At 43.3% G+C, this 72,089-nt stretch overlaps 1 protein-coding gene across 8 annotated transcripts; it reads left to right on the top strand.

Moving 5' to 3' along the window:
- Nucleotides 1-25,663: 25,663 nt before the first annotated feature.
- STX11 (syntaxin 11) lies at nucleotides 25,664-49,698 on the top strand. 8 transcript variants are annotated; one of them, XM_056567384.1, is made up of 3 exons: nucleotides 26,961-27,264; nucleotides 44,088-44,131; nucleotides 48,589-49,697. In XM_056567384.1, the coding sequence occupies exons 2-3, from the start codon at nucleotides 44,095-44,097 to the stop codon at nucleotides 49,449-49,451; spliced, it is 900 nt and encodes a 299-aa protein (XP_056423359.1). In that variant the 5' UTR covers nucleotides 26,961-27,264; nucleotides 44,088-44,094; the 3' UTR covers nucleotides 49,452-49,697. The 8 variants fall into 8 exon arrangements, with proteins under 8 accessions (XP_056423362.1, XP_056423361.1, XP_056423359.1 ...); XM_056567387.1 differs by lacking the exons at nucleotides 26,961-27,264; nucleotides 44,088-44,131 and adding an exon at nucleotides 25,664-26,265; XM_056567386.1 differs by lacking the exons at nucleotides 26,961-27,264; nucleotides 44,088-44,131 and adding an exon at nucleotides 26,272-26,579 and having other exon boundaries at nucleotides 48,589-49,696.
- The last annotated feature ends 22,391 nt before the right edge of the window (nucleotides 49,699-72,089 follow it).

The following is a 72,089-nucleotide window of genomic DNA, read 5'->3' on the forward strand; positions in this document are numbered from 1 at the left end:
TTTTTTTTCCTTTTGTGTGTATTGGAACTAAACCAAAAAAGTGAGGGAAAAAAAGCTAATTGGACATAATGTCACACCAAACTCAAAAAAATTACTGAAATCAGTCGCTTCCTATAACCATCAATAAGCTTCTTACACCACTCAGCCGGAATGTTGGACCACTCTTACTTTGCAAACTGCTCCAGGTCTCTCTTATTGCCTTTTCCCAACAGCAATTTTAAGATCTCTCCACAGGTGTTTAATGGGATTTAGATCTGGACTCATTGCTGGCCACTTCAGAACTCTCCAGTGCTTTGTTGCCATCCATTTCTGGGTGCGTATGATTGGGTTCATTGTCCTGCTGGAAGACCCAAGATCTCAGACACAAAGCCAGCTTTCTGACACTGGGCTGTACAGTGCGACCCAAAATCCATTGGTAATCCTCAGATTTCATGATGCCTTGCACACATTTAAGTCACCCAGTGCCAGAGGCAGCAAAACAACCCAAAAACATCATTGAACCTCCACCATATTTCCCTGTAGGTACTGTGTTCTTTTCTTTGTAGGCATCATTCCATTTTCGGTAAACAGTAGAATGATGTGCTTTACTAAAATCTCTATCTTGGTCTCATCTGTCCACAAGACGTTTTCCAGAAGGAATTTGGCTTACTCAAGTTCATTTTGGCAAAATGTAGTCTTGCTTTTTTATGTCTCTGTCAGCAGTGGGGTCCTCCTGTGTCTCCTGCCATGGATAGTTTGCGCTGACACTAATGCTCCCTGAGCCTGCAGGACAGTTTGAATATCTTTGGAACTTGTTTGGGGCTGCTTATCCACCATCCGGACTATCCAGCGTTGACACCTTTTATCAATTTTTCTCTTCCGTCCACGCCCAGGAAGATTAGCTACAGTGCCATGGGTTGCAAACTTCTTGATATTGTTGCGCACTGTGGACAAAGGCAAATCTAGATCTCTGGAGATGGATTGGGAACCTTGAGATTGTTGATATTTTTCCACAATTTTGGTTCTCAAGTCCTCAGATAGTTCTCTTCTCCTCTTTCTGTTGTCCATACTTAGTGTGGCACACACAGACACACAATGCAAATACTAAGTGAACTTCTCTCCTTTTTATCTGATTTCAGGTGGGATTTTTACATTGCCCACACTTGTTACCTGCCCCAGGGGAGTTTAAAGGAGCATCACATGCTTGAAACAATCTTATTTTTCCACAATTTTGAAAGAGTGACAATAATTTTGTCCAGCCCATTTTTGGAGTTTGGTGTGACATTTTGTCCAATTTGCTTCCCCCCCCCCCCTTTTTTTGGTTTAGTTCCAATACAAACAAAGGGAATAAACATGTGTATAGCAAAACATGTGGTACTGCAATCCTTTTCTGTGAGAAATTCTTCATTATCTTGAAAAATTTCAGGGGTGCCAACAATTACAGCCATGACTGTATATATGAAGAAAAAAACTAAGTTCAAAATTGCGTATTTTTGGTCACATTCTATATCCTAAAAAATTGTATAAAAAAAGGATCAAAAAGTCCAATGAAAACAAAAATGTTACCGATAAAAACTACAGATCATGGCGCAAAAAAATAGCCCTCAAAAATCCCTGTATACGGAAAAATAAGAAAGTTATAGGGGTCAGAGAACATTTTAAAACCTACAAATTCATGCATAATGTTATAATTGTTTAACAGAAGTAAAGCAAAATCAAACCTATATAAGTTGGGTATCATTTTAATCATATGGACCTACAGAATAAAGTTAGGGTGTCATTTGTACCAAAAAGTGCTCTGCCGTTTTTTTTTTTTGTTTTTTTTCAATTTAGCCCCACGGATATTTTTTTCTGCTTTTGCCGTAGATTTTGTGGTGAAATTATTGATGTCATTACAAAGTAAAATTGGTGGCACAAAAAACAAGCCCTCATATGGGTCTGTAGGTGGAAAATTGAAAGCGTTCTGATTTTTAGAAGGTGAGGAAAAAAACAAGAGTTCAAAAATGAAAAAAATAAACTGTTAAGGGGTTAAGTCCCCACTTTGCATTCAGACACGCACTTATTAAGAAGACTGGCACTGGCAAGCTCACACAGATTTGCTTCCTTTGTCTGCTTTTAAAGTTAACCAAAAAGCCTCTTCTCCCTTGCAGAATCTTCCTGGAAGTGAATGCAAATGCAAGTTGTAAAGAAGTTAAAAAGTGAGAAATTCCGCTTGGAAATTTTGGTGCAGCAGCCACCCATTGTTTTCAATGCCATTCTGTGGCAACTTGCACAATGCAAAAGGTCTGCTGTGGAATTTTCGTGATTGACAAGCAAAAGGGACCCATGTTATACACTGTGCATACTCAGAGCTCTGGGGAAAGGCAGTGGATGACGTAGAACATTTATTGACTTCAATTACCATTACGTCTCAATGGGCGTGATTATAGCCATTAAACTGTGACTTGTTCTCAGGAACTGCCTGCCCCCATGACTAGTTACAGGGCATTAGCATAGAAGGCAAGACAGTTACAAAAAGTTAATATTTTGAACACTGCGGGATGGGGTTGAGCTCTCCGTGACACGATCAGGCACAGTACTATAGGAGGTATGTGCTCCTGTTGATTTAATAATGTTTTTCCTGATGGTTTCCTGTAAAATCATATGAGGACATAGGAGTAGATCAGCCACATGGTATGAGGTTAACCATGCTTTAATAATATTTATTTGTTCTCTTGCTCGAGTTTCATCGCACAAGATAGGGCCACTCCTAGTATAAGTGACAAATAAAACCTTTTAGACTACTTACATTACATATCGGAACAGAACTTATGGTATAAGCTAGGAGGGTCTAACTCACAGGGCTACAGTGTTTATGCAACTCCCATTAATGTCAAAGGGAGTTACGCAAATTAAGTAATACAGCTATCTTGACTGCTTTTGGTTTCCCAACAAGCACTGATGGCCCCAAAGAGGGGCGGAAAGCTGGAAGCACTGTGCACATGCCAAAAGATATAAATGCTTCTGGCCTTTAGTGGTGGCAGGAAGAAGCTGCTTGTTGTCTTAAAGCAGGAGGAGACAGCAATGACTGTGAGGGGAGCAGAGAAGGACAAACTGCCTTCAAGGAGGAAAGGGGTCCCACCTTTAGAGGGAAAGCTATCTTCAATAGGTTCTACTATCTAACAAGGGCAAGCTTTTTACTGGGGGAGGGCACAAGCTACTTACAGAGGAAACCTACTTTGGCGGGTTCCTACCTACAAGGGAGCAAACTTCTTACAGGGGGTTCTACAAACAGCAAGCAAACTACCTTCTGATGGGGGGTCTCTACCTAAAGGGGCAAGCTACCTCCCGACTGACTAACACAAACCTGGAAAAGCAGTTGCGAGTAGCAACATCATCAATACTGGCTTACATCACCCGCCTTAACATTAAGAAGCAAATACTGCCATCACATTAGAAGGTAGTTAATGAAATGTTTGACCAAATATAACGGTAGATAAATTTGTATGGCCCAAAAATGCTTTTATAAATATCCATATGGCTTTGGCAACAAAAAGGTTCCTCTCCCCTGCAATATGCAGTTAAGCTAAGCATGCCTGACCATCTCAGTGGATGATCAAAACCAAGGACAACAGGGCAAAACAAAGAAGACTGTGGGGGAATATTGAAAGACTTGTTGTCATGACCGACTGGGGGGACAGGAGAATGAGCCCAAAGCTGTCCCTAATAACACTCTCCCTGCCTACTTGCCCATCTGCCCTAAACAGCGAATCGACAACCACGGTGTCGGTCCCTACCTGCGTTAAAGTGCTATGGGCGTAAAAAACAAATAATAATATACATAGTCGGTCACAGGCCAGAAACATAATGGGAAAACTTCCAATCAAGCAGATATACAGGACAGAGTATACACAGGCAAACAGGGCAGAATACAGTGCTGAACAAACGGTTCAGAAACTGGAATCTATATAAACGGTTCAGAAACTGGAATCTATATAAACGGCAGATATGAATAAATTAACTAGGCAAGGTATAGAATGAGAAAACAGCAGAAACCAGGAAATGTAGTGGATAAATAGAAGAGCTGAATGTTAAACACCAAACTGATAAGGAACATAGGACACTGTTCACTAGAGATGAGCGAACGTTTGAAAAATGTGATTCAGCCAATTTGCTGATTTTTTTGAAAAAACTCGGTTTGATCCGAATTTGCGGTGAATCTATATTAAAAATGACTATTTCTGGACTACAGAGAGCCTCAATTGGGGTGTAGAACACTTTGCTTTGTTCTAACACGCATATGGAGTGTGCTGGGGTAGTGAAATAATATTGTTATTCAGTATGACATGCAGATTACAGGCATCACCTGTAGACTCACTGCCCAGAGCGGCACAATGACAGAGCCTGGAGGTGGCATCAGTATGAGACAATATAGTCGCTGAATGACACAGTGTGGAGGTGTTGGCAGCATGAGGAGACCATATAGTGGCTAAATGACACAGCGTGGAGGTGTTGGCAGCATGAGGAGACCATATAGTGGCTGAATGACACAGCTTGGATGTGGCTGAAGCATTAGGAGACCATATAGTGGCTGAATGACACAGCCTGGAGGTGTTAGTAGCATGAGGAGACCATATAGTGGCTGAATGACAAAGCGTGGAGGTGTTGGCAGCATGAGGAGACCATATAGTGGCTGAATGACACAGCGTGGAGGTGTTGGCAGCATGAGAAGACCATATAGTGGCTGAATGACACAGCCTGGAGCTGGCAGCAGGATGAGTAGACACTAAGGCTTCACAATCCCTAAGATTAAAAGATGAATTTTGAAATTTAAATTAAAAATTTATGGTAGCTAGTGCTACCATAAATTTTTTTAGGCCCAGGCCCAGCAGCATCAGTAAACCATATATTGGCTGAATGACACAGCTTTGAGGTGGCAAAAGCATGAAGAGACCATATAGTGGCTGAATGACACAGCCTGGAGTTGACTGAAGCATGAGGAGACCATATAGTGTCTGAATGGCACATGAGGAGACCATTGAAATTTAAGATTTTTAAATAGAAATTGAGGATTTTTAAATTGAACTTTTAACTCCCAAGTTTTAGTGTCCCAGCCCCAGCGTGTGGGTACAAAGGACCAAATTTAAAAAGGAGTCACATGTCACATGGCAGCACGGCAGAGCCTGGAGGTGGCATCAGTATGAGGAGACCATATAGTGGCTGAATGACTGTCTGGAGTTTGTGGCAGCATGGGGAGACCATATAGTGCCTGAATGGCACAGCCTTGAGTTGGCTGAAGCATGAGGAGACCATATAGTGGCTGAATGAGACAGCCTGAAGGTGGCAGCAACAGCATCAGGAGTCCTGAAAGTGACCCTGATGCAGAGGAATTTCTGAAACTGTTGACCAGCACCTTAATTATGATTTGCAGTATCCATGGCAGCACAATGAAAGAGTCTGGAGGTGGTAGCATTAGGATGAGGAGACCATAGAGCAGCACAATGACAGAGCCCTGAGGTGGCAGCAGCAGCATGAGGGTCATGCCAACTAAGGGTTGAGTCTGAGGAACCCACTGACTGTTGACTGGGGGTGACGGATGTCACTTGGGATGAAGTGGATGACCGAGTGAAACGATCAATCACGGCTGCTGGTCGAGACACGACTGCTAGCTGACACCGGGAGCTCAGACATCTCGCTGCGACTCCGGCTGCCACACGCCCCTACTCTGCTGCCACCTCTGCCTGCACCTGAATTTAGGCCTCTGCCACTCCACTGCCTCTCTGCCTGACATATTTATTGCATATATCAGGGGAGTACAATACACTTCACTACGCTTAAAAGAGTATTTGTCTAAAACAGCAGCAGGTGTTGACTATTAGCTGTCCTTTCACAGTATATAGGCCCTTGACAGATTAGCAGGTACAAAACAGTACACTACTTAGATGTAGTTAAGTGGTATGCAATTATGAGGGCAGAAAAACTGCACTACAGTACACTTATAAAACTCCCTGAGTACAACCCCAGCCGGTACTTTTGCCTGCACTATCACAGTATGTAGGCCCTTGACCAATTAACAGGTACAAAATAGTACACTACTTAGATGTAGGTATGTGGTATCAGGTATGCACTTATGAGGGCATAAAAAAGCTGTACAGTACGCTTAAAAAAACATATTTTTTGTAAAACACCAGCCGGTGATTACTTTTGCCTGGACTTTCACAGTATGTAGGCCCATAACAGATTAGCAGGTAAAAAATAGTACACTGCTTAGAGATGTAGGTATGTGGTATGCACTTATGAGGGCAGAAAAATGCGCTACAGTACGCTTAAAAATACATATATTTGTAAAACACCAGTCATTGATTACATCTGCCTGGACTTTCACAGTATCTAGGCACTTGACAGATTAACAGGTACAAAATAGTACACTACTTAGATGTACGTATGTGGTTTGCCCTTATGAGTGCAGAAAAAATGCGGTACAGTACGCTTAAAAAAACATATTTTTGCACAACACAAACAATACACAACAGCTGTGTACTAAACACAAAATTGCACTCTGTCAAAGACTATTAGGAATGGACTATTGGGTATTATACCGTCTACAGACTAGTATAACCAGAAGATGATTTGTTGTGGAACAAAGACATAGAATTGCACAGAAAAATTATTCCTGCCTCCTCTGCTAAGGTTTATGAAGTTGAGGCAGCTTGTTGAAATGTATGAGGAAACACACAGCTATCTGCCTCTCTCTGTAATACAATGCTGAAGAAAGTGACTGATAGGTTAATGGCTGCAGTAAAAATCCTGTTCAGTGAAAAAAACACTGCTCTCGGTCCACCAGAACGCTGATGTGACTAGGATGTGAAATGCTGCTGGAATGAGCTTTTCTGTGTAACACACAGCGATGTCCGTCCTATCTCTATGCAGTATAATGAATGATATGATGAGCCACAAAATGGCTGCCGAATATATAGGGCTGTGTCATCAAAGGGGTGACTGGCTGCTGATAGGCTACATCCTGCATGTGATTCAGGGTCATCCCGCCTACTTCCCTTCCCGCCTTACCTTCCCAGCGTTCCTTGCCCCATGTACTGACATGTGGATCCGCCATTTTAGATGCCCTGGAGCCTGGACCACAGTAAATGGAGTTTAAAGGGGTACTCCGGCGCTAAGACATCTTATCCCCCCTCCCATAGACTTACATTGAGGGGGCGGAGCGTGACGTCACACGGGCGTCACACCGTGATCGACAGTAATCCGACCTGGAGCAAACACGCTCCGGGGACTGATTCAACGGGGTGCTGCATGCAAGATCACGGGGGTCCCCAGCGGCGGGACCCCAGCGATCAGGCATCTTATCCCCTATCCTTTGGTTAGGGGTTAAGATGTCTTAGCGCTGGAGTACCCCTTTAATGAAGCGATTTGTGCGATAGAATCGCGGCGATATTCGCATTCGTTGCAAATCGAATATTTCATGAAATTCCTAACGAATTCGGGTTCGTCAGCTTCGATTCGCTCATCTCTACTGTTCATACTGGGACACAGAACAGAAACAAACTGGACACCCCACTCCACCAAAGGACAGCATCATAACTCCAGATAGACTGCTAGCCAGCGGGAACACTCCAGAATGTGATCAGGATGCTAGCCTAGAAGGAAATAGAAATATAATACACGGAACACTAACATAAACGGATACTAGTTCAGAGGACAAAGATCAGTAAACAAGCACAGAGGACACTATAGACCAATGGTAAAGCACAGAGGAAACACTAGATCAGTGATCATGTACTCTATGATCAGTGCATGTACAATAAACTCTAAAGATCAGCAATAATGAACTCTATAAAAACTGATACAAGAAAACCAAACTTCAAAATGTGAAGGAACACAGGTCAGGATTCTCACAGTGTGAACACAGACTAAGAAACAAGGCTAAAGCAGAACGGACATACAATATCCTAAAAACTGACAAATGTAACACATACTAAATCTAAAATAAACAGGACTATTAACCATGGTTAAAAACTCAGAAATATTGCAAGATAAATACAAAGTGCATCATAAAATAGACATGGTGAGCATTGCACAAATCACCAGCAACCAGTGTGCAGCAGAGCTTGGGTTTAAATAGTCACACCCGAGTTGCAATTGGCTCAGAGCATTAACTATTCCCCAGCCAGCATAGGCGTTACGCACGGGGTGTGCGTGGTGTGCCTGGGCACACCCTAATCAAGCCTCAAACTTGAGGCTCTATCACCTCCGTGCCCCATCCCCCAGGGGGCCCCCTGCGGGCTGCTCAGTGGCAGATCCAGGGGGGAATCAGCCACTGAGCACCCGCAGGGGGCCCAGTCACATTCAGGACATCTCTGTGTCCTAAAAGATCTTTTTGGGACACAAGGATGTCCCGGTTACCTTTCTGCGGCCCCGGGTTAACTTTAAAAACGCAGGGGCCGCCGCGAGGTAGTGCACACAGGGACGTCACTGATGTCCCGTGCATGCGCCCATAGGAACTGAGGAGCGGAGCATCGGAGCATTAAGGAGGAGGACGCATGCGCATGGTAAGTTACCTGTACGTTATCTTCAGTGCTCCGACCGGTCCCGGGACCTACTGCTATGGCCTATAGGCACTGAAGTGGGGCAGTACACAGACATACAGCCTCCAGCCATACACTGTATATGGCTTAACTCTGTATGTCTGTGGGGGAGCTATACTGCACCTAATGTGGGGGAACTATACTGCACCTAATGTGGGGGAAACTACACTGCACCTAATGTGGGGGAACTATACTGCCAGCCTAATGTGGGGGAATTACACTGCACCTAATGTGGGGGAACTATACTGCACCTAATGTGGGGGAACTATACTACACCTAATGTGGGGAACTATACTACACCTAATGTGGGGGAAACTATACTGCACCTAATGTGGGGGAACTATACTGCCAACCTAATGTGGGGGAACTATACAGCCAACCTAATGTGGGGTAACTACAACCTAATGTGGGGGAACTACAACCTAATGCGTGGAACTATACTGACAACCTAATGTGGGGGAACTATACTGCCAACCTAATGTGGGGAGACCTATACTGCCAACCTAATGTGGGGGAACATATACTGCCAACCTAATGTGGGGGAACTGCAACCTAATGTGGGGGAACTATACAAAAATATAAAATTTTACTATTCTGATACTTATAACTCTTTTACTTTTCTGTATATGGGGATGTATGAGGGTCATTTTTTGCGCTGTGATTTGTAGTTTTTATCAGTACCATTTTTGTTTTGATGGGACATTTCAATAGCTTTTTAGATATTTTTTATGGTATTTAAAGGGACCAAAAATTAGCAAATCTGGTTAGTGCACTATTACGACTTTTGGGGCCCCACTTTTGATTTTGCCCAGGGCCACGCTAAGCCTAAAACCAGCCCTGATGCGAGTGATATCGCCACACAGTGTAGGACGGACATGCTCCTCCCCTGTAGAATGCGCGGTGCGTTCCGTGACGCTGCGTGGAGTCACGGCAACGCAAGGGTGAGGCCAGGTGGTTACTGCGCAATACCAGCAGCATTACTCACGGTATCCCACTCTCCCAGAACGGCTTACGGCAGCCAATATCTGCTAGAGGTGATTTTTTAATTTTTAAATCATCAATTTGTAATAAATTGTGTAATTTATCGGTTATATAATTATTATTATGATAGTGTACGCTAGCACTATAATCTTTCTATGGATTCTCTAGTTAGTCACCCTAATGTTTTAGTTTAACAGCTGTAATTATAACAGCTATTGTTTATTTTATATATATATTTTTCAGATTACATTTTTTTCCTTAGCCATGTACACTAAGAGTATATTTCTTCTTCCTTCATGCTGCATTTTAATTTCATTTACTCATTCGTTCAGCCTAAGTCAGACCCATCTGTGTCACATATTAACCTTCTTAGCGGTTATCCCGAGCGTGACTTGGGTTAATTTTCCCTGCCAGGAGTGGTAACCCCGAGTCATGCTTGGGGTAGAATTGCAGAGTTGCTGGCCGGGCTGCACGATATATCGCAAAAGCAATGGAATCGCGATTTTTGCTTTCTGCTATATAGCGATACAGCCCCCGGGAAAACATGCGATTATCTACTCGGGTCGGCTCCCGTGGCAGGGGCCGGCCAGAGCAGGTAAAGACAAAATACAAAAATTCAGTGTTTCCCTACCAGGGGGCCTCCAGCTGTTGCAAAATTACAACTCTCAGCATGCCCAAACAGCCAAAGCCTGTCCGGGCATGCTGGGAGTAATAGTTTCACAACAGCTGGAGGCACCCTGGTAGATAAACACTGAGCTAAGTGTAAAGGGCCACCGGGAGGAAAATATAAAACCTTCTGCTCACCTAGTCCCGGTCCCTGCAGATGCCGTTCCCCTCCGTGCGGTCCGGTCCCTGCTCTCTTCATTATTCATCTTTGCTTTTTCAGCCAATCACCGGCCGCAGTGGTGTCACTTGTCAAGCCAGTGATTGGCTGAAGGGGAAAGGACTTGTTCTGCAGCAAATACACTAGGTTTGAAATCTGCCTGGTAAACCTAGTGTGTGTTGCTGCCGAACAAGAAAAAGTGACAAGGGGGGATGAATGTGATGGGGGGAAGAATGTGACAAAGGGGGTGGGGGGGGGAGAATGTGACAAAGGGGGGAGGGTAATGTGATAAGGGGGGGAATGTGATAAGGGGGGGGGGAAATGTGATAAGGGAGGGGGGAATGTGATAAGGGGGGGAATGTGACATGGAGGGGGAATGTGACATGGAGGGAGGAAGAATGTGACAAAGGGGGGAATGTGACAGAGGTAAGAATGTGACAAGGGGGAAGAATGTGACAAGGGGGGATGTGACAGGGGGAGGGGAATGTGACATGGAGGGGGGGGATGTGACAAGGGGGGGGGGAAGAATGTGACAAGGGGGGGAAGAATGTGACAAGGGGGGGATGTGACAAAGGGGAGGAGAATGTGATAAGGGGGGGAAATGTGACAAGGGAGGGGGAATGTGATGGGGGGGGGGGGGGAGATGTGAAATGGGCGGGGGGAGATGTGAAATTTCAATGCAAAAAATTGCACCACTTTTGGTACAAATTTCCCGACATAATCATACCGCCAGGGAGGTTAAAGGGGCTAATGGCTACCTACTGATAGTTTAGATTCAAATACAGATTGTTCTGATTTATTGTTTTTAACTTGCATGATACTACATATTGTTCACACCTAGCACCTGACCTAAGCTGGTTTACTGAGTGCAATTCACATAGAGATCCTGAGCAAATTGTGCAGTTCTATTTATGTATGTGTGCATGAAAGCAAGAGTGTATTCGTATGTGTGTGTGTGTGTGTGTGTATATATAGCAGCGTGAGTTTGTGCTTTAGGGTGCACACCCTAATGCAATAGGCTGCGCACGCCTATGCCAGCCAGGGAGAATAGCGAACTGCTCAGACAAGAACAGACCCCAAGACACAAAAACACAAAAATAAATTAACTGACATTACAATTGTGTTAGGGCTCTTTATTTTGCGCCTCAAAGAGTGTTCACTGCGCCTCATTTTCAGCAGTGTGTTTGTTTTTTTGAAAATTTTGTGCAAATAGCAAATCATTTAACACCAGGTATAATTGGTATTAACTGCGACATTTTGTGCACCAGAAAGTGGTGCTAAACCTTTGAAAATAGGATGCTAATAGCATAAAAAATAGAATGGTCATATTTTGTTGAAGATATGTGACATCCTTCAGAAACATGAGTTGCTAGTTGCTCTTTGGTGGACTACATAATTTCTCTTGACACTTATCCCAACAACTATGGCAGCGTTTTAAAAGATCTTATTCGATGAGCAAGAAAAAAAGTTAACATATAGGAGCACTATAGGTATATGCACAGTGGTACAGTGTTTCCCTGGTGCATACATAGGGTTGTTGTCACGTATGGACAGGGAAACAGTGAACCCTAGCTCTGTCCACATCTATTGCGTAATCAGCCTAAATACTGATTCCACAACTAGAAGACGGTCCCTACTCTGGGATAAGTGCAGGGACACCTCAGGTCAAAACAACAAACTACACACCATACAGTAAAGGTCAAGGAGAAACAGTCAGGAAACCTAAGCACAGGAAACTTAATTCAGAGGGAGACAAAGAAACAGAATGAGGATAGTCAGCAAGCCGGATCAATAGCCAAGACAACAAAAGTGCCTAATTGTATAGCAAAGGGTTAACTAGCTATCAGAGCCAAAGTCACAGAACTAGAACACAGAATCAGATGCATGATAAGGCTCACTACAGAGAAAACACTCTTTCACTGGCAAAGTCTAAGCGGTAACTGAGAGCCTAAATAGACACAAAGGACACAGTATTGGTCAGATTTCCACTTGATTGGCTAGGGCATAGCCATGCCTACATATGATGCTGCAGCCAGATACTAGAAAAGTTTAACTCTTCGGTACATTACAGATGTACAACATATCTCTAGGGAACACATAAGGTGGCACAGAAAAAAACGCCCATTGACCCTGTTATTGCAGGTGGGCAGACCCCTTAACACCTTGGGGATGCAGGGCGTACGCGTACGCACCCAAACCCAAATCCTTGAGGACTCAGGGTGCACCTATACGCCCTGGTCCCACTAACAGGTTTCAAACTGTTCTCACCAGTGGAGGACAGGTTAAACCTGGTGGGTCCCGGTTGCTACGGGCAGCCAGGACCTACGGATAATGCCAGGCAAGGAAGAACGGGCCGATGTCCGGCATTAACCCTTTAGATACCGCGATCAAAGTTGATTGCATCGTCTAAAACTAAACCAGAAGTATCTCGGCAGCTCAGATGAGCTGATTGGGACAACATCGCCAAGTGTAAAAAAAAGTTTATGAAAGTTAATTAACCCCTTCCCTATTCCCTGTTAAAATCACCCACCTTTTCCCATTTTTAAAATAAAAGAATGTAATAAAAAAAAATAATAATCATATGTGGTACCGCCGCGTGCGTCCTAACTATTAAAATGTAAGGTTAGCTAAACCGCACGGTCGATGGCGTACACGTAAAAAAATACCCAAATTGTGCATTTTTGGTCACTTCATATACCATAAAAATATTAATAAAAAGTTATCAAAAAGTCCCATCAAAACAAAAATGTTACCGATAAAAACTACAGACTACAGTGCAAAAAATGAGCCCTCATATAGTCCCATATGCGGAAATTTTTTTAAACATTGCCTAATTACGGTGCATGTATTTAGGATTTTTTTTAAAGTAGTTAAATAAAACCTACATAAATTTGGTATCTTTGTAACCATTTGGACGTACAGAATAAAGATAAGGTGTCATTTTTTATGAAAAGTGCACTGCGTAGAAACAGAAGCCCCCAAAAGTTGCAAAATGGCGTTTTGATTTTTTATTTAATCCCACAAATTTGTTTGGGGTTTCGACGCAGAGTATGTTATAAAATAAGTGATGTCATAACAAAGAACAATTGGTGACGCAAAAAACAAGCCCTTATATGGGTCTGTAGGTGCAAAATTGAACGTGTTTTGTTTTTTCCTCCTCCCCTTCTAAAAATCATAAGTGTAAAAATGAAAATTGATTTCAGTGCTTAACCCCTTAAGGACGCAGCTTTTTTTTTTTTTTTTGCAAATCTGACCACTGTCACTTTATGTATTAATAACTCTGGGATGCTTTTACCTTTCATTCTGATTCCGAGATTGTTTTTCCGTGACATATTCTACTTTAACATAGTGGTATATTTTCGTCATTACTTGCATCCTTTCTTGGTGAAAAATCCCAAAGTTACATGAAAATTTAGCATTTTTCGAACTTTGAAACACTCTGCTTGTAAAGAAAATGGACATACCAAATAAATTATATATTGATTCACAAAAACAATATGTCTACTTTATGTTGGCATCATAAAGTTGACATGTTTTTACTTTTTGAAGACATTAGAGGGCTTCAAAGTATAGCAGCAATTTTCAGAATTTTCACGAAAAATTCAAAATCTGAATTTTTCAGGGACCAGTTAAGTTTGAAGTGGATTTATGGGGCCTTTCTGTGAGAAACCCACCATAAATGACCCCATTATAGAAACTGCCCTCATCAAAGTATTCAAAATGACAGGAACAGCAGCAAAGTGGAGGAGAAAAATCAAAATCAAAATTTTTTACACTAACATGTTCATGTAGCCCAATTTTTTTCATTTTTACAAGCTGATAAGGAGAAAAAGCCAAAAAGCTAAATTTGTAGCCCAATTTATTTCAAGTAAGGAAATACCTCATATGTTGACCTAAAGTGCTCTGCGGGCTCGCAACATGGCTCAAGAGGGAAAGAGCAACTGTGGGATTTCGAAGGGCGAATTTTGCTGAAATGGTTTTTGGGGGACATGTTGCATTTAAGAAGCCCCCATGGTGCCAGAACAGCAAAAAAAAAAAAAAAAAAAAAAAACACGTAGCACACTATTTGGGAAATTACACCCCTCAAGGAACATAACAAGGGGTATAGTGAGCCTTAACCCCTTCCCGACCTATGACATACCTGTACGTCATGGGTGGCAAGGTGTTCCCGACCCATGACATACAGGTACGTCATGAACATTTTTGCCGCTACTCGCGGCATCCCGCAGCGCCCGGTAAGGTGCTGGCTATCACTGATAGCCAGCCATCTTACCATGCGACCACGGGGGGTTTCATCCCCCACCAGCGATCGCTGCTATCAGCTAGTCAAATCTGACTAGCTGATAGCAGCGTTTCGCTATGAAAATACTTAGCAGCGCGGTGTGTGAGTCCCGATCACGGGGATCGGGACACACACCGCTCTGCTAAGTGTCCCTGACCTGTTCCCCGGCGTCACTTACCCGTCCAAGCGGTGTCCCGAGCGGTCCCAGCGCGAGCGGCGTCCTCCAGGCGGCGAGTTTCCGGCAGCAGGGCGGCATCTTCATTGGCAGCAGTGAGATCGCCGTAAAGCGATCTCACTGCTGCCTCTGGGAGTTTCAAAACTACAACTCCCAGCATGCCCAGACAGCCTTTGGCTTTCTGGGCATGCTGGGAGTTGTAGTTTTGCAACATCTGGAGGTCCACAGTTTGGAGACCACTGTATAATGGTCTCCAATCTGTGCTCTTCCAGATGTTGCAAAACTACAACTCCCAGCATGCTCAATCTGTCCAGGCATGCTGGGAGTTGTAGTTCTCTAACATCTGGAAGAGCACAGATTGGAGACCATTATACAGTGGTCTCCAAACTGTGGACCTCCAGATGTTGCAAAACTACAACTCCCAGCATGCCCAGACTGCCCAAGCATGCTGGAAGTTGTAGTTCGGCAACATCTGATCCTTCAGATATTGCCGAACTACAACTTCCAGCATGCCTGGGCAGTCTGGGCATGCTGGGAGTTGTAGTTTTGCAACAACTGGAGGCACACTAGTTGGGAAACATTGTCCGTTTCCTACCTCAGTGCCTCCAGCTGTTGCAATTGTTGCAAAACTATAACTCCCAGCATGCACTGACAGACCATGCATGCTGGGAGTTGTAGTTTTGCAACAGCTGGAGGTACACTGGTTTGGAAACACTAAGTTTGGTTGCAAAACACTTGAAAGTTTATTACTTAACTTAGTGTTTCCAAACCAGTGTGCCCCCAGCTGTTGCAAAACTACAACTCCCAGGATGCACGGACAGCCAAAGGGCATGCTCGGAGTTTGCAACAGCTGGATGTTTGCCCCCTCCCCCCAATGTGAATGTACAGGGTACACTCACATGGGCGGAGGTTTACAGTGAGTGCTGCAAGTTTGAGATGGCGCACATTTTGAGCTGCAGCTCAAACTCCCAGCGGCAAACTTGCTGTGAACCTCTGCCCATGTGACTGTACCCTAAAAACATTACACTACACTAACCTAAAATAAAAAGTAAAAAACACTACATAGACACATACTCCTACACAGCCCCCCCTCCCCCCCAAAAAATGAAAAACGTCTGGTACGCTACTGTTTCCAAAACGGAGCCTCCAGCTGTTGCAAAATACTAACTCCCAGTATTGCCGGACAGCCATTGACTGTCCAGGCATGCTGGGAGTTTTGCAACAGCTGGAGGCACCCTGTTTGGGAATCATTGGCGTAGAATACCCCTATGTCCACCCCTATGCAAATCCCTAATTCAGGCCTCAAATGCGCATGGCGCTCTCTCACTTTGGAGCCCTGTCGTATTTCATGGCAACAGTTTTGGGACACATATGGGGTATCGACGTACTCGGGAGAAATTGCCTTACAAATTTTGGGAGGCTTTTTCTTCTTTAACCCCTTATGAAAAGGTGAAGTTGGGGTCTACACCAGCATGTTAGTGTAAAAAAATAAATTTTTTACACTGACATGCTGGTGTTGCCCTATACTTTTCATTTTCAAAAGAGGTAAAAGGGAAAAAAGACCCTCTAAATTTGTAATGCAATTTCTCCCGAGTATGGAGATACCCCATATGTGGGCGCAAAGTGCTTTGGGGGCGCACAACAAGGCCCAGAAGGGAGAGTGCACCATGTACATTTGAGGCGATTTGCACAGGGGTGGCTGATTGTTACAGCAGTTCTGACAAACGCAAAACAATAAATATCCATATGTGACCCCATTTTGGAAACTACACCCCTCACGGAATGTAATAAGGGGTGCAGTGAGAATTTACACCCCACTGGCGTATGACAGATTTTTGGAACAGTGGTCTGTGAAAATGAAAAATAAAATTTTTCATTTGCACAGTCCACCGTTTCAAATATCTGTCAAACGCCAGTGGGGTGTAAATGCTCACTGCACCCCTTATTAAATTCCATGAGGGGTATAGTTTCCAAAATGGGGTCACATGTGGGGGGGTCCACTGTTCTGGCACCATAGGGGCTTCCTAAATGGGACATGCCCCCCAAAAACCCTTTCAGAAAAACTCACTCTCCAAAATCCCATTGTCGCTTCTTCCCTTCTGAGCCCTCTACTGCGCCCGCCAAACACTTTACATACGCATATGAGGTATTTCCTTACTCGAGAGAAATTGGGTTACAAATTTTAGGGTGATTTCTCTCCTTTGTAAAAATTCAAAAATTGGGTCTACAAGAAAATGCGAGTGTAAAAAATGAAGATTTAGAATTTTCTCCTTCACACCTAAAGGGTTAAAACACTTACTGAATGTCATTTTGAATACTTTGGGGGGTGCAGTTTTTATAATGGGGTCATTTATGGGGTATTTCTAATATGAAGACCCTTAAAATCCACTTCCAACCTGAACTGGGCCCTGAAAAATTACGATTTTGAAAATCTTGAGAAAAATTGGAAAATTGCTGCAGAACTTTGAAGCCCTCTGATGTCCTCCAAAAGTAAAAACTTGTCAATTTTTTAATGCAAACACAAAGTAGACATATTGTATATGTGAATCAATATGTAATTCATTTGGAATATCCATTTTCCTTTCAAGCAGAGACTTTCAAAGTTAGAAAAATGCTAAATTTTCAAAATTTTCATGAAATTTTTTGATTTTTTACCAAGAAATATCAGTGAAATTTTACCAATAACATAAAGTAGAATATGTCACGAAAAAACAATCTCGGAATCAGAATGAAAGGTAAAAGCATTCCAGAGTTATTAATGTTTAAAGTGACAGTGGTCAGATTTTCAAAAAATGCCCAGGTCCTGAAGGTGAAAATGGGCTGAGTCATGAAGGGGTTAAAGGGGTATTCCAGGAAAAAAAACTTTTTTTTATATATCAACTGCCTCCAGAAGGTTAAAAAGATTTGTAAATTACTTCTATTAAAAATTCTTAATCCTTCCAATAATTATCAGCTGCTGAAGTTGAGTTGCTCTTTTCTGTCTGGCAACAGTGCTCTCTGCTGACATCTCTGCTTGTTTCAGGAACTGCACAGAGTAGAAGAGGTTTGCTATGGGGATTTGCTTCAAATCTGTAGAGTTCCCGAGACACGTGTCATCAGAGAGGACTTAGACAGAAAAGAACAACTCAACTTCAGCAGCTCATAAGTACTGAAAGGATTAAGATTATTTAATAGAAGTAATTCACAAATCTGTATAACTTTCTGGAGCCAGTTGATATATTAAAAAAAAAGGTTTTTCCTGGATAACCCCTTTAACACATCACAGGTGTTTGACAGGTTTGCATTGAAGTTGGACATGAAAATAAAAAATTAGATTTTTAACACAAACAGTTTTCATTTTCACAAGGGGTAATAGGAGAAAATGGACCACAAAATTTGAAGCCCAATTTCTCACGAGTAAGGAAATACCCCATATGTGGACATAAAGTGCTCTGCTGGCGCACTAAAGGTCTCAGAACAGAAGGAGCGCCATTGGACTTTTGGAGAGAGAATTTGGTTGGAATAGAAGACGGGGGCCATGTGCGTTTACAAAGCCCCCATGATGCCAGAACAGTGGAAGCCCCACATGTGACCCTATATCCGAAACTATATCCCTGACGGAATGTAATAAGGGGTACAGTGAGCATTTACACCCCACTGGCATTTGACAGATCTTTGGAACAATAGGCTTTGTAAATTAAAAATTCAATTTTTCATTTTCATGGACAACCGTGCAAAAAATCTGTAATCTGTCAGACACATGTGGGGCATAAATGCTTACTGTACATTCCATGAGGAGTGTAGTTTCCAAAATGGGGTCACATGTGGGGGGGGGGCACTGTTCTGGCACCATGGGGGCTTTGTAAATGCACATGGCTTTTAATTCCAGCCAAATTCTCTCTCCAAAAGCCCAATGGCTCTCCTTCTCTTCTGAGCCCTGAAGTGCGCCCCCAGAGTCCTTTTCATTCACATATGGAGGATTTCCATACTCAGAAGAAATGGGGTTATAAATTTGGGGGGGCTTTTTCTCCTATTACCCCTTGTGAAAATAAAAAATTTGTTTCATGTTTCATTTTCACGTTCAACTTTAATGAAAATTTGTCAAACACCTGTGGGGTGTTAAGGCTCACTATATCCCTTATTACATTCCGTGAGGGGTGTAGTTTCTAAAATGGGGTCACATGTGGGCGTTTTTTTTGTTGGGTGTTTGGATAGAGGATAAGATGTCTTAGCACCCGAGTACCCCTTTAATATTAATTATAATATTATATGTACTGCATTGATCTATGATAAAGGATAGGGGATAAGATATCTGATCGCGGAGGTCCGGCCGCTGGGACCCTCCACGATCTCCAGGCAGCAACCCTGTGTTTTGAACATTTTTGTTCAGAGCACTTGGTTTGGGCGGCCATGGTCGTGACGTCACACTATGTCCTCTATATCTATGGGAGAGGGTGTGACAAGCGACCACAGCCATCAGCGTCCTGTGGATAAGATGTCCAGGGGAAGAGTAGCCATTTAAGTACCTCCTGGAACCAGGGTGAATAGGTACATGGAGATAGGTATTTTTGAGATCCAAGGTTGCCAAGAAATCTCCTGGGTTGAGAATGTTGACCACTGACAAAAAAATTTCCATCCAGAAATACTTTTTCCATATGAACCGATTGAGAAATCTCAAAATGATTATCTTTCTCCAGTTTCCTTTAACTAGCTATTCTTGAATGTACTTAAGTTGATAGGATTACTGTGAGATGACCCTAAAATGGAGCAAATGACCCCCTACTGGGAGGTGAGGAGTTGAAACAGGAAAAGGAGCTTGGGACAAGGAGGGAGGAATCAAGCATATATCGAAAGCCTTGAGTAGGCCCATAGTTAGACTTTTTTTTTAGGGAATGAGTTGGTGTTTTTAGGGGGATTAATATTGGGAATATGATTATATATTTTTTATTTATATAATTATTTGTTCATATTTCTTTCAAATTTTTTTATTTAAACTTTACTGATCCCATATATAATACAGTGCAGTACACATCTGCACTGTATTATGCCTCTGTCAATGTTAGGCTAGGTTCAGACTACGGAATATCCGCCTGCAATTCCGCTTTGAAATTGCTGTCGGAAATTCCGCTTGCTAAAATGTATAGTGTAGTGAATGGGTTTCCGTTCACAAATTCGCACTTCGGAATTTGTGAAGCGGAATTTGTGAACGGAAAATCCATTTGGAAATTTCTGCCTGAAGAATGGGGTTGCTCTCAGGTGGAAATACTCGCGGAACACATTGTAGTCTATTGGAGACTGCAGTGTCCGCGCGGTCCTAGCGCCGACTGATTCAGCCGGCGCTGGCTGCACTCGGAATCTCCGGGCGGAAATTTTCTGCTTGGAGATTCCGTAGTCTGAACCTAGCCTTACATTGACAGGCATAGTATAGCTAGCATAGGAGATCAGACTGCCTCAGAAAGAGCCTAATTGGCTTCTGTAGCCATGACAATGTTGGACTTTGTCAGGCTTCCGGTTGACATTGGTACCATTGGTGCACAAAATGGCGAGGCACTGAAGAGCAGCAGAGGAACTGACCACAACATCTAAAGGGTTAGGCTTCTTTCACACTGCTCTTAGGACATGACAGTGTGACGACCGTTGGGGGAGCCAGGGAGAATTGCCGGAGAAAAAAATTTGGCTTGCACAGTCTTTTTCTCCCACTATTATCGACAAAAAACAATGGCACCCGACAGCCCTCATAATAATAAATGGGAGCCGTTGGGACCCGTTGTTGCCCTTTGCTCCCCGTCACGCGAACAGCCGTTAAAGTAAAAAAAAAAAGAAAGGGACTTTAACGGCTGTTCTTTACGGGGAGCAATAGCAGTGTGAAAGAGGCCTTAACTGTAAGGATCAGAGTAGCGCTCCGATCCTGACAGCTGCAGTAAGATACTACGCTGCTGACCTCTCCTTCTATCAGAGGGGGGGGGGGGGGGAGGAGACACCTCCCCCACCTCTCAAAATGATATTGGCCTGTGACTGGCCGGGGACCACTGGGATTGGTTCATGGCCATCTTCTGGTACGCTCGGATGTGCAGTACGATGCAAGCATAGTGCACTGTCACCGTGCATCAACTCATGGTGACAGTTAATTATACAGGACCTACATGTATCTCCTGTTGCGGGAATGCAACCGCTTTCAGCACGTATATGTACGTCGTTTTGCAGGAAGGTGGTAATAGTGAAGAAATGTCTTCCTCATCAGAGAAAGAAGAGGGATGAGAACAATCGTGGGTTCTCTCAGATAGAACTTCTGATACCTCCATAGGCATCTAGATCTCCTATGTGAAAGAGATCTTTTAAAACTGGCGATGAAGCCCTGGACAAAATCCTTCACCAAGAGCAAAACCGCTTGGATAGAAGGTTCACCCCCCCCCCCCCCCCCCCCCGATTTTCGTGGCAATAGTGCCGCGCTGAGTGCGATAGCTAATATGAATCTAGCAAAGGAGTGTCACAGTCATGTCATATGCTTTTGTTTGGAGGAAGATTTCCTCCCGGCTGACCCTCTGTCAGCAGAAAAGTCTCCCTGAGATGACATCACTAGGAAGACAAAAAGAAAAACAATATTAGTCATAAGTACAGAAATAATCAGTGCTTAGAGTAATTAAGAGGTAAGGAGTACCAAGGTAAGGAGCAGAGCACTGAACAAAATAGCAAATATAGCACAAGAAATAGTGGTAAAGGCATATTTGAAACCAATAACCCAGACCCTAAGCAGGAACTGCTTCTCTCCGACGAATACCTGACGGACTGCTTAAAGAGTACCTGTCACCAAATAAACATTTCTAAACTAACTCAGGCTATGTTTCCTAACTACTCCAAACACTCTTCCCACCCTTAACCCCTTGGGGACGGAGCCCATTATAAGGACAGGAGCATTTTTTGCAATTCTGACCACTGTCACTTTAAGCATTAATAACTCTGGGATGCTTTCACTTTTCCTTCTGATTCTGGGAGATAGTTTTTTCGTGACATATTCTACTTTATGTTAGTGGTAAATTTTTGTCGATTTTTGCATCATTTGCAAAATTCCAAAATTTGATTAAAAAAATTAAACTTTTGCATTTTTCAAACTTTGAAGCTCTCTGCTTGTAAGGAAAATGGACATCCCAAATAAATTATATATTGATTCACATATACAATATGTCTACTTTATATTTGCATCATAAAGTTAACATGTTTTTACTTTTGGAAGACATCAGAGGGCTTCAAAGTTTAGCAGCAATTTTCTAATTTTTCACAAAATTTTCAAAATCGGAATTATTCAGGGACCAGTTCAGTTTTGAAGTGGACTTGAAGGGCCTTCATATTAGAAATACCCTATAAATAACTCCATTAAAAAAACTGCACCCCTCAAAGTATTCAAAATTGCATTCAGAAAGTTTGTTAACCCTTTAGGTGTTTCACAGGAATAGCAGCAAAGGGAAGGTGAAAATTCTAAATCTTCATTTTTTACACTCGCATGTTCTTGTAGACCCAGTTTTCGATTTTTTACAAGGGGTAATAGGAGAAAAAGCCCCCCAAAATTTGTAACCCAATTTCTCTCAAGTAAGGAAATACCTCATATGTGTATGTGAAGTGCTCGGCGAGCGCAGTAGAGGGCTCAGAAGGGAAGGAGCAACAATGGGATTTTGGAGAGTGAGTTTTTCTGAAATGGTTTTTGAGGGGAATGTCACATTTAGGAAGCCCCTATGGTGCCAGAACAGCAAAAAAATAAAAAATAAACACATGGCACCCCTCAAGGCACGTAACAAGGGGTCCAGTGAGCCTTAACACCCCACAGGTGTTTGACGACTTTTCATGTCGGATGTGTAAATGAAAAAAAAAATTTTTTTCACTAAAGTGCAGTTTATTTTCCCAAATTTACCATTTTTACAAAGGGTAATGGGAGAAAATGCCCCCCAAAATTTGTAACCTCATGTTAGGACGTAAAATGCTCTGCGGGCGAACTACAATGTTCAGAAGAGAAGGAGTCACATTTGGCTTTTGGAAAGCAAATTTTGCTGAAATGGTTTTTGGGGGGCATGTCGTATTTAAGAAGCCCCTATGGTGCCAGGACAGCAAAAAAAAAAAAAACAACTCATGGCATACTGTTTTGGAAACTACACCCCTCAAGGCACGTAACAAGGGGTTCAATGAGCCTTAACACCCCACAGGTGATTGACGAACTTTCGTTAAAGTGGGACGTGAAAATGAAAAATTTTATTTTTAAACACTAAAATGCTGGTGTTACCCCAAACTTTTCATTTTCACAACGAGTAATAGGAGAAAATGCCCCAAAAAATTTGTAACCCCATTTCTCTCGAGAAAGGAAATACCTCATATTTGGATGTAAAGTGATCTGTGGGTGCACTAGAGGGCTCAGAAGGGAAGGAGCGACAATGGGCTTTTGGAGAGCGAATTTTGTTGAAATGGTTTTTGGGGGCATTTCGCATTTAGGAAGCCCCCATGATGCCAGAACAGTAAAAAAAAAAAAAAAAAAACACATGGCATACTATTTTGGAAACTACACCCCTCACAGACTTTAATAGGGGATTTAATTAGGGGTACAGTGAGAATTTACACCCCACTGGCATTTGACAGATCTTTGGAACAGTGGGCTGTACAAATGAAAAATTACATTTTTCATTTTTACGGATGACTGTTCAGGTCAGACACCTGTGGCGAGTAAATGATCACTGTAACCCTTATCACATTACGTAAGGGGTGTAGTTTCCAAAATGGGGTCACATGTGGGGGGAGGGTCCACTGTTCTGGCACCATGGGGGCTTTGTAAACACACATAGCCTTCAATTTTACCAACACATATGGGGTATTTCCATACTGAGAAGAAATTGCATTAGAAATTTTGGGGGTCTTTTTCTCCTTTTAACTCTTGTGAAAATGAAAAGTATGGGGCAACACCAGCATGATAGTGTAAAATTTTTATTTTTTTTACACTAACATGCTGATGTAGCCCCCAACTTTACCTTTTCATAAGGGGTAAAAGGAGAAAAATCCCCCCAAAATTTGTAACGCATTTTCTCCTGAGTACGGAGATACCCCATATGTGGCCATAAACTGTTGCCTTGATATACAACAGGGCTCTGAAGTGAGAGAGCGCCATGCGCATTTGAGGCCTAAATAAGGAATTTTCAATAGGGGCGGACCCGATTACAAGGATGGGGCTTGTCTCCACCAAAACCCTAGAGCAGTGTTTCCCAAACAGGGTGCCTCCAGCTGTTGCAAGACTCCCAGCTTGCCAGGACAGTCTATGGCTGTTTGGCAATTCTGAGAGTTGTGGTTTTGCAACAGCTGGAGGCTCCGTTTAGGAAACACTGCCATATGAGACGTTTTTCATTTTTATTGGGGGGGGGGGGGGGGGGGGGGCGGAGGGGGGACATGTAGTGTTTTACTTTTTATGTGTTAGTGTAGTGTAGTGTTTTTAGGGTACATTTACACAGGTGGGGGTACACAGTAAGTTTTCCGCTGGGAGTTTGAGCTGCGGCGGAAACTTGTAGAAGGAAACCCACTGTAAACCCGCCCGTGTGAATGTAACCTTCAGCTGTGGCAAAATGACAACTCCCAGAATGCACTGACAGACCGTACATGCTGGGAGTTGTAGTTTTACAACAGCTGTAGGCACACTGGTGGGGGAACCACTGAGTTAGAAAACAGACTCTAGCTCAGTGATTCCAACCCGTGTGCCTCCAGCTGTTGCAAAACTACAACTCCCAGCATGTACGGTCTGTCAGTGCATTCTAAGAGTTGTAGTTTTGCAACAGCTTGAGGCGCTGAGTTAGGAAACAGACTCTAGCTCAGTGTTTCCTGCACCAGTGTGCCTACAGCTGTTGCAAAACCACAATTCCCAGCAGGGCCAGACAGTCAGGGATGCTGGGCATGTAGTTCTGCAATATCTGGCCCTTCAGATATTGCATAACTACAACTCCCAGCATGCCTGGACAGTCTGGGCATGCTAGGTGTTGTAGTTATGCAACAACTGGGGAAGAACAGTTTGGAGACCGCTAAGTAGTGGTTTCCAAACTGCAGCCCTCCAGATGTTGCAAAACTACAACTCCAAGCATGCCCAGACTGTCCAGGCATGCTGGGAGTTGTAGTTCTGCAGGATCTGAAGGGCCAGATATTGCAGAACTACATGCTCAGCATCCCTGACTGTCTGGCCATGCTGGGAATTGTAGTGTTGCAACAGCTGTAGGCACACTGGTGCAGGAAACACTGAGCTAGAGTCTGTTTCCTAACTCAGTGCCTCAAGCTGTTGCAAAACTACAACTCTTAGAATGCACTGACAGACCGTACATGCTGGGAGTAGTAGTTTTGCAACATCTGGAGGACCACAGTTTAGAGACCACTACACAGTGGTCTCCAAACTGTGACCCTTCAGATGTTGCAAAACTACAACTCCCAGCATGCCCAGACAGCATGTGAAGATCACTTACCGTGATCTTCGCTGCAGCCTTCTCCACGCCGCACTTTCTGGCTGCACTCCTCCTGCTGCCGCCGCTGCCCCGGGATGCCGCCTTCGTCGGTCCAGTAAGCCGGCCATGCTCCCCACCTCGCCGCCCGTGTTCCCCCCCACTCTGCCCTGACTTCGATCAGTGGGCAGAGCGGGGGAAATGAACTCTAAACCCCCGTCCCCCCCTGCCTTTGGTCGTCAGCCTTATGGACCATCCTGTAAGACAGCTGACAGCTCCGAACATTCTTATTTTCCGGGCGATCGGGTCAAAACAGCAAAGATAGGAAAATAGAGGGCAGCCACTCGCCAAGTCCTTTTTGATTCCTTTATTCCATTCAAAAGTAAAACCAAACAACAGAGTGAATCCACATTATACAGACGCATGGGGCTGGGTGGCTCAGTGCTACTCCATCATGTAAATAAGCATGCTGCAGTATGCTAGACATTGCCTTTTTTCAATTACCATGAATGCACCCTAACATGTTTTTTTATGGGCATACACAGTGGTCAAATACAGCAAAATAAAAACACGTTGTGTAAACTAGTCAGTTTTAGGAAATTTCCACCATTCTCTGTCTAGTAAAGCACCTGCTGGTAAGTACACAGGACCCACCGCCTCTGCTCCTGGGAGTTCCCCCTGTGTCAGTTCCCCATAGCCCAGCGCAGTGTGATCAGGCGGAAGAACTGATAGTAAATGACTAGGGGAGGGGCTGACGTGAAAACGTGTGACCCCAGAAAACGTGCGTCACCACCTGCAGATCTCCCGTGGAAAAGTACAACTCCCAGCATGCTTCAGGGAACCTTGGAGTTGTAGTTTTGAAGTGTCAGAAACGCCACAGGTTGGAGAACACTGCTGGACAGTATGGACACCGCAACGTGTACCTCCTGTAGTACGGACAGTGACTTCTCATTCCCGCTTATTCACACAGCATGCGGTTATAGCGGGAGTCACAGCCCGTACCCGGTGGGGAGACACAGGTAATGCGCAGGCTGCCTGCACCATATACAGTTCACATACCCGCTCTCCAGCACATACTGTACACATAACGCAGAGCGAATCACGGCAGGGGAATGCCCGGTGCTGCGGCCATGTGATGCCGACGCCTCCTCTCAGGACCTATATCTCCCGCTCACTGCCGCCTCCTCCCGTCACTCCCTCCACCTGTGTGCAGGAGAAGCCGCGCTAGGTATACAGCTGTGTATAGGACGTAATGCCTGCTGGACGATGACAGGAACGCGTTGTCCCTAGTTCACACAATTCTACAGAGACATCTCAGTGAGCGCCACTTCAGGTGAGTAGAGGCGGCGATGGGCACCTTGTGCAGGATAGGGCATAAGCGCAGGGGTCTGATTGGCTGCTGGACGCACCTGCTATTTGCATTTTGTCCAAACAGGTTTACAAAATTTTTGATAACTTTTTTTTTTTATTTTATTTATTTTTTTACACTCACGTGTGCATTCACATTGGGGGAGATTTATCAAAACCTGTGCAGAGGAAGAGTAGTGCAGTTGCCCATAGCAACCAATCAGATCGCTTCTTTCATTTTCCACAGGCCTCTAAAGAGGCCTGTGGAAAATGAAAGAAGCGATCTGATTGGTTGCTATGGGCAACTGCACCACTCTTCCTCTGCACAGGTTTTGATAAATCTCCCTCATTATGATTTTACTATCCTACTTTTTCTCACAATTTTTTTTTGCCTTCAAATCTCACAAATCTGCATGTCAAGTCATATCCATTGACTTCCATTCAGTTATGATCCGCATCTGAATGTGCACGTTTTTAGATTGTGGGGGTTGGGAGGAATCGAAATCGTGTCAGATTTTTCTTTTATTCTCATTGCCTATGTAAATTGTGGAAAGTGTAAGAGACTTCAGGATTCTTTTGATTCTTCACAAGTTTCTGCCATACAATTTTTGGATGCGATTTAAAATTGGAGGCCAAACAAATATTTAGATTACGATTGTATATGATTTCAGGTAATCCGATTTTGTCCAATTTTACTATCCGTTATTCATATGGTAAAATCTTTAGCTGCATTCACGTGGCCGTCTAGACCCGTCCCGTTCTTCTCCCGTCAAAAACAAAATCAGACTATAAAACTTTAAAAAAAGATCCGTTTGGATCTGTTATTGTTAAATTAATAAACCCCCCCCCCCCCCCCCCCCCCAAAAAAAAAAAAAAAATTTTTTTTTTCTGAGCATGCTCAGAAGTAAAAACAGATTGAACAAAAAGATTCAAACGGATGACATTAACCCCTTAAGGACATAGCGTTTTTCTGTTTTTGCACTTTTGTTTTTTCCTCCTTACATTTAAAAAATCATAACTCTTTCAATTTTGCACCTAAAAATCCATATGATGGCTTATTTTTTGTGCCACCAATTCTACTTTGTAATGACAGCAGTCATTTTATCCAAAAATCTACGGCGAAATGGGGGGAAAAAATCATTGTGCGACACAAAATTGAAGAAAAAAACAGGGTTGTAAATTACTTCTAACTACTGGAAGGGTTGAGATTTTTTATCAGCTGCTGAAGTTGAGTTGTTGTTTTCTGTCTGACAACAGTGCTCTCTGCTGACACCTCTGCTTGTCACAGGAACTGTCCAGAGTAGGAGCAAATCCCCATAGCAAACCTCTAATGCTTCAGACAGTTCATAACTTGGACAGAGGTGTCAGCAGAGAGCACTGTTGTCAGACAGAAAATAACAAGTCAACTTCAGCAGCTGATAACTATTGGAAGAGTTAAGATTCTTTAATAGAAGTAATGTACAAATATGTTTAACTTTCTGGAGCCAGTTGGTATTAAAAAAAAACTTTTTTTTTTCCTGGAATACCCCTTTTAAAGGAGTACTCTAGTGCAGAGTACTCCTGCTCCATCCTGCCCGGGCTGCAAAATAAATGAAAATGAACCATCACTCACCTCCCTGGGTTCCCGCGGAGCGCCACTACAGCTGACCGGTCCTCCGGTCCATCTCCTTCATACTTCAGGGTGTAACGAAGCGTCACATGGCGCTCAGCCTATTATGGGCCGAGGCTGAACATCGCGGCGGCCGGCGATAGGCTGAGCGCCATGTGACGCTTCGTTACACCCGGAAGTATGAAGAGGATGGACCGGAGGACCGATCAGCTGTAGTGGCGCTCCGCGGGAACCCAGGGAGGTGAGTGATGGTTCATTTTCATTTATTTTGTAGCCCGGGCAGGACGGAGCAGGAGTAGTCTGCACTAGAGTACTCCTTTAAGGGTTACAGCGGTCGCGCCCCCTTCCCATAGACTTTCGTTAAGGGGGGCGGGCGAGACGTCACGAGGGGGCCGGGCATGACGTCACACCCGGCGGCCGCGAACACGGAAGCCTGCACACAGCGTTCGGAGTAATGAACTTCCGGACGCTGTGAGCGGAGCTCCGAAAGGCAGGGCAGCGCACAACCCCTTTAAAATGTGATGTCAGTTGGCAGTTCTATGGATATATTGCACTTTGCTTGTCTGTGAAGCCAATATTTAGTGACACGTTGTATCACAAATTGTTCTGCAATGTGGATTTTGTCTGCACAGATTGCAATTTGCAGTAGACCTGTGTGGATTTGCAGTGTGGTGGCGCACTACTGCAGCACGTGTACCTAGGCATTGATCTATCAATTAGGTTTATTCAAAGCCTTGTGAACCCTATTGATGCTTTTTTGTGGTCCTCATGTCCCACAGCTAAGCTAACTTGTCGCCTTATGGATCCTTGGGGGCTCTTCAGTGGTTTTTATTCCGGTTTTAAGCTAGGGCTACATGGCAAATTTGGCTCCAACACTGGTTACAAAGCCAATGATCGTCGTGTCGTGTCGTGTTGCATCACAAAGCACAACTGACACAACCGGATCCCATTGACTTGATAGGGATAGAGAGAGGGACTGGCATTTTACAGTTGAGCGAAAAAAAATAAGGTTATGTAGTATTTTTGTTCCTCCTTTTGTCGGCTTGACCAACGGGGCTCCCTTTACTGGAACAATTCCTTACTTTGCTGAAAAGCATCGCAATATGATGTTCTGTGGCCAAAGTCGCCGTGCAATCATAGCCTCAATAAAGTGAGGGAGGAAAAGCTTTTCTGTTAGTTGCATGGTATTAACCTCTTCAGGATGCCGGGCGTATGCATACGCCCTGTATCCCGAGTCCTTAAGGATGTGGGGCGTATGCAGATCGCAGAAAATTCAGACATGCGATTTTCTGCTATTCCGGGCTGATCGGGTCTCTGGTGAACTGATCACCTGGAAAATAGGGATGATCGGAGCTGTCAGTGACAGCCCCGATCATTCTGAGGGATAGGAGCGAGGTCGCAGTGCTGCGATCTCCTCCTATCCCCTGCCATTGGTCAGAACTGATTCTGGATGTTGGGCAGAACGGGGGGAGAAGATGGAGACCGGTACCTTACCTGAAGATGGCGTGGGGACCGAAGATCATCCTGGTTTACTGTGGCAACCACTAGGAAGGCAGAACTGCAACTCCCAGCATGCCCAGACAGCCAAAGGCTGTCTGGGCATGCTGGGAGTTATAGTTTAGCAACTTCTGGAGGGTCACAGTTAGGAGACCACTGTTACAGTGGTGCCCAAAAACGGTAGCCCTCCAGATGTTGCCAAACTACAACTCTCAGCATACCTAGACTGCCCAGGCATGCTGGGAGTTGTAGTTGTGTAACATCTGTCCCTTCAGATTTTGCAATTTTCATGAAATTTTTGAAAATTGCTGCTCTACTTTGAAGCCCTCTAATTTTTTCCAAAAATACAAATGTCGATTTTATGATGCCAACATAAAGTGGACATATTGTATTTGTGGATAAAAATATAATTTATTTGGAATATCCATTTTCCTTACAAGTAGAGAGCTTCAAAGTTCGAAAAATGCAAAATTTTCAAACATTTCATGAAATTTTGGGATTTTTCACCCAAAAAAGGATGCAAGTAATGACGAAAATTTACCACCCAAATAAAGTAGAATATGTCACGAAAAAACAATCTCAGAATCAGAATATTCGGTAAAAAGTGTTTTAGAGTTATTTAATGCGTAAAGCGACGGTGGTCAGAATTGCGAAAAAGGGCTGCGTCCTTAAGAGGTTAATGGAGTAGTTCTGTGCAGAAACCCTTATCCCTTTTCCAAAGGATAGGGGATAAGTGTCTGATCGTGGGGGGGGGGGGTCGGACTGTTGGGACCCCCTGCGATCTCCTGCACGGCATCCTGGACGGAGCGTGACTATCACTGCAAGAAGTGCCGGCTGTCAGCTGCCGCTTTGTGCACGGGTTGACGCGCTCAGTTTCTGGGGCTGCCGGAGCGCCGTGCAGGGGATAGGGGATAAGTGTTCCTGCACTGGAGTACTAATTTAATAACAACACACACAGGGATTTAAAGTGTACCTCGAGTGCTTTTTATGAAAAATAACTATCGGTGCCGGAACAGTTTTGCGAGCTCCTGTTCTTCCCACCTGCAAGGGGTTACAGCTGAACAAAAGAAGAATTCTAAGGGGCTGTGAAGTCTCCAGTTTCAGCATTTGCCGCAGTGTGCATAGTTTCGTCTGTATTTTCTTTTTGTAATAGAATATCGTCCAGCTTGCTTACAACTGCTGGGGCAACAATGGAAATTCCTAAAAAGAAGAAAAAACTGCATTAGCAAGATATAGTTGCACAGCAGGTGACTTGTCAGTCACAGTTGTAAACAGGTTGAAAGAACATAAAGTACTGTCCAAGGGAGTGTAGTCATTGGCTTCCATTTTTTTCTCAGCCTGTGTCAGCAAGAATTTCGAGTCAATTCACACAGGATAGAGTCGTGACCAAACAAGTAGATGAGACTTGAGCGATTATATGCAGTGAAGTCTTCAATTGCAGATTTATTTATTTTTTCTTCCCCAGAATTCCACAGGAGAATCCATAGCCACAGATTTTGTGGATTTGGTCTGGAAATTTTTCAGGTTAAATTGGTCCCATGTGATCTTGCCCTCCAGTGGTCTCAAACTGTGGCCCTCCAGATGTTCCAAACTTCAACTCCCAGCATGCCCGGACAGGCGTTGGCTGTCCAGGCATGCTGGGAGTTGATGATCTGCAACATCTGGAGGGCCACAGTTTGAGACCACTGATTTAGAGTATATTCAGATGTAGTTGTTGAGTTGCAGCTCTTTTTTTGTGTGCTCGATATGGCCACCATTCCACCATTGTATTGGAAACAAAAAAAGCCAGAGAAGGCAAATCGGTGGCACTTTGTGGGAAAATAACGAAACGCTCTTCAACCGCTGTCTGAACACTACCTTAGGTCTGTTTGTCAGGAAATTGACATTTGTGCTCTCTTTTTTTCAGACATGGACAGTCCAATAATCGAGGGTGGTTAAGTGAGTGCTGTCAGACAGGAGAGGGCGCAGAGGAGTGCTGTCAGACAGGAGAGGGCGCAGAGGAGTGCTGTCAGACAGGAGAGGGTGCAGAGGAGTGCTGTCAGACAGGAGAGAGCACAGAGGAGTGCTATCAGACAGGAGAGAGCACAGAGAAGTACTTTCAGACAGGAGAGAGAGCACAGAGGAGTGCTATCAGACAGGAGAGAGCACAGAGGAGTGTTAGCCCACCTTCACTTACTGGACTTGGTCCATTCCTGTGCTTCAGCTTGGACAAAGCCATGATTTCTATAAAAAGGAAGTAAGATTTCCTTATGAAGTATATTAGAAAGGTTAGTGTTTTGCCAAGATGTACAACATAAAAGTTTTTGTATCTTAAAGTGCCCATTTAAAATCTCATTCTCATCAACATATAGCAATGTAGCCAGATGAATCACATGACTCTGTTTCATGAGCCAACTCCTTTCTCATAAGTTTCATAAGCTCTTTTTTCCTGTGTTACTTGTGAGAACTTGTTACAAGAGGCGTTTCTGTGAAAACCAAAACGTAACCTATTTAGATGCCTACACTGCGTCCTGTGTATGTTTTCACAATGGTGTTGGTTCTTCTTAAAGGATCTTCTTTGTCTTCGTTATCCTAAGTTCTTTAGCAATGCATTTTTTATTTTAGCAGGTAGTATCATTTGTGCACTCAGGATATGCCTATGTGTCAGATCTGTGGGGGTCCAGCTATCGGCACCGCTGCCTTCAGTACTCAGTGGAGAGTCAAAACTCCCCACCCAACTTATCTTATGTTAAAAGCCTAGTCAAAGGCCCATAAATATCAGTGTCAGAAATGCCATAAGCTTGGGTGGTAATGCAGTTGAACAAGTAACTGATGACTTACAAGATCGAAGCTAGTGGTCTGCCGAGTTTGTGTATAATATTTTTAAAGTACGTTCGCATGTACAGGTTCTGCTGCATATTTGCTGACGCTGAGTTTACTACCTATTGAAGTCAATAGGTGGCAACCAGCAGCAGATCTTGTACGTGTAAACGTACCCTAAAGGGGTATTCCATAAATACTGCTGTTCTCCTAGAGCTGCAGTCCCGCTGCTCAACACATCCAGGGTTTGGAACAAGGCATAGCCCACTCATCCGAACCGTGGCTGCATCGGTGTCCCTGATTTGCTGAGCAGGAATTTCCTCATGCCCGATCCTGAAAGGGCAGCATAGAAGTATGAGCAATAGAAGAGAAAAGGGTTCCAGCTCCCCGGAAAATCATAAGGTATTCATGAAAAAATTAAAAGTCCAAAATGTAATTAGTCCATATTAAAATCCAAACACAAACACCCAGTGCAGATAAAAACTCCTCAATGCCGACGCGTTTCGGACTAATTAGTCCTTAGTCATGGCAAGGAGAAGGTATACATCTTAGCCTTATATACCCCATATCAAGAAAAACACATGGTTTGAGAAAACCTGATCCGCCTCTGGAAATCGGCATCTGCCGTCATTTCCTGGGCGGATACACTTTTACTACTTGGACATTAACCCCTTTTGGGGTAAAAGATAAAAAAAAGGGTGATTTTTATATATATATATATATATATATATATATATATATATATATATATATATATATATATATTAGTATGTGGTGGTGTTTTTTTTTTGTCTTCTTATCTCTTTGAGCAACGTTACATTATGTTTACAGATACAAAACATGCCACAGTTTTTCAATAAGAAAATCCATAGCATGTATTGGAATGGTGTGTTACAAACAGAAAATAAAAACCACTACGGTAACATGTAATACTTGGATAACTTTACGGGTTTCTTCATAAAGCAAAGCCTCTGAGTTTAGGGGTGGAAGTGCTAGTGGAATGAAAATTGTTATAAATATAGGGGGAGATTTATTAAAACCTGTGCAAAGGAAAAGTTGCCCAGTTGGCCCTAGCAACCAATCAGCTTGCTGCTTTCGTTTTTAACAAGGCCTCTGCAAAATGAAAGAAGCGAGCTGATTGGTTGCTATGGGCAACTGGGCAACTTTTTCCTTTGCACAGGTTTGGATAAATCTCCCCCATAGTGCTTGAAAGAAATTATATTTTGAATGTGAATTACTGCATAAACTGAATTGCAATGTCTTTTTTACTTTGCAGAATTGAGCTTGTCGTGGTTGGTTTCATGGTCATATTCTAGGAATATGAATAACCACATTGACTTATAATCCCAGTGGTTTGTTTTCTAGTGAATTCATCACTTTACAGCCTTAGTTGTCAGAATATGAATAAAGAGAAGCACAATGTCCGAGAAGTTTACTCGGTGTTTCCCAACCAGGGTGCCTCCAGCTGTTGCAAAACTACAATTCCCAGCATGCCCGGACAGCCAACGGCTGTCCGGGCATGCTGGGAGTTGTAGTTTTGCAACAGCTGGAGGCACCCTGGTTGGGAAACACTGAGTTAACATGTGGCCTGTTGCTTGTGCTATAAAGATACTGGCACTTGGTATGGACGTGCTGACCGTTTTCGATTGAGTTCAGAGAGCAGAGACCCAGACTATACAACCTAACTGTAAGTAATAGATCCTACCCCAGGGATTAATTTACAATTTAGGGTGGTGGGTTTACTCTACAGTTGTGTCTTTTGTGACGCCTATACAATGGCTGCCTGTCAAAATTGGATGCTGACGAATACGCACACGGACAGGCATGTGCCCCACTGACTTCAACAGCATGAATGTAGTCGTATAGAAACTGTGGGACATTTATCAAAACCTGTGTTGAGAAAAAGTTGACCAGTTCCACATAGGATCCAATAAAATACAATTTTTTCTTTTATTTTTAAGACGCGCTTTCAAAAAATGAAAGAAGCGATCTGATTGGTTGTTATGGGAAACTGGTCAACTTTCCCTTTGCACAGGTTTTGATAAATCTCCCTCTATGCTTGAGTCATTTATCACAAGTATACATGCTTTTACATGGACTCGGCTCCACTGAGTGTGAGAAATGAATGGAACCTAATCTAGCGGACTGTGCTCGTGCCTGTCTGGTGCATCTATATGTCTGAATCCCATTTCCCAGGATGCAGAAATACATGCCTTGATAGGCACAATCATAGTGTGGACCCACCCTTTGAGCTTATTCACACTAAGGAAATCCCATGCCAATTCTGCTCTGTTCACTTGTCAGAAGTCCTGTCATGGAACATTTGACAGTGAAATGGCTTCCACTAAAGGATTGAACATGTTTAACCTTCTAGCGGAATCTGCCAGAGGAGGGAAATGAACAGCTATGGAGGCTCCCTGTGACTGATTCAAATCTCCCGCTGTCCGCACACCAATCAGAGCCACGGATCCTCTGTACGGCGCCTGAGGTCCATTCTGAGAGCTGCCCTCTGCATGCACCACCACCACTGAACACTAGACTTCCCATGGATCAGTGCCTCTGATTGGCGTGTGGACAGTGCGAGATTTGAATGCCGGACAACCTCCTAAAGCTGTTCACTGGATGTTGGTGATTGTAGATTCCCTCTCAGAGTGTCTGTAATCCGGCAGCTGGTAAACTCCTGGAGCTGCCCTATATTGCCACAGGATTTAAATCTTCTGCTGCTCGAGTTTCAGTCTGAGCTGCTGATCTCCGGACGCCATTTCCAGATCATTTTGGCTCCATTTACCATGGAGCAAAACGGTCACAGCCTTAGACTGTTATCTTCTGCCCTATAATGCCTTCCATGCTGCTGGCATTACTTATGATTTATATAGAGACCTAGAATTGCAGGATCCAGTGTTCTGTTTTTGTGCAGCCCCATAGATATTCCGTTCTATCCTCTAGCTCACAGACCTCTGAAAATTAGAGATGGAGCCTGCAGAGCAGAAATCTGGTTTAAAATGCCATATACATGTGTACACAACAGCAGTGATTTAAGTGGTATGCTATAATGCAGAGCACAACAATGCATGGATTTTTTTATTTTTTACACAGAGGGTAGGGTCACACGTATCGCATCCGCAGTGTTTTTGATGTTGTAAATGTGCTGATGACCGTCCCTAGAGTGAGCCTCCTGCTGTTCCTGTGTTGTCTGCTCGTAGCAGCAAACTGCTGATTAGAGATGAGCGAACTTACAGTAAATTCGATTCCTCACGAACTTCTCGGCTCGGCAGTTGATGACTTTTCCTGCATAAATTAGTTCAGCTTTCAGGTGCTCCGGTGGGCTGGAAAAGGTGGATACAGTCCTAGGAGACTCTTTCCTAGGAATGTATCCACCTTTTCCAGAACACCTGAAGGCTGAACTAATTTACGCAGGATAAGTCATCAACTACCGAGCCGAGAAGTTCGTGACAAATCGAATTTACTGTAAGTTCGCTCATCTCTACTGCCGATACGAGTAGACACACAGTGATCTGCGCAGTATACTCGCAGACATTGAGGCCGCTCTCCCTGAGCTAGTCCGAGAGCGGGCACAATGTCTTTGAGTAAACTGCGCGTGCACACTTTGACGCTCCCTGTGTGTCTGCTTGTAGTGGCGGATTGCTGCTTCAAGCAGACAACGCAGGACACCTGGGCACAGCAGGAGGCACACTCTAGGGACTGCCATCAGTGCCTCCGCAACATGAAATACACTCCAGATGTTAGCAGCGCTCCCAAATTTTAGTTTTTGTTTATATTATTGCACAAAGACGAATCGGTACTGCCCAGAATCTGCTCACATATTATATACTGAATTTTACTGACCCTACCCTAAGGTTGTATTCACACGTACAGAATCCTGCGCATAATGTGCAGGATTTGAAGCTGCAGATTTTGAAGCTTAGGGTCTATTTTCACGTACAGTATACTGTGCATATTTGAAGCTAATACAGTATCTGGTTTTAACATGGTCTGCATGCACCCCAGCAATGTATGCTCTGTACAGGAGCTGGTAGATAGGAGGCCATGCAGCCTGACAGCTCACAGGAAGTCTGCTGAATATCTACACAGCCCAGGATGAGATATGATACATATCACAACTAAAGCAATGTTTCTTAAAACCCTTTATACAAATTGGATAACGGTCAGCTGAACTTGGCCAGTGTGTGTGTGTGTTTTGTTTTTGGGGCTCTTACTTGAGCTGGAAAGCCCCCAATACATGGGGGACTCGAGATGGCTATTGACCTTTTGGCTGTCTGGGCATGCTGGGAGTTGTAGTTTTGCCATGTCTGAAGGCACCCCATTGGGAAACACTGGCTTTAAGGGTAAAGCTATGTTCACAAGGTGGAATGTCTGCACAGAAAATTTCTATGCAGATCTTTCAGCACCAGCGGAGTGCCAGCAGAACATACCGCGCTAAGACCGCTCGGAAGTGGGCTGTCTTGGCAATGTATTTCCTTACTTCACTGTCTAAGGATTTGCGCACATTCTGCAAAAGATCCGCTGCCTGCTTGGCGGAACAGATTTTGAGTTGATGCATGAAAAATTGGGGCCTAAAGGTCCATTCACACTGAAAAAATTTAGCAAGTGATTTCCTTAGTGGATCCAGGCCTTTCGAAATAGTGCAGAATCGTTGCTTAGGTCCACGGCAGTCTGCAGCACTTCTCTGGCAGGTTTCTTTGGAAGATTAACCTGTTAAGGACCAAGGGCATAAACTTACGCCCCTAGTCCCGCTCCCGTGATATAACGTGGGGTTACACGGTAACCCCGCATCATATCACGGCGGGCCCGGCGTCATAGTGAAGCCGGGACCCGCCGCTAATAGCGCGCGGCACTGATCGCACTGCCGCGCCCTATTAACCCTTTAGCCGCGCGCTCAAAGCTGAGCCGTGCGGCTTAAAGTGAAAGTTAAATGTGCCGGTTAGCTCAGGGAGCTGTTCGGGATCGCGGCATCCCGAACAGCTGTACTTCAGGAGGAAGGTCTCTTGCCTTCCTTCCTGCAGTCCGATCGCCGAATGAATGCTTCAAGCCTGAGATCCAGGCTTGAGTATTCAATCGCCGAAAACACTGATCCATTCCTATGGAGATGCATCAATCAGTGGTAAAGATCAGTACATGCAATGTTATAGCCCCCCCTGGGGGCTATAATATGGCATAAGAAAAGTGTAAAAAAAATCATTAACCCTTTGAATTATCCCTTCCCCTAATAAAAGTTTGACTCGCCCGGCATTTCCAAGAATTAAAAAAAAAAAAAAAAACAGTGTACCGTAAATAAAAATAAACATGTGGTATCGCCGCGTGCGGAAATGTACGAATTCTAAAAATATACCACTTTTTAAACAGCACGTTCAATGGCGTATGCGCAAAAAAATCCAAAGTCCAAAATAGCGTATTTTTGGTCACTTTTTATATCATGAAAAGATAAATAAAAAGCGATCTAAAAGTCCGATGCAAAAATAGTTCCGACAAAAACTTCAGATCACGGCGCAATAAATGAGCCCTCATAGACCCCTGAACATGGAAAAATAAAGTTATAGGGCTCAGAAAATGACAATTTTAAACATATAAATTTTCCTGCATGTATTTATGATTTTTTTTTTTTTTCATTAGTAATACAAAATCAAACCTATAAAAGTAGGGTATCATTTTAACCGTATGGACCTAGAGAATAAAGAGAAGGTGTCATTTTAACAAAAAAAATGTACAACAAAATGGCTTTTTTTTTTTTTCAATTTTGTCGCACAATGATTTTTTTTTTTTCCGTTTCGCCGTAGATTTTTGGTACAGTGACTGATGTCATTACAAAGTAGAATTGGTGGCGCAAACAAAACGCCATAATACAGATTTTTAGGTGCAAAATTGAAAGAGTTATGATTTTTTTTTATTTTTTTTTTTAAGGTAAGGAGGAAAAAACGAAAGTGCGAAAAACGCCTGGTCCTTAACGGGTTAAAGGGAACCAATCACCAGATTTTACCCTATATAACGCTTAGTAAAGCGTTATATAGGGTAAAATCTTTATTTTCACCATTCCCGGGGGATGCTCTTACCCCCAGGGATGGTGAAGATATGAAGTTATAAACTAGTCACCGCCGCAAGTAGTCACCTGGGCGGGGAGCTCTTCTCATCTACTCCCGTTCTTCGGCCGGCAGCGACGCCCCCTCCGCTTGATTGACGGGCCGCGTCATCACTCTGCTCCGCCTGTTCAGTGAGCGGAACAATGACGCGGCCCATCAATCAAGCGGAGGGGGCGTCGCTGCCGGCCGAAGAACGGGAGTAGATGAGAAGAGCTCCCCGCCCAGGTGACTACTTGCGGTGGTGACTAGTTTATAACTTCATATCTTCACCATCCCTGGGGGCAGCAGCATCCCCCGGGAATGGTGAAAATAAAGATTTTACCCTATATAACGCTTTGCCAAGCGTTATATAGGGTAAAATCTGATGATTTGTTCTCTTTAAACCTGTTTTTGTCTTCTAATGGAACTTCATTCCTTATCAGAATTTTCATTACAAAATGTGTAAACAAAGCAGCAGAACTCTCATTTAGGGCAATGGAAGGCTTGCTGCAAGCAGAATCTGTGCAAAATTTCTGCAGTGTGAATGGGGTCTAACAGTCTAGAAACTCACACAGGCAGCTTGTAAGATCCATAAGATAAGCAAAGGGGAGAGTCGAGTAAGGCTCCTTTCACACTATGAATTTTTCCGTTTACAAACTTCTGTCACATGTTCCGTCACTACAGCTGCAAAACCCGGCCGTTACAAAACCCCTGACGACCGTGACTAAATTGCATTGCAGCCTATGGGGTTTTGTAACTGCCCGTATGCACCCACATATGCCCGTAATTCATTATGGGCGTTATATAGTGACGGGACATCGTGGCGGAAAAGTTACTGCATGCAGAATTTTTCCGCCACGATGTCCCGTCACTATATAACGCCCGTAATGAATTACGGGCATATGCGGGTGCAAACGGGCAGTTACAAAACCCCATAGGCTGCAATGCAATTTAGTCACGGCCGTCTGGGGTTTTGTAACGGCCGGGTTTCGCCGATATAGTGACGGAAGTTCCTAAACGGAACTATTTCACAGTGTGAAAGCAGCCTAAAAATAATGGTGGTGCCAGATCCCCCTATATGCTGGAGACCATTGGAACTAGAGATGAGCGAAGTTACACTGTTTCGATTCGTCACGAACTTCTCGGCTCGGCAGTTGATGACTTTTCCTGCATAAATTAGTTCAGCTTTCAGGTGCTCCGGTGGGCTGGAAAAGGTGGATACAGTCCTAGGAGAGAGTCTTCTAGGACTGTATCCACCTTTTTCCAGGCCACGGGAGCACCTGAAAGCTGAACTCATTTATGCAGGCTAAAGTCAGCAAACTCTGAGTAGCAAGGTCCTTGATGAATCGAATCAGTGTAACTTCGCTCATCTCTAATTGGAACCCATTACCTTTAATAAGGTCTGTTGAATTTCTTTTATTAGCTGCAAAATTATTTTTTGTCTGAGGCATTCTTATTCATCCAGTACAGAGGTGACCCAAAATTATTTAGAAATATTATACATTAGGAAACGGAAATTTGGAATACATAAGGAAGGGGGGAAAACATTGGATTGACTACATTTGATTTCTGGTTCTCCTTTCATTGGGCATATAGGTTTGCTGTCGGTGCTCAGTTTATGATTGGAGGACTGGCAGCTGCCCTTAAAGCCACTTTGTGTAAAGTTCACAGGAACATCTAGATTTGTTCTTAGCTGATCTGTACGTGTGAGCTTATCTGTTACTGGTTTTATTGCTGTTTTACCTACCTGGCTTTGTTTACCTTGTTAGTGTAGGAAACAATTGAGTTGCACTGATTTGCATTGGTGTCACAAATCTTTTACATGTAAGGTAGCTCTTACAATAAAGTCTTGTTATAGTTTTACTGTGCAGCTTTGAATCCGAAACCAGGTGTGAAGCTTACATAACTTTTTTATTTTATTTTCCCCATTCCACTCTGGGTGTGAAATGAATTAAAAAAAAGAGAGAGAGTAGAAATATCATATGTTCTTTATATTATCTAATTCATTATGATCCACACCTGGCTTTTGCTTCAAAACTTTAGAGACATGCGACCAAAGTCACTCCCCCACGTGTTCGCAATAGTCACATTTAGGTTGCCGATATCATTGGCAACACAATACGGCCATTGATTACCAAATGGGGGGGGGGTGGCTTTGGCAACATGCATTTACCGAGATCACGAATAACCTTAATTGATGTGAAGCTATAGGGGCATTAAGATTGTTCCAGGTCTCTGCTTGGAGAATCGCCACAGATAACTACTCCCTTTTTTTATTTAACAAAGCCAGGAAACTTTAAATTTTTTTAATATTTTTTATTTAAATGTATTAGGTTAAATCTTTTAACACCTTCATTGGTATAGTGTTTCCTATAAATGAAGGAAACAGGAGAACGCTTCATTTTTGAACCACCTGGTTATTGTATTACTAGTTATTGCTTCTCTGATAATGCCTGGAAAGTTTCACACAATGAGACATTTGTTAAAATGATTACCAGTTTTCTGTGGTAATGGCATTGAACATCTATATTAAATTTATAAGTGAGTAGTTAAGGTTTGCTTTAGTTATTAGAATTTTCATCCATTGAGTTGTCTTCATTCCAAAACAAATTCTACAAGAAAACACTTTGGAGTAAGTATTTTTTTAAAAAATAAGAAAAAAAAACACTATTTTATTGATAAGGTTGCGGGGGGTGGGGGTGGGGTCAGTTTGAATAATAGGTCTCGCCCTATAGGCAAAGTAAAGCTGGGCAGGGGGAAGCGCTTTCCTGGTTCTGTGGATCAGTTTTAGAAGAAAAGCTTTTCCCTTAAACGCTGTAGCATGTTTAAGTAAAACTTGCATAGCTCATAATGAGGAGCTTGTCAGAATTTAATGCTGCCCTTAGTTGAGGCAGCATGAATGTAATGAGACTCCCCTTAAACCTTATATTCTTTACAGCTATGCAGCAAGTTAAAGAGCACTTTCTGCTATAGAAAATTTTTCATTTATAGCCAGCAATCTTTTTTGGGCTATAGCCATTAATCCCTCAGATGCCGTGATCAATACAGATCATGGCATCTGCGGCAATGCACATGTTAAAATAGATGATTGGATCGGCCGCGGGGATCCGATCATCTGTAATGGCGGACGGAGATCCCCTCAGCCCTCCAGCCGACTCCCAGCGTCTTCTGCTCTGGTCTGAGATCGAGCAGACCAGAGCAGAAAATCATCGATAATACTGATCAGTGCTATGCCCTATGCATAGCACTGAACAGTATTAGCAATCAACTGATTGCTATCGATAGTCCCCTATGGGGACATAAAAAGTGTAAAAATAAAAAAAAGTAAAATAAAAGTAAAAAAAAGTGAAAAATCCTCTCCCCCCCCCCCCAAATAAAAACAAAAATGTACCCTTTTTCTCATTTTACCCCCAAAAAAGTGTAAGATTTTTTTTAAATATAATGTTAATGATCTCGTACGGTGAACATCGTAAACATTAAAAAATAAAAAAGTCCAAAAATGCTTTATTTTTATTTTTTGGTCACATTTTTATTCCCCAAAAAATTAATATAAATTGATCTAAAAGTTTTATATATACATACAAATGTGCTATCAATAAAAAGTACAGATGACGGTGCAAAAAAGTAGCCCTCATACCACCCCATATATGGAAAAATGAAAAAGTTATATATAGGTGGTCAAAATAGGGCAATTTTTATATTACTGATTTTATACAAAAAGTTTAGAGTTTTTTTTTATTTTTTTTAAGCACTATAAAAATAGAAAAGTATCTATGGGTATCCTTTTACTTGTATTGACCCACAAAATAAACACGTGATTTTTTCCGTTAAGTGTACAGTGTGAAAACTAAACCCTCCAAAGGGTGCAAAATTGTGGTTTTCATTAAAATTTCCTCCCCCAAAAAATTACTCTTTGGGTTCGCCATAAATTTTTTGGCAAAATGAGAGGTTTCATTACAAAGTACAATTGGTCACGCAAAAAAATGGGTCTGTAGATGGAAATATAAGAGTTTTATGGATTTTTGAAGGTGAGGAGGAAAAAACAAATGCAAAAATAAAATTGTCCTGGTCCCTAAGGTCAAAATGGGCTTGGTCCTTAAGGGGTTAAAGAAGAAGTTACAGGTCTGTGAGAGCCAGAAATCTTGCTTGTTTGTAGGTGACCAAATACTTATTTTCCACCATAATTTGCAAATAAATTCTTTAAAAATCAGACAGTGATTTATTTTTTTTCCAATTGTCTCTCATAGTTGAGGTATACCTATGATGAAAATGACAGGCCTCTCATCTTTTTAAGTGCGAGAACTTGCACAATTGGTGGCTGACTAAATACTTTTCTGCCCCATTGTATGTATAGGAGTCCAGCCTAACCAGTGTAATGTCACCTCACCCCAGGTGGGGGAGAGGAGACATACACTAAATTGCAGTTTTGTGGTGATCAGGCTAGTGCTTCAAGGTGTCTCTGTGGTGATTATAAACGGATGAATCAGAAGCCCCTCAGATCTGCTGCATTAAAGGTACTCCACCCCAGACATCCCCAGCGGCGGGACCCCCCACGATCTCTGCAGCGCCACCCGCTGTCATCACTACAGAGCAAACTGGCTCTGTGCATGATGATGGGGCAATGCAGGGGACGGAGCATAATGAGAGCACAGTACTGAGCTAAAATCTCAACACAATATCCTCCGACATTTCCTCAGACCTCTGGCTTTATCAAGGGTACAGGCAGTAGTACTGGGTATGCCAGAGCACTGGTGCATTGGCAAAATGGCATGCATTGATCTGCATGAACCACGTTGATTTCAGTGACCCAACCACAGTCTGCAAGTGACATATTTTTTTTTTTTTGAGGGTGTTGGAGTTTTGTCACGGACATAATTTTGTGTCCTGCCCTTTTGAGTAACATTCATATATGAACACAATCCCTAGTTGACCACTTTTTAGGCCATTGAAATGTATGGGGCCAGTGTCTGTGCATGGATCCACTTTGACATTTTGCCTTTGTATCTGTAATATAAAGGGAGTTACCCACATAATCCATATGTTTGTGTAAGACATTGGTTTCCAACTTCAGGACTCCTAATAAGTCATGATTTGGGAGCATATCCGTACAAAGGACGCTTGTGGTGATGCCTGATGCACTGACCCTGCTGGGGGGGGCATTGGTGACGGAAATGAAGGAAACCCTGGTGTTTAGTGTAAGGTGCTACAATTCAGTTTCTCATATCTTTCTGTGACATGATCTGCTCCTCATGACACTTTTTGACATTTTGCAGAAACTTAAAACCAGAAATAGCACCCTCTTTTTTTTTTTTTTTTTTTTTTTTTTTTTATCAACATCCTTTTTTCCTTTTTGGTAATGTGAGTCATGTGATTAGTCTCTTAAAAGAAGTAAGAGCGTACTGCTCTCCTCATATGCCAGCCCACAGCTCGCTCTGCACAGACACTGTAGAGGTTCAATGTTCTTTTTAACTGCCTCATATTAAAATACTCTTTATTTAATGGTGGTTTGAGCCAGTAAGAAGATGGAGGATTCTGAAAGTTATCAGGCACAAACTACAGGTAAGTGTTGTTTTTAGAATTTTTGCAGTGATCTGAAAGCTGCTGTCACCCTTCTGACATTGTTCATTTAACCCCATGGTCTTGAAGTAAAGCTCCTGCCTAATGTGCACTATACAGCATGTTGGAGTACATGTTGTGCTCTGTAACGTTTCCATCATAGCCGTCCTTAGCAGTTTATGCAAGTGGTACAGTGGCTTTTCTGTGGAATTGGACCAGATGGGGCAGACTTTACTAGTGGTATAATATTACCTCTGAATAAAGCATAGTCCCACTGAGCTTGAATGACTCTTTCCTAAAGCATAATAATTTCTATGGAAGATTATATTAAGAAAGATCTTGTGTATTTAACCCATGGTTTTTCAATGACAGTAGAATTTTAATAGTATTGGGTCTTTACAGTTTTTATATATTACAGAAGTCCTTGAATGCCATCAGAAAAAAACCATACAGCTTCTTTTCGTACTCCTTGCACCGTGAATCCAGCTTTTGGCTTTAGAATTTAGTAAACTGTTATTCATTTTGTTTATATATATATTTTTTTGTTAAAGGTTTCTTCTGATAGGAATAGTTTTTACCTGCAAACACAGCCATACACATCTGTTATTCTGAACTCCGTGCAAGCCCAGCACATATCTCCATCCAGGACTTATTTTTTTTTTATTTTTTTTGTTTCAAACTTTTGTTAAATATGTAACACGTGACATATTTCAGTATAAAGAAATAAGAATATAAAATATCAAAGCATAATACTTATGCTGATACTAAAAATCTATTTTCTTAAAATGGGGCGGGGGGGAGGTGGAGTCTAAACTGTTTCTGTTAAAGTATTACATTACATTTTTGGGAACTAGTTAGTAACGTGGACTAGGCTGTTCACGCCTGTTTAAGCAGTATCTTTGCAACTCACTTCCTTTTTCCTTTGACATATACCTCCTTTAAATTTGCCTCCTATATGAAGTAAGTCACCATGTAAGAGTGGAACCACACATTGGCCCTCATTTACTTAGAAAATCGGGTTGTAAGTCAATCTTGCTTTCTTACCCGACTGCTTTTTTCCCCCGGTATTTATTATTATGTCGCATCTTGTTTGTCGCACGTGGGTTTTGTAGGTTTTGGTTTCCAACTCCTCTGAGTTGTCGGGAAAAAATCCACAACAATTCAACAAATTCGGGTTGGAAACCTTTATAAATACGTGGGAAAGCTCAGAAATGTCAGGTTACGCCCCTTTTTCGGGTTTGGGAGAATCCACATCGGGTCCATCGGGAAAAAATGTTGCATCGTGTCGCAGACTGGCGCACGATGTCTGCGACATGGAGCAGACAAAGATGCGCCAAAAAAACCCGACAAAAGAAGTCGGGTTTAGAATAGTAAATGAGGGCCATTGTTTTACTATATTGTCCTGGGCATTTTTCTCCGTGTTTTTTTTTTTTTTTTTTTTTTTTTTATTATTTATTTATTTATTTTTTTATTTATATTTTTTTTGCCTTTTTGGTCAAAAATGCTGCAGCCAGGTGCTACTTTAAAGGGGTGTTCCCATCTCTGATATTATGGCTATGCGTGGTTGGTAGTGGTCCAACACTGTATGATGTCAAAATGTGCAGAATGTCCGCCCGTAAAACACTGGCGGACGTTCCGCACATTTGAATGTTCCATTTGGAACGCATTGCCGTCTGAGACGGTGCATTTCCAAGCGGAAATGTCTATTCTTTCTGCAGATGCCGGAATAAGGATTTCAATAAGACTCCCGTAGAATTCCATGCAGAATAATATCATATCAAAGAAATTATATAATCTCTTAAAACTTAAGGAATCTGTCAGCAGCATCATCTGCACTATCCTGTTTATACAAGGTTAGACAATGTTCACACGGCAATATTAAATATTGGTAAAAGCCATTCAACTTTCTGTACTTTATAATACTGTGAGTTAAGGTTATATAATTTCTGTGATAAGCTTGATTTTGGTTATACACCCAGTCTTGTAGCATATTTTCTTTTGGATTTTGTTTGACTAGCCTCAGAATAGGCCATTAAAGGAGAACTCCAGAAAATAAAAATTGTCCTCCATACTGCCGGCAGAAAAAAAAATGTAAATACCTTCCTTCGCTCCCACGGGGCCTCCGGTAACCGGCTCCCGTCTCTGCCGCGATCCTCTTACAGCCCACCAGAGCACCTAAAAGCTGAACTCATTTATGCTAGCTAAAGTCAGCAACTGCCGAGCCGCGAGGTTCGTGCAGAATCTAAGTACTGTAACTTCGCTCATCTCTACAGGTGATCAGTCGTGTGCAAGAACCAATATTAAAAGGAGAACTAAAGAATATAAAAATTGTCCTCCATACTGCTGGCAGAAAAAAAAAATAGAGATGTACATACCTTCCTTCGCTCCCCCGGGGCCTCCGGTAACCGGCTCCGGTCTCCTCCGCAATCCTCTTTCTGGTTGCCGGTGGTCGGCGAGTCATACTGCACTCAGCCAATCACCGGCCACAGCGAAGTCCCGACTCGGCCAGCGATAGGATGAGCGGCAGTGTGACGTTTTCGGCCCAGGCAGCAGGTGTCGGTGTAGTGAAGAATTGTGTGTTTTGGAGCGTTCTCACACTGCCGTTCAGCCTATCGCCGGCCGTGTCAGGACTTCGCTGCGGACGGTGATTGGCTGAGTGCAGTATGACTCGCCGACCATTAGCAACGAGAAAGAGGATTGCGGAGGAGACCGGAGCCGGTTACCGGAGGCCCCGGGGGAGCGAAGGAAGGTATGTACATCTCTATTTTTTTTTTCTGCCGGCAGTATGGAGGACAATTTTTATATTCTTTAGTTCTCCTTTTAATATTGGTTCTTGCACACGACTGATCACCTGTAGAGATGAGCGAAGTTACAGTACTTAGATTCTGCACGAACCTCACGGCTCGGCAGTTGCTGACTTTAGCTTGCATAAATGAGTTCAGCTTTTAGGTGCTCTGGTGGGCTGGAAAAGGTGGATACAGTCCTAGGAAAGAGTCTCCTGCCCACCGGAGCACCTGAAAGTTGAACTCATTTATACACGCTAAAGTCAGCAACTGCTGAGCTACAAAGTTTGTGCCTAATCGAAGTACTGTAACTTCACTCATCTCTAATTGCCTGTTTTTAAAGAAGCTGCCAACGCCATTCAGTAACCAATAAGCACATTTTTATCTTGCCACAGTACATGCGAAAGCTCTCATTGTTTAATGCAGGCTCCTGTCACAGAGCCTACAATAACCATAGAGCCTTTTCTTCACAAAGGGAAAAGTGCCCATTATAGTCCTTCAGGGGTCACCCCAGCAACTGTTCTACAGGAATAAAGATGACTGCCCAAACCGCACATAAAGTGGTGTGTTTTTATTTATTTTTTAAATATGCATTTTTTTATTCTCTTTTCTACAGTAACTGTTCCGTAAAATACTGTTTGTCAGAGCAGCTACTATCTAAAGGCGTTTCTAATGCAATAGTCTGTTAGTTTATTATGCTGCTAATCTGGACTGGTGCAACTTCCTTGAACTCTGTGGTAGGAAGTATTGGCTAGTTTTATCGAAAACAGACCCTTTCTTACAAAAGTGAATGCTTTAGGACTGTGTGACATATTTTTTATTTATTTTTGTATAGTTAGAACAGTTCTGTGGGAATGAAGCATATTTGGGACCTAAAACTGTCTAGTTTAAAAAAATGTCTTGGCTTTTAGTGCTTCGTTATTTTCATAATGAATTGAAACTGACACAAAGATGAAAGCTGCAGATCAGAGAGAAACTGTTGTCAGAAAATCCTTCATGTGTCTTAAGGATTTGTGCTTTAAAAAAAAAAAAAAACAAGTTCAGAGAGGACAATGTAAGGAGTACAGTCATCATACCTGTCCTTCTATATGCAAATTTTATAATTGAGAACATTGTCAACTTGTGTTTTTTTGTGTACTGTACACTTCAGTCAGCATTCTGTAAAGTGTTTTTGTTGAAGACCATCCTTATAAAAGCTCATCACTTATTTTTAATTTTTATTTTATTTTTGTGCAATTTTGGATGGTAGTCTTGTGTTATGTAGGCTACTGTCCAAAGACAGGTTTTAATAAATCTCCCCCTATGTAGTGGAAGAGTGGTGCAGTTGCTCAGACACCAATCAGATAGCTTCTTATTTCATATTTCACAGGCCTTTTTAAAAATAAAGACGCGATCTGGCTAATATGGGCAACTGCACCACTCCCTCTTTTCTACACAGGTTTTGATATATCTTCCCCATGGTCCAGGAAAACTATTGTCCTTTATACGTAACCATTATTTTCATTCCTAATGTACTAATACTTCCTATTGTCTGATTTTACTTGTGAAACAACTTTAAAACTTGAGTATGAGCACTGTATGAAGAATTCATACACAGATTTATACTATAGCCATACTCTGAGAGATATTTACTCATAATATTTACTCTTTGTATTTTTTTTTCTGTTTCTCTTACAGTAATCATGAAGGACCGTCTCAACGAGCTGCTGGAATATGCAAGACTTCACAACCAGTATGTCCAGAATGGTGATGAGGACGTTCCACAAGACATTGCTATGTTTGAGACTGACCATTCTTTAGAAGCCCTGTACAGGGATATTCAACTCATCCGGACTGAAAACCACTTGTTGAAGGTTGATGTGAAACGCTTAGGGAAACAAACAACACGCTTTCTTACTTCAATGCGTCGCCTTAGCAGCATAAAAAGGGATTCCAACAGTATAGCTAAAGACATTAAGCTAAGAGGAGAAGGCATCCACAGGAAACTCCAGAGCCTGAAAAATCTTAGTGAAGATGCAGAAAGTAAACATGGGGAAAGTTCTCTTATAGCACGTGTGTCCAAGGCTCAGTATATTACCCTTACGCGTGCTTTCCAGCAAGCAATGGTTGAATACAATGAAGCTGAAATGGTTCAACGGGAGAACTGCAAAATCCGAATCCAGCGTCAGCTTGAGATTATGGGGAAAGATATTTCAGGAAACCAGATTGAAGATATGATTGAACAAGGGAAATGGGATGTCTTCTCTGAAAATCTTCTTTCCGATGTTAAAGTTGCACGTTCAGCACTAAACGAAATAGAAACGCGGCACAAAGAGCTCCTAAAGCTGGAGACCCGAATAAAAGAGGTCCATGATCTCTTCCTACAAATGGCTTTACTGGTGGAAGAGCAGGCTGAGACTTTGAATGTTGTTGAGTTAAACATGGAAAAGGTGAAAGATTATGTTGGAGCAGCAAAAGCTGAAGTAAAAAAAGCTGTAGAGTATAAGAAGAAGAATCCATGTCGCACCATGTTCTGTTGTTGCTGCCCTTGCTGTGACTGAAGCCCAAACATGTATGTCTTTTTCCAGAACAAACTTTCATAAAGCTGTGGACATTTTTGAATTGTTATGCCTTACAAGTATTTAAGTGCCTTTTTCGTACTGAAAAAAGCAAAAATACAAATCCTAAAAATATTGTATGCAGCAACAAATTATTTTATGTTTTGCATAAAAAGTTTATTTTATATGTTGAAAAAACGGATGTTTAAAGAAATCCTTTCTTAATAAAAAAAAAAAGTGTAAAAAATACTCAAAGATGACTGCCTTCATCCCTTTAAGGACCAAGCCCATTTTCACCTTAAGGACCACTGTCACTTTAAGCATTAATAACTCTGGGATTCTTTTAATTCAGAAATATTATTTTTTTCTACTTTAACATAGTGGCAATTTTTTGTTGATACTTGCATCTTTTCTTGGTGAAAAATTCCAAAATTTCATGAAAAATTAGAAAATTTTGAATTTTTCTAACTTCAAAGCTCCCTGCTTATAAGGAAAATAGACATACCAAATAAATGATATATTGATTCGCATATACAATATGTCTACTTTATGTTTGCATTATAAAGTTGACATGTTTTTACTTTTGGAAGACATCAGAGGGCTTCAAAGTTCTGCAGAAAGTTTCCAAACCGAGTTTTTGAATTTTTACAAGGGGTAAAAGGAGAAAAAGCACAACCCCCCCCCCCCCCAAAAAAAAAAATAATAATAATAATTAACCCAATTTCTCTCGCGTAAGGAAATACCTCATGTGTATGTAATGTGCTCTGTGGGTGCACTAGAGGGCTCAGAAGGGAAGGAGCGACCACTTGATTTTGGAAAGTGAATTTTGCTGAAATGGTTTTTGGGGGGCATGTCACATTTAGGAAGCCCCAATGGTGCCTTAACAGCAAAAAAAATTTTTTTAAAACGTAGCACACTATTTTTGAAACTACACCCCTCATGGCTTGTAACAAGGGTTCCAGTGAGCCTTAACACCTCACAGGTGTTTGACGACTTTTCGGTAAAGTCGGATGTGTAAATTAAATTTTATTTTTTTCCCCAAAAATGCTGTTTTTTTTCCCCCCACCAAATTAACCATTTTTACAAGAGGTAATAGGAGAAAATACCCCCCAAAAGTTGTAACCCCATTTCTTCTGAGTATGGAAATACCCCATGTGTGGATGTAAAGTGCTTTGTGAGCGCACTACAATGTTCAGAAGAGAAGGAGCACGATTTGGCTTTTCGAAAGGAAATTTTGCTGAAATTGTTTTCGGGGGCATGTCTCATTAGTAAGCCCCTATGGTGCCATAACAGCAAAAAAACAAAGCCCCACATAGAATACTATTTGGGATGCACCCCTCAAGGAACGTAACAAGGGATACAGTTACAGGGGGGGGGTGCCCATGTGCATTTTACAAAGCCCCATGTGGTGCCAGAACAGTGGAACCCCCCACATGTGACCCCATTTTGGAAACTACACCCCTCACGAAATGTAATAAGGGATGCAGTGAGCATTTAAACCCCACTGGCTTTTGACAGATCTTAGGAACAATGGGCTGTGCAAATAAAATTAATTTTTATGGACGACTGTTCAAAAAATCTGTCAGACACCTGTGGGATGTAAATGCTTACTGCACTCCTTACTACATTCCTTGAGGGGTGTAGTTTCCAAAATTGGGTCACACGGGGGGGTCCACTGTACTGGCACCATGGGGGCTTTGTAAATGCACATGGACTTTAATTCCAGACACATTCTCTCTCCAAAAGAGTTTCCCGCTGGGAGTTTCAGCTGCAGCTGAAACTTTGCTGCATCTCAAACTTGCAGCAAGAAACTCTCTCTGAAAACCCCCGCCCATGTGACTGTACCCTGTACAGTCACATGGGGGGGAACCTTCAGCTGCTGCAAAACTACAACTCCCAGCATGCCCTTTGGCTGTGCATGCTGGGAGTTATAGTTTTGCAACAGCTGGAGGCACACTGGTTGCGAAACACTGAGTTAGGTAACAAACTGGAGGGCATGTTGGGACTTGTAGTCATGCAACAGCTGGAGGCATACTACTAACCTTCCCTGCATGCCCTTTGGCTGTCTGTGCGTGCATGCTGGGGGTTGTAGTTATGCAGCAGCTGGAGGCACACTGGTTGCAAAACACAGTTTGTTACTTAACTCAGAGTTTCCCAACCAGTGTGCCTCTAGTTTTTGCAGAACTACAACTCCCAACATGCCCAGACAGCCAAAGGACACGTTGGCAGTTGTAGTTATGCAATATGCAATAACTGGAGGAGAACAGTTTGGAGACCACTGTGTAGTAGTGTCCAAACTGTAGCCCTCCAGATGTTGCAAAACATGAAGGGCCAGATGTAGCTAATGTGTAAAATAAGAGAAAAAAATAAACATCGAAAAGGAGGGAAGGGAGAGGAAGAAAAAGAGAAGAGGGAAAAGGAAAAAATGTAATCCCTAATCCCATAATGCTCTAACCTACGTCTACACCCCCCCCCCCCCCCCCCCCCATGCCTCTGCCACTTAGTTATTTAAGTACTTTAACATTGTCCAGCCAATCCGAAGCTGCTTTTGGGGTATTGAAAAACCAAGGCCTTTGCTTTGTGCATCACCCGAAGTTTAGCAGGGAACATTAATTCGTACTTAATTACATTATTTTGAAGTCTCTTTTCAACCTCAAAGTTTTGTCTCCACTGCATAATCTGGATAAATAGAGACTTTTGCATTATTATTATTTTGCAGTATAGTGTCTTTGTGTTTGTAGCTCAGTGTTTTAATAATGATGGGCCTTGGAGCAGATCCAGTTACAGCCTGTCTTGTTGGTATTCTGTGGGCTCTTTCCACATTAACCCCTAAATGACCACGGACGCAAATGTACATCCTGGTTTGGCAGGACTTCCCGCACCAGGACGTACATTTACGTCCTTTGTATGACCGCGAGCATCGGAAGGGTGCTCCCGTCATACACGGCAGAATCCGGCTGCTAGCAGCAGCCGGGCACCCGCCGGTAATGGCCGACATCCGCGATCGCGTGGATGTCCGCCATTAACCCCCTCCGATGCCGTGCTCAATACAGATCACGGTATTGCGGCACTTTGATTGGATGATCGGATCGCCCGCAGCGCTGCCGCGGGGATCCGATCATCCAGCATGACAGCCGGAGGTCCCCTTACCTAGCTCCAGCCGTCTCCCGGGGGCTTCTGCTCTGGTCTGCGATTGAGCAGACCAGAGCAGAAGATCACCGATAATACTGAGCAGTGCTGTTTCCTATACATAGCACTGCACAGTATTATCAATCAATTGATTGCTATAGATAGTCCCCTATGAGGACATAAAAAGTGTAAAAATAAAAAAAGTTGAAAAATGTAAAAAAAATAAGGGGAAAATCCCCTCCCCCAATAAAAATGAAAATTGTCCGTTTTTCCCATTTTGCCCCAAAAAGCGTAATTTAAAAAAAAAATAAACCTATTTGGTATCGCCGCGTGCGTAAATGTCCGAACTATCAAAATATAATGTTATTGATCCCGTACGGTAAATGGCGTAAACGTAAAAAATTTAAGTCCACAAATGGTGCTTTTTTGTCACATTTAAAAAAAAAAAATGATCTAAAAGTTTTATATATGCAAATGTGGTATCTAAAAAAAAAAGTACAGATGACGGCGCAAAAAATGAGCCCTCATACCGCCCTATATACGGAAAAATGAAAAAGTTATAGGTGGTCAAAATAGGGTGATTTTAGATTACTGATTTTGTACAAAAAGTTTTATATTTTTGTACCGCTTAAAAAAAATAAAAAAATCTTAAAGTATCTAGCCATGGGTATCATTTTAATCGTATTGACCCACAGAATAAAGAACTCATGTCACTTTTACCATAAAGTGTACAGTGTGAAAACAAAACCCTCCAAAATGTGCAAAATTTTGGTTTTCATTTAAATTTCCTCCCCTAAAAAAAATTTTTGGGGGGGGTTCGCCGTACATTTTATGGTAAGGTTTCATTACAAAGTACAATTGGTCACGCAAAAAAACAAGCCCTTATATGGGTCTGTACATGGAAATATAAAGGAGTTATGGATTTTAGAAGGCGAGGAGGAAAAAACGCAAAAATAAAATTGGCCTGGTCCTTGAGGTGAAAATGGGCTTGGTCATTAAGGGGTTTAAGAAAGGGGACAGAATTTCTTTCCCCACTGTCTATTATCCAAATTTGAATAAAACCTGTCATATAAATTTTTTTTTTTCTGACCCCGCAGGGATACTGAGGATCCTCAAATTACACTGTCTTGACCTGTCTTCTAAGTCTGTTACTTAGCCACTGATTTTCTGTTTGCAGTATTTGCATCTTTCTTAAAATTTTCTACCTCATCCTCCACTGCACTTATTCTCTCCTCTGCTTCTCCACATCTAGAGAGATTTCAGAACTGATTAGTCCCAACTTGTTTAGTAAGTCCCCCCACTGAGGTATTACATTTCTCAATGGGGGGGGGGGGGACGGGACTTACTAAGCAATAACGGACATAACTCCTGCAAGCCAAGGGGGAGTCTCATCCGCCGGTTTCTCTTCTTTTCCCCCCTCATATTTTGTCTAGATTTTTCTGCAACAGGGCTTAAGTATTTATCCATTTTTTATTTTTTTTTTTTTTTTGTGGGATTTCTTTTAGGGGCCATTATTTTTCTTTTCCTCCTGATTTATAGCTCTTTAGCTGTAATTTAGATCTCAAATGTACAGTTTCACAGACAGCTCCACTATTAGTCTTTGTAGAAAGTACTTTCAGTCCTTTATATGTTGCCTTGCTCTGTCTTCCAGTGCTTTTATATCCTTTTATAGGGTGGTCAGTGGACTGAGGTACTGGGGGTGGACCTTTTAATCAAGGTAGCAGGTAAGGGTAGATAGCATGTGTGTGTATATATATATTTGTTACTACTATAGATTCCACGCTCCACGGCTAGAAAGTCCTTCCCAAAAGATATTAATTCTCATTTAAGAAAGTACATTTTTCCTTGTTTTGACCCGCTACAGCCCATCAGTACTTCAATGGGATATAATATAGTGGGCCTGGACTGGGTGGGGACTTTTGCTAGTTAATACACGGCTGTATGTCTCTCTAACTGGTCAGCTGATAGAGGAGTTGAAAATTTTTATTCAGTTATATACTGTAGAGATGTTAGTTCCAACACTTTTCAATCTCCAATAAATATTACTACTATAAGCTCCCCAGTCAGTAGTTATTTACAATCTCTCCAGAGGATTATATATCTCACATACCGCCCAGTTTAAATATGGGTTACACAAGGTATTTTACTTTTCTCATATACAGCTTCAAGTCAAGTATACAGACCAGCGGGTGGAGATAATTTAACTAACTTATTTGAGCAAGCGTTAGCGCCCAGCATTTTTAGTGTCCCTTAAACAACACTGCTATAAAACTCCACCATCCGCAGCAGGGATTTTTCCTAGAAGGTATTACATTTTATTTAACCATGTGCGTTTTTTTCTTTCTTGATTTAACCTTCTGTGTCCCAATAGCTCCCAACAAACAATTCATATATCACATGCTACAAGTGTATCCTAATACTGGGTGACTTCTCAAGCTCTATCTTTTCAAATTTATATACTGTACAGGTGATGAATCTAAACACTTTTTAGCATAAGATATTGCTATCTAGACACTCCACATGTCACATTAAGGGATTTTCCCAAAAGTTATTGATTTTTTTTCCTTTTAAATAATATCAATGTTTCCCTAGTTTAACCTTCTGTGACCTAGTAACTCCATCAATCGTCCCCCCCCCACACACACCTTTTATTTAGACTCTCCAGTAGGTAGTATATCACATATCACCAATATATATGCTGTTGTTGGATAATTCATCAGCCTCTGCCCATTCAAATTCCAGTGCGGCAAGTCTGGGCTACACAGTGTATTTCATATGCTCCTATAGAGCTATATATCGAGTAAGCAGGTCAACAGATGAGAAGACAATTTAACTTGTTTAGGGATATACTGTGCAGACCAGGGATGTGCACAGACATTCTGGAGGGAAGGGGCTCAAAAAAAAAAAAAAAAGGCACTATAAAAACTTTACTTATGTTAACACACCACAATTCCCTGTGTAAGGGACCTCTGGCCATCAAGATAGCATCAACCCATGAAGGTCCCAATCAAACCCCCAGAACCCATAAGCACCAGCAGGGGCATAGCTATAAACCACAGGGCCTTGATGCAAAAAATTGCCTCAGGGCTCCCTAAACCCCCCCCCCCCCCAGGCAAAGGCCAGATTAGGACCAAAAATAGGCCTGGCATTTTAGAATAAGCTGCCCATTTTTTTTTGGTGGAGGTCAGACTGCTAGGACCCCCACCGATCACCTTGGTTCAAGTGGCTCTCCAGCTGTTGGAAAGCTAAAACTCCCATTATGTCTGGAGAGCCCAGGAATTTGGGAGTTGTAGTTTTGCAACAGCTGAAAAGCCACAGATTGAGGTACAGTTTTACCCATCATCACTGCAGGACTTACAAGTGACTACAGCTCTGATGGGACAGTCAGGAGAATACACTGATATCAGTGACCTGAGTGACGTCTTCTCTGTTGTCTTTCCTTTTCTTCCTCATACGGTCCAGAGGCCAGGTCTTCTTCCAGCTCCATTTTCTCTGCAGAGTCTGACGCCTGCACACCATAGGCTCCTCACTTTATCACGAAATCCTCATACTCTGTATGAAGACAATAATCATTATAATCCTGCCAGACACTGTACCCTAAATATAAAACTGCCCCACACTGTACCCTAAATATAATACTGCCACACACTGTACCCTAAATATAATACCGCCCCACACTGTACCCTAAATATAATACTGCCCCACACTGTACCCTAAATATAATACTGCCCCACACTGTACCCTAAATATAATACTGCCACACACTGTACCCTAAATATAATACTGCCACACACTGTAGGGTATAGGTTTTTCTGTACTGTTGGGCATAAGACTTTTTCTACCTTGGGAACCAAGGGCGTACCTTTATGCCCTGATCCCGCTCCCCTACTATGACGAAGGGTCACGGGCTGACCCCACATCATAGCCGGGTGGTCCTGGCGGCTATCAGCCATCAGGACCCATGTCTAATGCCGGACATCACTGATCGAGGCGATACCCGGCATTAACCCCCTTAGACGCAGCAATCAAAGTTGATCGCCGCGTCTAAAGTGAAAGTAAATGGTTCCCGTCAGCTAAGTCGGGCTGTTAGGGACGCCGTTGTGAAATCGCGGCATCCCGAACAGCTGAGAGGACTGGGGGAGGGTCCCTTTCTGCCTCCTCCCCATCTGATCGGCGATTTGCTGCTCCATGCCTGAGATCCAGGCTAGAGGGGTGAAGAGGAGTGTACATGGGTGGCAGAGGGGTGTAGAGGAGTGTACATAGGTGACAGAGGGGTGTACATGGGTGACAGAGGAGTGTACATGGATGAAAGAGGGGTGTAGAAGAGTGTACATGGGTGATAGGGGGGGTGTAGAAGAGTGTAGATGGGTGACAGGAGTGACAAGGTGGGGACAGGGGTGACAAAGGGACAGAGGGGTGAACATGGGTGACAAGGATGTGATCAGAGGGGTGGACAATGGGGGATGAACATGGGTGACAGAGGGGGGGGGGGGATGGCCAAGGTGGACATAGGTGACAGGAGGGTGGACATGCTGTTAAAAGAGGGGTAGGCAGGAGTGACAAAGGGGTGGACATGGGTGACAGATGTAGAATGGGGGGTGGTCAGAGGGGTGAACATGTGTAACAGGGGAATGGACGGGGGTGACAGAGGGGTGGACATGGGTGACAGTTGTAGACTGGGGGTGGACAGGGGGGGTGAACTTGTGTGACAGGGATGACAGACGGGTGGCCAAGGTGGACATAGATTACAGGAGGGTGGACAAGCGGTTGAAAGAGGTGACAGAGGGGTTAATAGGGGGGAACATGGGTGACGGGGTAGACTGGTGGGGTAGATATGTGTGACGGGTAGATTGGGGGGGGTGAACATGGGTGACAGGTATGGACAGGGGGTGGACATGATGACAGCAGTGGGGGGTGGAGAAGGTTAAGAAGGGGTAACAGAGGGGTGGACATGGATGATAGCAGTGGGGGGTGGAGAGGGTTAAGAAGAGGTAACAGGGGTGGACAGGGTTAAGAAGGGGTAACGGGGTGGAAAGGGTACATACCTTAAACCATGTATCTTCACTACACCGGCACGGGAATCCGGCGGAGCTTCCTCTTTCCTCCCCTCTCGGCAGGGCACCGAGTCAGGACTCCGGCAGGGCACTCGCTGCGCCGCTGGGGGAAGGGGGACTCATCACTACACCGGCACAGGTGACAGGGCCGCAGGGGGGGAGGGAGATGAAGGGATATGCAGGGGGACGCTGTGTGCGCATGCACAGCAAAGCGCACACATACTTCCCTTCCCCCCCCCCCTGCGCTCCGTGAGTCACAGGCGCGCAGGCCGAGGCGGGAAATAATAAAAAAAAAGTGCAAATTAGCGTTCCGGTATGCTAAAAGTGCATTCTGGGTGCAGGGAGAGGTGCTGGTACTGTCGATAGGCATTTTTGGAAGTGGCAGTACTGAGTACCGCCGCGTTCCGGCCCACTTAAAGCACTGCATAACACTACAATCCCCAGTATGCAAAGGAACAAAGCACATCAATGGTTGTAGTGCTTTATTCTTTGTATACTGAAGGTTACACACTAATTAAAAACTATTACCAGGGCAGACACTAACCAGCCAGCGGAGACTCCTCACTTCAAGATGGCAGACAGGCCCGGACTGCTTCACTCTAAGCCCGCTGGTGGGGTCATGTGACATACCCAGGCAGCCCCTGCAGGACCCTGCTAGGGGGTTTGGTTTTCACTAGCTGTTGCGCTGCCGGGCATTTGGAAGGGCAGTACAACGAGTGGACTCGGGGGGGTTGCGCTGTGCTGCCAGGACTTGGGCAGCACTGTATATAGATTGAGCAAGGGGGGGGGGGAGGGGTGTATGGAGGGAGAAAATTCATAGAATGGCAGTGTCGGCTGCTCTGTAGATTGAACGGACTCACTTTGTCTACAGTGCTGCAGTTTTGCAAAAATAAAAAGAGGGCATTAAAGGGGCATGGGCGAAAAAGGGCAGGGGCTCAAGCCCCCTTTGAACCCTATGTGTGCACGTCCCTGGTGCAGACATTCAATTCTGACTCTTTTATATATCATTGTATATCACTACTGCAAACAGTGCACAGTTTTTCCATAAGCTCCCATCAAACAACTACTTAGCTCTGCACAATCAGATTCCAATGAAGCAATTCTGGAAAGCACAAGATGCCTTTAAATATTCATAAATAGCTGCTTAACAAGTGGGGAATATCAGTACTATGGGGTGTATTATCCCCATTCACAGCTTTACCTTCTTCCGTCAGCGCTTTCCCCCTAGAGCCTCTCACACTCCAGGGCTTCCACTTCAGTTCAAACCCCCCCGCTACCTGACTCTTGCTCCACAGCACCGCCTCTCCACCTCTTTTAGCAGCTTCAGCTCCGATTCTGACCTCAGTCCCAGCACTTGCTCCTACTCCGGTCCTCTCTTGTGCGCTTGCCACCGGGGCTCTGAAGTTGTGTGTCCCCCCCCCCCCCCCCCCCCCCGTCGGTCGCAGACTCCTCGGGCTTACCGCCCGCAACAGACCGGCCCCATCAGCTCCAGACAAGCCAGCAAGTTAGCAACGGTCATGGCGTGGGGGAGAGGAGGAGCCTCCTAGTATCCCCTCATGACGTCACTTCCTCCGTCCGACTTGTGTCCATACTTACTAAAATATACAGTGGGTTATCTGTGCGCACTCTCTTTTTTAATAGAATAGATCTAATTCTTATTGGAATGTATAGAGAGAAAGCCTCATTTACATTGCTGTTGGACTCTGCTATTTGGAGTTTTGTCGACAACTACGTTTAGTGGAGAAAATATAGTGCATGTACTATTTTTATTTATTTTTCTTTGCTAAACTCCTGGATTCCCAACGTGCCCTATTCATTTGATTTGGGTCTGCTAGAACCCAGCAGTGTCAGTTGTGTTACGACCCATTTGAGGGTCTGTTCTGAAAGTAACGGGATGGAAAACGTCAATTCCATTGTATACATAACCCACTAAGTTTTAGGGAGTCTGAGCACCAGTTGTGGTTGAGGGCAAGAACTGGCTAATAAAGGCATGGGGTAAGTAAATTTACTACATAACAATGCGCTTTGTGGAGGTGGCTAACAAGACATAACACTTTTTTTGTGGGAGTAAAGAGGACTTGTGCTTTAATAAGGTTGCCCTTTAGGGGAAGTAAAGGGGGAAGCATGCTAGATTACTGTTCTCCACTACCGGGCCCTTGTCTCCTCTCCTTCTGCATTTCTGAGCAGTCCTAGTGCCAACATTTTCTGCTGGCGCTGTGCTGGGGAATGTCTGCACGGTGATTTTCCATGTGGACATGACCCTATGTGAACATAGCCTTAATGAGTCTTTAGTCACATTCCCTAGGGAACTGCAGGACATGCAATATAGGTGGATACTTAACAAGGCTTTTGCAAAATGAAAGAAGCGATCTGATTGGTTGCTAGGGGCAACTGGGCAACTTTTTTGGGATAAACAGGGCACAGGTTTTGATAAATCTCCCCCATAGAGCCTCTGCCAATTAAATTAAATGATTATTACAGAAACCACTTGGGAGAATACACGTTATGGTTGTAGCTGTTATTCATTTTATTTTGCCAATAAATTAGAATTAGGATGTCCCCTTCTCTAGGTTAATAGGGGGCTTAGCAGTAAAACTTTAAAAACATGGAGGATGTTCTTATCTAGGCTTTGTGTGTTTCTTGACCAGAGCTCTCCACACAGATCTTCTTAGTTCTTTTTAGTTTGATGACATTGGACAACGATCTAACCTGGATGTGGGTGTCCCAATTGTTTTTGTTTTAAAGATTTAAAGGGGTACTCCTTTGCTAGACATGTTATCTCCTATCCAAATGATTGGAGAAAACGTCTGATCGCGGGGGTCCAGACGCTTGGGACCCCTTGCGAGCTCTGCAGCGGCACCCCAGTTCTCTGGTGCACAGAGCGAACTCCACTCCGTGCCGGATGAACACAGCCGCCTCGCCCCCTCTATTCATGTTTATGGGAGGTGGCCATGACGGCTGTGTACTAGCCGTCACATCCCCTCCAATAGACATGAATGGAGGAGGCTTCCATGATTTTTAACACCGTAGCGCCAGTGGGAGATCGCAAGGGGGACCTCCGGCAATCAGACATGTTATCCCCTATCCTTTGGGTAGGGGATAACATGTCTAGGGGTGGAGTACCCCTTTACGAGATCGATTCCCTTCTTTCTATTCAAAGCACATGCGCTCTCTACCAACCCTATGTGTATGGTGGGGGAGAAGGAATAACGATCCGCCAAATGATGATTTGACTGACAGATTTCTTATGTGTATGACCAGCCATAGTACACTGCTCAAAAAAATAAAGGGAACACTTAAACAACACAATGTAACTCCAAGTCAATCACACTTCTGCTAAATCACACTGTCCACTCAGGAAGCAACACTGATTGACAATTTCACGTGCTGTTGTGCAAATGGAACAGACAACAGGTGGAAATTATGGGCAATTAGCAAGACACCCCCAGTAAAGGAGTGGTTCTGCAGGTGGTGACCACAGACCACTTCTCGGTTACTATGCTTCCTGGGTGATGTTTTGGTCATTTTTGAATGCTGGCGGTGCTTCACTTCACTATTAGTAGCATGAAACGGAGTCTACAACCCACACAAGTGGCTCAGGTAGTGCAGCTCATCCAGGATGACACATCAATGCGAGCTGTGGCAAGAAGGTTTGCATGATGAGAGCATGGAGGTGCTACCAGGAGACGTGGAGGAGGCCATAGGAGGGCAACAATCCAGCAGCAGGACCGCTACCTCCGCCTTTGTGCAAGGATGAGCACTGCCGGAGTCCTGCAAAATTACCTCAAGTAGGCCACAAATGTGCATGTGTCCACTCAAACGGTCAGAAACAGACTCCATGAGGTTGGTATGAGGGCCCGACATCCACAGGTGGGGGGGGGGGGGGGGGGGATGTTGCGCTTACAGCCCAACATTGTGCAGGACATTTGGCATTTGCCAGAGAAAACTGCACAGGGCACCAAGATTGGCAAATTTGCCTCTGGTGCCCTGTGCTCTTCACAGATGAAAGCAGGTTCACACTGAGCACATGTGACAGACGTGACAGTCTGGAGATGCCATGGAGAATGTTCTGCTGCCTGCAACATCCTCCAGCATGACCAGTTTGGTGGTGGGTCAGTAATGGTGTGAAGTGGCATTTCTTTGGGGGGCTGCACAGCCCTCCATGTGTTTGCCAGAGGTAGCTTGACTGCCATTAGGTACTGAGATGAGATCCTCAGACCCCTTGTGAGACCATATGACTGCAGTTAGCCCTGGGTTCCTCCTAATACAAGACAATGCTATACCTCATGTGGCTGGAGTGTGTCAGCAGTTCCTGCAAGAGGAAGGCATTGATGCTATCGACTGGCCCACCCGTTCCCCAGACCTGATTCTGATTTGAGCACATCTGGGACATCATGTCTCGCTCCATCCACCCACGCCACGTTGCACCACAGACTGTCCAGGAGTTGCCGGATGCTTTAGTCCAGGTCTGGGAGACATCCCTCAGGAGACCATCCGCCACCTCATCAGGAGCATGCCCAGGTGTTGTAGGGAGGTCATACGGGCACGTGGAGGCCACACACACACTACTGAGCCTCATTTTGACTTGTTTTAAGGACATTACATCAAAGTTGGATCAGCCTGTAGTGTGGTTTTCCACTTTGATTTTGAGTCTGACTCACATAGTCAAACCTCCATTTGATTTCTATTGATAATTTTTGTGTGATTTTGTTGTCAGTACATTCAACTATGTAAAGAAGAAAGTATTTCATACGATTAGTTCATTCATTCAGATCTAGTGTTATCTTAGTGTTTCCATTATTTTTTGAGCAGTGTATTATGCTTGTACAGATTTACACATAGGAATATATTCTGTTATACTACCAATAATTTATTCAAACTTTGGTAGAAATGTTAAGAGTTGTACTTTTCGTATATAAAGCAAAATCTTGCAAATTATAAATTAAGAACTCTTTGATTTATTTTTGTATGTTTTGATAGTATAGATTTGTTTTTCAACCTAACTACATTTTTTATCTATTGTATTACATTTCTATTTTATTTTAATTAAAGTTTAAAGAGGCACTGTCATTGTTAAAAACTTTTCATATATTGCAGGACTCATTATAATATGACATTTCTCAATATACACTTGTTAAAAAAAATTTACATTTTCACCTCAAATTCAAGCTCAAAATAGCCACCACTAGGGGTTGCCTGTCTTTTAGCCAGACAGACAAGTCTAGATTTTACAGCATACTGGAAACCGGCCGTAAAGCATACCGGTATCCAGTATAGGAGATTTCTATTGTGTATGCAAAACTACAGATAAAGGATGTGTGGACATGCTGGGAGCTGTAGTTTTAAAACAGCTGGAGGCAACACTGCTCTAACACAGTTATTTACAAACATTGCAGCTTCAATTGTTACTAAACTACAACTCCCAGCATGCTGAAATAGTCAAAGCTTTCTCAGACTCCTGAATGACAAAGAAGTTGATCAGACATTCAGGAGTCTGTGAAAGATGAATGACACACATAGTGACAGCTATGCTGATTAGCATCCAGCTTTACTAGAAGATAAAACAGATAGAACATGTATTCATAAAAATTCTGTACTTTTATCTAAAAAAATCCTTGCACTAATTCTATAAAGATCTATTCTTATATTTATACATTTTATTCTGTTATGAATTCACCATAATGTCTTCTGATTAATGCAGGCAAGCTCCAAGCATCTTCCTTTGACACATGACACAGCATAAAACCAGAGAGGAAAGGGTTACAGAGTAGAGAGTACTGATTGGCTGACTGCACAGGCTTGCTCCTGTGAGGGAGACAGACTGACACGCCCCCTCCAGCTTGCACAATGAAAAAGTAACTCACCAGCAGATAAATGCTTATATCTCTGGATATATAGGTCCGAGACACATAAAAATTATATGCACATGATCAGGATTGGGTCCTGAGTAACATATCACTTTTTTCTTTTTTTTGCACTATGACCGGTACGCTTTAAAATTCTTATAGTTGAATAATTTTGTCAATTGTTTGTTTTTTCGTTACATTTTTTTTTTTAAATATATAGCCCCTTTAAGTGATTGACATAATCTTAACTGTGTTTGAGGAAGCAACTGCTGCATATAGCTCTAAACCAGTTGGCTTCAACCTTAATGCTATAGCTTGATGACCCTGACTGCTGCAAACATCTGTTCCTTATACCCCCTTCCTCCTTGGTGTTAGTTATGCTATTTATATCTGATAGCTTCTCGGAGGATATCACTTATTACTAGAATAAAGGTGCTATGGCAGTAAAGTGAAATGACTTGATCAAAGATTGAACCATTACCAGTGATGGCAGCAGTTTTGTAAATGGAGCCGTGTTGCACTTCCGAGAGGAGTTATCTAGGAATAGAAAAAAACCATCTTCCAGAAATCGCACCTACCATCAGGCTGTGTGTGCTATTACAAGGCAGCATAACTCCCTTTAATTGAACTGAGCTGTGCACTCTTCATAAGCTGTGAATAATGGTTGCTATCATTAGCCGGGGCCTCACCATTATTGACGGTCAGCAGGGATTCTGCTGCTGCCGTCGTCTTCTCTATAGAAGCCACGATCAATGCCGATAACTACGTCTAAAGCCATTAACCCCTTAAGGACTCAGGGTTTTTCCGTTTTTGCACTTTCGTTTTTTCCTCCTTACCTTTTAAAAATCATATCCCTTTCAATTTTCCACCTAAAAATCCATATTATGGCTTATTTTTTGCGTCGCCAATTCTACTTTGCAGTGACATTAGTCATTTTACCCAAAAATGCACGGCGAAACGGGAAAAAAATCTTCCGGCTTCCGTTTCTACGCAGTGCATATTTCGGTAAAAATTACACCTTATCATTATTCTGTAGGTCCATACGGTTAAAATGATGCCCTATTTATATAGGTTTGATTTTGTCGCACTTCTGGAAAAAATCATAACTACATGCAGGAAAATTTATACGTTTAAAAATGTCATCTTCTGACCCCTATAACTTTTTTATTTTTCCACGTACAGGGCGGTATGAGGACTAATTTTTTGCGCTGACATCTGAAGTTTTTATCGGTAGGATTTTTGTTTTGATCGGACTTTTTGATCACTTTTTATTCATTTTTTAATGGTATAAAAAGTGACCAAAAATGCGCTTTTTTTGACTTTGGAATTTTTTTGCGCGTATGCCATTGACCGTGCGGTTTAATTAATGATATATTTTTATAGTTCGGACATTTACGCACACGGCAATACCACATATGTTTATTTATTTATTTTTTTACACTGTTTTATTTTTTTTATGGCAAAAGGGGGGTGATTCAAACTTTTATTAGGGAAGGGGTTAAATTATTTATTTTATCTAGTTTATTAACACTTTATTTTAACTTTTTTTTTTGCAGTGTTATAGGTCCCATAGGGACCTATAACACTGCACACACTGATCTTTTACACAGATCACAGACGTGTATTAACACGCCTGTGATCAGTGTTATCGGCGCTTGACTGCTCCTGTCTGGATCTCAGGCACGGAGCAGTCATTTGCCGATCGGACACCGAGGAGGCAGGAAAGGGCCCTCCCGGTGTCCTGTCAGCTGTTTGGGACGCCACAATTTCACAGCGGCGGTCCCGAACAGCCCGACTGAGCAGCCGGGTCACTTTCACTTTCACTTTAGAAGCGGCGGATAGCTTTGACCGCCGCTACTAAAGGGTTAATACCACACATCGCCGCGATCGGCGATGTGTGGTATTAGCCGCGGGTCCCGGCCGTTGATGAGCGCCGGGACCGACGCGATATGATGCGGGATCGCAGCGCGATCCCGCTTCATATCGCGGGAGCCGGCGCAGGACGTAAATATACGTCCTGCGTCGTTAAGGGGTTAATAAGTGCCTGTAGCTCAATGGTGCTCACCGACCTTCGCAACACAATCTTGGGGGTTCCACAAGCTAAAATGCAGGTGGAGGGTCTACTTACCAGCTTCTGGAATAAGGCTCCGATCATAATATATACCGTTTATACTTGAGAATAAGCCGACCCGAATATAAGCCCAAAAACCCAGGAAAAGTTATTGACTCGACTATAAGCCTAGGGTGGGAAATACATCATCCCCCCTGTCATCATCCAGACCCCCGTCATTAACACCCCGTCATCATCACCCTGTCATCACCCCCCTTCATCATCCCCCCCTTCATCATCACCGCCTGACATCATCACCCCTGTCATCATCCCCCCTTCATCATCACCACCTGTCATCATCCCCCTTCATCATTACCCTGTCATCATCCCCCCTTCATCATTACCCTGTCGTCATCCCCTTCATCATCACCGCCTGTCATCATCCCCCCTTCATCATTACCCTGTCATCATCCCCCCATCATCATCACCGCCTGTCATCCTCCCCCCCTTCATCATTACCCTGTCGTCATCCCCTTCATCATCACCGCCTGTCATCATCCCTCCCTTCATCATTACCCTGTCATCATCCCCCCTTCATCATTACCCTGTCATCATCCCCCCATCATCATCACCGCCTGTCATCATCCCCCCCTTCATCATTACCGCCTGTCATCATCCCCCCTTCATCATTACCCTGTCATCATCCCCCCCTTCATCATTACCGCCTGTCATCATCCCCCCCTTCATCATTACCGCCTGTCATCATCCCCCCTTCATCATCACTGCCTGTCATCATCCCACAACCCCCCCTTCATCATCACCGACTGTCATCATCCCACACCCCCCCCCCCTCTTCATCATCATCGCCTGTCAATCCAGTGGTCTTCAACCCGCGGACCTCCAGATGTTTCAAAACTACAACTCCCAGCATGCCCGGACAGCATGCCATTGGCTGTCCGGGCATGCTGGGACTTGTAGTTTTGAAACATCTGGAGGTCCGCAGGTTGAAGACCACTGCGGTCTTCGTCATCATCCAGCCCCCCCCCCTTTAGTTTTGTACTCACCTCCCAGACCAGCTCACCCTTCCTTCCCACCGAGGGGAGGTGAGTACAAAAGGGGGGGGGGGGGGCCTGGATGATGACGAAGGCCGCAGTGGTCTTCAACCTGTGGACCCCCAGATGTTTCAAAACTAGAACTCCCAGCATGCTCGGACAGCCGATGGCTGTCCGGGCATGTTGGGAGTTGTAGTTTTGAAACATCTGGAGGTCCGCAGGTTGAAGACCACTGAACAGGCGGAGAGTTCACTCGAGTATAAGCCGAGGGGGGTGTTTTCAGCACGAACAATCGTGCTGAAAAACTCGGCTTATACTAGAGTATATACGGTAATGCTTTGCAATAGGCATAGCATTATACACTGAATGCAATCTAATGATAGCATATTATAGTCCCCTATGGGGACTTAAAAAAGTGTAAAATAAATGGGGAAAAAAAGGTTTTGAAAATGATATAAAAGCTCCTTCACTAATAAAATCCCCCTCCTTTTCCCATGTGACAAAAATATAATTTATCGCTGCATGTGTAATGGTCCAAACTATTAAAAATAGTTTATGATCCTGCACACTGAATAGCCTAAATATATAAAAAAAAAAAAAAAAAAAAGCCAAACTCCCAAAATGCGAAAGGTTACCAAAACCTGTGTAGAGGAAGAGTGATGCAGTTGCCTACAACAAACAATCAGATAGCTTCTGAAGAAAAATGAAAGCAGCAGTCTGGTTGCTATGGGCAACTAAACCATTCCTTCTTTACACAGGTTTTCATAACCACCCCACCCGCCAAGGGACCCTATTGCTCCTTGTTGTCTATTCAAATAATTGGCCCAATCGTAATGTGAACCTTATGTGGACTTATGACGGCCTGTCTCCTATAACTGGAGGGAGATTGCAGTCAGCCGTGGAGTAAAGCGTTGTATCTAGAGGTCCATAGGAGTCTGACCGCACTTTCATAATGACAGGAACACTTCAGTCTCTTGTAGGAGTATATGTTCCAAAAGACTGTATTTGAAGAGTTATAGTGCTCCGTAGATGCACAATACCACTTGTGTGGGACTGCTGAGGCCAGTCATTATTTGTAGCATCATCTGCGCAATGTACGGAGATATTGTTGCAGCACTTCTGGCAGGGGTAAATACAGGATTTTTTTTCTTTTTTTTATGCGGTTTCCATTGTGAAGTTTTGTATAATGTTGGAAACCCCCTTTTAATTTGACTCATTGAATGAAAGAGGAAGCAACCTACCACTGTCACACATCACAATCTCTCTTAAATTGTGTTTCACATCTAGCTTACATCTGTCAGTACTTAACCACTTAGGGTGCGTTCACACGCTGTTGGTTTTTGCGGGTTTTCCGCTGCGTATTTGAAAGTGGGCGGGCTCTTCTCGGCTGTCCGTAGCAGATTTTCCGCGGCGGAATTTACGCTGCGGAAAATCCGCCGCAGTCCCTACTGACATCAATGGGGCTTGCAGCGGATTTTCCGCAGTGTAAATTCCTCCGTGGAAAATATGCTGCGGACAGCCGAGAAGAACCCGCCCACTTTCAAATACGCAGCGGAAAACCCGCAAAAGCAAATAGCGTGTGAACGCACCCTTAAAGGGGTACTCCGCCCCTAGCATCTTATCCCCTATCCAAAGGATAGGAGATAAGATGTCAGATCGCCGGGTCCCGCTGCTGGGGACCCTGGTGATCGCCGCTGCGGCACCCCGCCATCGTTACTGCACAGAGCGAATTTGCTCTGTGCGTAATGACGGGCGATACAGGGGCCTGAGCAGTGTGACGTCATGGCTACGCCCCTCATGACATCACGGCCCGTCCCTTTAATGCAAGTCTATGGCAGGGGGCCTGACGACCGCCACACCCCCTTCCCATAGACTTGTATTGACGGGGGCGGGCCATGATGTCACGAGGGGCGGAGCCGTGACGTAACAATGCTCTGGCCCCTGTATTGCCCGTCATTACGTGCAGAGCGATCTCGCTCTGTGCAGTAATGATAGCGGGGTGCTGCAGCAGCGATCCCCGGGGTCCCCAGCAGCGGGACCCCGGCGATCTGACATCTTATCCCCTATCCTTTGGATAGGGGATAAGATGTCTAGGGGCGGAGTACCCCTTTAAGGACTCAGGGTTTTTCCATTTTTGCACTTTAGTTTTTTCCTTCTCACCTTTTAAAAATCATAGCCCTTTCACTTTTGCCCCTACAGACCCATTTGATGTCTTGTTTTTTGTGCCACCAATTGCACTTTGTAATGACATCAGTCATATTACCAAAAAAAATCTATGACTAAACCAAATAAATATATATATTTGTGGGACACAATTGAAAATAAATAAAAAGCCATTTTGTAACTTTTTGGGGCTTCCAATTCTATGCAGTGCACTTTTCAGTAAAAATTACACCTTAACTTTATTCTGTAGGTCCATACGATTAAAATTATACCCAACTTATATAGGTTTGATTTTGTTTTACTTCTGATGAAAATGATAACTGTTTGCACGAAAATTTGTACGTTTAAAAATGTCCTCTTCTGACCCCTATGTATGGGAGCTCATTTTTTGCACCGTGATCTGAAGTTTTTATCGGTACCATTTTTGTTTTGATAGGACTTTTTGATAGCTTTTTATAAATTTTTGTAGGGTATACAAATTTTATTACGAGTACGCCATTGACCATGCGGTTTAATTAAAACTATATTTTTATAGTTCGGACATTTAGGCATGCGGCGATACCACGTTTATTTTTGTTAACATGTGTATATTTATATATAAAATTCATGGGGAAAAGGGGGGTGGTTAAACCTTTTATTAGGGAAGGGGTTAAATCCCATTAACTTTAGTTTTTAGTTTTTTTAACTTTATTTTTCACATTTTTATATAGCCCCCATAGGGGACTATAACATGCAATTTTCTGATTCCATACACTGATCAATGCTATGCCATAGCACAGCATTGATCAGAGTTATTGGCGCTCTGCTGCTCCAGCCTGGATCTCTGGCATGGAGCAGTAGATCGCCAATCAGACGGGACCCTCCTTGCCGAGCTGCCGGGAAGCATTTTTATTTTATTTTAGAAGCGGCGATCAACTTTGATTTCCGCGTCTAAGGGGTTAATACCGGGTATAACCGCGATCAATTATGTCTGGTATTAGCCACGGGTCCCAGCCATTGTTAGGTGCCGGGACTGACCCACTATGACGCGGGGGGTCAGCCTGTGACCCACCTTTTAGCACAGGAGCGGGCGCGGGACGTATAGGTACGCCACCAGTGATTCTTTTTTATTTACAATCAGCTCTTGAAGGGGGAGTAAATAAAAAAATATATAGAATACCTTCTTTGGTCCTGCACCTTTGTACGCAATGACGAGTGACGTCGCATTGAAGACGTCACTCGTCATTGCGCCTCATGGCGCATAGCAACAATACAGGAGCCAGAAGCAGCGTGGACCTGACCCCGGCAACAAGTAATTATAAAACCGGGGATGGGGGAGGCAATGGGGCAGCGGCACCGATAGCCAGGGGGAGAGAAGCGGCGGCAGCAGGGCTCTAGACCCCAGGAAAGGCAGGCGGAAGTGAAGAGGGCAGTGACGACCTCTCTACCCCTGCCTTTCCTGGGGGCATCTGCAGGGTCAGAAACAGTGTATCGGGGTATACACATGCACACACGCACCCTCATTTTACCAAGGATATTTGGGTAAAAAACTTTTTTTACCCAAATATCCTTGGTAAAATGAGGGTGCGTGGTATACCCCGATAAATACGGTATATATATATATATATATATATATATATATATATATTGTGGCAGTGTGGCAAGGAAGGGGTGTATTTCCCTTGCTAACTCTGCTGAATGCTCCACCTGTGGCCTGATTAATGAGGTATCAGGAAGGGAAAGTCTGTTTAAAAGGAAAAGAAACAGAATAGTTGGGGCTCTCCCTGGGTAACAGCATGTCGCTGTAGGGGGAGACACACGGACCCTGTTGAGGAAACACACAGCGAACTGTGAGCGGTCCAAGAAGTGAAGAAGTGGTGTGAACTGTGAGTAACAGGTTGCAGGGGCACATGTTTTATGCTGGCTGAGGGTAGCTCACCAGATAGTAGTCAGGGCATGCTGATATGTGTAGTCAGTGACCAGACGGTCTAGGACTTTGGTTTGTTCCTGAGTTATGTTTTGTTTTACCTGCAACCTGTCTAAATAAAGCTGGCAAGGTGCCAGGCTTGCATGAATAACCGTTGTCTGCGGGTTTATTGAGTGGAAACGTGTCCCGTGGCAGTGTCCAGGACGATCCCGGAGCTAATCCCCAAGGAGGAATCCTTACAATATATATATATATATATATATATATATATATATATATATATATATATATATATATTTATTTTTTATATATATTTTTTTATAAATTATATATAAGATTTATAACTTTGTTCCTTCCTAAGTTGATTGTAAATAGAAAACATTTTCCAGAGCACCTCTATGAAGAGGACCTATCACTGGGGTCAGCCTTGTTCTTTTAATATTTAAATGTTTCCCACCTATTACTGTATGGAGACATACAGGTGGCTTATACTTTATTGGAGCACAGAGAAGGCCTAACTACATTAGTGAGACACAGAAAGGGGCCTAATATATAGAGGTACAGATATTCCACCCCCTTAATGGATATTCTGAGGAAGAGGAATGAATATTTATGGGGGGGGGGGGGGGGGGGAAGCTTACGGCCAAAGGAAGTGAGGTTATCGGTCAGAGCGTGTGGGGGAGAGCGCCATCTAGTGCTGTTGAGAAGTAAATACCATATTAGCAAGATGAATATTTCCTGAACTGCATTTCACTTGTTAAGAAGCATTAGAAAAAGGGTCCCGCACTGGTCTACCTCTATATTCAGGTAAGTGCAGGTGACCCTGCTGTCAATTTTCCTTTTAAGGACATAGTTCATTTTGGCCTTGAGGCCTTATTTTTGCTATTTTCTTTAGCCTTTTAACAGCCATAACTCGTTTTTATTTTTCTATCCTCATATGAGGGCTTGTTTTTTGTGCAACCAATTGTAATGACACCTTTTTATTTTACTATAAATTATATGGTGCAACCAAAATGTGCATCAGCAATCATGCTGATGTCTGCCGTTAACCCAGTGCGATCCAGGGGTTTGATAAGTGTGAATTGCAGTTGGAGATCTGCTACATACCTCCTGCTAAGTATTAAGAGCTACCTCCTTGCTATTAATAGTTTCTTATGGGGCTTACAAATTGTTAAATATTTGCAAAAATTTTGAATATATAACCCCAATCCCCTTCTAATAAAAATATACAGCACCCCCTTTTTCCATAAAAAAAATGTAAAAAGAAAAAAAAACATTTTAGTATTGCTGTTTACATAAATGTTTGAACAATTAACCCCTTAACGATCATGGACGTAAATTTACGTCCTGGTACAGCGGTACTTAGCACACCAGGATGTACATTTACGTCCTGTGTATGACCACAAGCATTGCATCATACTCTGCAGGTCCCGGCTACTAT

The sequence above is a fragment of the Hyla sarda genome, chromosome 3 (assembly GCF_029499605.1).
Source record: "Hyla sarda isolate aHylSar1 chromosome 3, aHylSar1.hap1, whole genome shotgun sequence".
NCBI lineage: Eukaryota > Metazoa > Chordata > Amphibia > Anura > Hylidae > Hyla > Hyla sarda.

Excerpts from the sequence above, each read along its gene's own strand:
- STX11 (XM_056567382.1), top strand. The coding sequence starts at position 45,888 with ATGCAGAATAATATCATATCAAAGAAATTATATAATCTCTTAAAACTT. Across the intron at positions 45,982-48,588 it reads CACTATCCTGTTTATACAAG|TAATCATGAAGGACCGTCTC; the intron begins GTTAGACAATGT and ends TTTCTCTTACAG.